Source organism: Anastrepha ludens, chromosome 2 (assembly GCF_028408465.1).
Source record: "Anastrepha ludens isolate Willacy chromosome 2, idAnaLude1.1, whole genome shotgun sequence".
In the NCBI taxonomy this organism is placed as follows: domain Eukaryota; kingdom Metazoa; phylum Arthropoda; class Insecta; order Diptera; family Tephritidae; genus Anastrepha; species Anastrepha ludens.
The window spans coordinates 171,647,859-171,719,947 of record NC_071498.1 but is presented as its reverse complement, the minus strand read 5'-3'; positions in this window follow the sequence as shown (position 1 = coordinate 171,719,947).

Sequence of the window (72,089 nt, the reverse complement as noted above, 5' to 3'; positions counted from 1 at the left end):
ATGCAAAACCAATGTAATGTTAAGAAAAAAAGACTTGTATGGTGTTTTTTTTTACTTGTACGTGTGTAATAACCTTTTTATTTAAAAATATTGAATTCAGGTGATAATTTTAATACAAAAAATGTTTTAATTTTCAGGAGTTGAATAGCATTTTCCCAAAATATATGTTTCGGCATATGCATTACACACTGCTTTTTTGCACCAACTACAGATTTTTCGTATGTTGTTACGACTTCCTATTTCACAGTATTGACCAGGTACAGGATATTTTGGTTGTTTATCGTTGGAAATATCAGGTAAAATAGATGAATCAACATTAGATGTAGCAGAAAGGGATCGATCCAGTGCCATTTCGACAGCTTTACGTGTTTGATGGAATCCCAGCACCCGGGGAACTTGAGAGCGCTGTTTAATTGCTGGCATAAAAAGCTGCTTAGACAAGACATTTGTCAAAGGTGTGCTGGCAAGTATTATAACTGATCTGCCTCTTTTTGGAACATAAGATACCAAAGAAAACTTTCCATCGAGAAACCCGAAAATGGAAGATTCTTCAGCACGATCGCGGTCAACCTTCATTTCATATGGTACAAACGTTTTATTTTGACGAACAGTACCAAGAATAGCTAGACCTTTGGACATTAAATACTTGAATAAGTTTAGCGATGTCAAAAAATGGTCACAAATAATAGTCCTTCCGGTGTTCTCCCAATGGCATACTAACCTTTGCACAACACCTTCACCTACGTTATTTGCTCGACCAGCATTTGAGTTTTTTCCAGTATATATTCCACTTTTGAGTGTTAGCATCGCATGCAAACCAAACCTTTATCCCATACTTGTATGTACTGAGTTAACCTAGTTCGACCGCGATAAGCAAATAATTGTTCATCCACAGTAATTTCTCCAGATGGTTGGTAATATTTGCGCAGATTTGCGTTCATTTGTGTCCACAATTCAGATATTGGAGCAGCCTTATCGGCTTCTAGCCTAACTGCTCTTGTACGCTCGCTGTCAAATCTAATGAATCGAACAATTTCTTTGAAGCGTGACTTAGGCATTACTGCTCGATAAAAGCTTGGCCCCATAGCACATCCACATCTTCGTCATTTGATTTATTTACACCTGCTAGTAACACAGGACCTATAAGTGCTTTTAGTTTAATTAAGGTTAATTTCTCCCAGATTCTTTTATCTCCAGTGCAGTTTTTCTCGTTCCAAGTCTCATAGGCTTTTCGTGCTTTTTCATTCGTATCTACTAGAATTTGTTGAAGAATTGATGGAGTGAATATCAAGTCAAAGACGTCAGACTCAATTAGACCCTGGGTAGCCCGAGTTGGACCCACAACAGTGCTCCGAAATACATTATGGCTACTTACGCGAACAGCTTGGCTAGGAAAGTTCTTAAGCCATGCAGTTTGATCTTTAGCGATCAACGCATCATGTCGTTGGGTAATGGGCGGTTCGCCTGAATCAAAATTATCCTCGAAATCTGCTTCGAATATGGCACCCTCTTCTTGCTCATCATTGCGAATGTCATCCTCTTCAATAATTAATTCACTTTCAGCGTCGGAATTTTCTGTATTGATACCAATCAAACCACCAGCGCCCATATCGTTCGGGTTGGAACTCTCATCATTGCCGGCATTGCTATCATCCTCCAAGTCGAAATGCTCTTCCTCCTCATCAAGCTCGGGTACCTTATTCGGTAACTAAGCGAAGCGACAGTTATAAAAAATCGTGTTGCGACAAGCTGAAGTCAACTATAAAATACTATTTTGCATACATTTTATATGGTTACTACAAATGTAGTAAGCCGGCCGCAAGATGATGTTTTTTTCAAGTAGGGTCTAGAGGTCAGGCAAATAATAGGTCGAGTGTTATTATACTCTTAATTGACTTTGATTTGATAATCAGGAAGCTACTAAAAAAATCGGGCATTGTTGTTTCGGAAAATTTTTTTTTATCTCACTTTTTTTCACAATTTACTACAAATGTAGTAAGCCGGGCACATGAAGGTTAATTTTTAGTTTATTCTTTCTTTCTTATTTCCGGTTGATGTACTCAAAAAAAAAACATCTGTACTTGAATTGCATAAATGAATATTACATTTTGAAGAAAATACCTAAGTTTCAGACTTCCAACTGCTCATTTTAAAGCTTTTTTTGCCCGAACGATCTAACATTTCACATCAATGGCCAATCTGGTCGCAAGGAACATTATTTGCGGGAAAATACAGTGGGGACACAATTTATTCATACACTCACAGTTTACAAACAGATGCACCTGATACTTAACACGATTTATATACATTATATACAGAAGAACACATACTAAACATATTATGTATATACAAAAGAACAAAATTTTAATATATTCGTAAGAAATAACATTTCTATTCAATATTTGAGGAATAAAAACTTTCCAATTCATTTCTGGAATTAGAGAATTTAAGGTAATAACGAAATAAGGCACAATTCTATGTAAAAATATTATTCGTAAATAGCCGTATAAAGAATATTTTATTAAAAAATAATAGAAAAAAACGAGTACTCAGTACTTTGTTAGGCCGCTTTCAGCTTTAATAACTGCTCTCAAACTTTACATGCTATTCGTTGTCATACTTTTTACCAATACCTTGGGCCATCTATCTCTATCTATTTTCTTTATTTTTTCTATCTTACCGAGTCACTTTTTGCAATGGAGTATCTGTTTTTCGAGACGAGGATTGTTGCATACAAACGTAAGAAAATACCAAACGCACTTTTTTGTGTCGCGCCATAGAACATTAGAGATCCAACACCGAAAGCTGTGCATACAAACTCTTCGCAATAGCCACGCAAAGTGCATTTTGTAACAAGTGCAGCATCAGAAGACAACTTGCAGTTTGGCACACGACTAATTTGCATAGTCCTCAAACTGAAAATACCGCGACTCCGAAGGTGGGCAACCAGGCCGAACGAAGTGTAAAAATTATCAAAATAGATAATACCACTTTATGGACGGGTAGCCTATTAATAGGCTTTTCAGTTGCAGTTATTTTATAGACGCGTCAAATACATAAAAGTGCATCCGCATTAGCTATAATTTTGCTGTGAGTGAGCATTGTTACAGGGGTATGTCCGTGTACTTAAAATTTTGAAAAAGAATCTCGGAACTCATCATCGATGTTGGGTTCGGCCTGTCATAAACAGGAAACTTAACTATCAGGTGCCTTTAAGATCCTACCAGCTGAGTGCAGTAGACCAATAAAATAATTAAGTCGCACCATTGGTGTGATAGGATAAAGGTGCCGCGATGATGAGTGGCTGAACGGAATGTTTTCGTTAGGTGATGAAATGTAGATAACGAAATGCATCCTAATTACCTGTGGAGTAACATGTAGTAAACGGTAGGGTATAAACAGGGGTACAATCTCCCAGGGCGCCATTTGTGAATTGCTTGTCGTTAGTGCAATAATATCTTAGTGGAATTCGTGAAAAGAAAAGTAGTTATTGAAAAGACTTTTCTTTCGCCTGAATGGCGAACGAATTATCGTTAAAATTCAGTTGTTTACGAAGCTCGCTCAGCACATCTATTTCGAGTCATCGTTCTTATAATTTCAAACGAATTATTTATTTATTTATTGTTTGCCCCAATGCGAACAAATTTATTGTATTAATTAATGCATCTGCCCAATTGAGACATTCGCTGATGTCTATAACAAAAATTGAGTCATTAGCAGCCTCTTCATCTCCATCATCGGAATCGCATTCTTTTTGACTTATTTTCACTATATTTTCCTCATTTATTAGAATTTCATTCTTCATTGCCAAAATCTCTTTATCAGAGGGAGTGCACATTTTTTCGATGCGACCTTACTATGGAAAACAAAATAAATTATTTTCATTTTTGTAGTTTTTATAGCAAATTCTTGTTGACCCCCCAAAAGGCAATCCTGCGTTAACCCACCGAATGGCAAAATCCAAGCAACAGAATCAAAACGGCAGGTAGTTTTTTTTTTTTTTTTGTTTATGAGGAGCTTTTTTATGACAGAAATGCAATTAAAGGTTTGATACTGCCTGCCGGGGGGCGACGTTTTCTTTCAAACTCGGAGATTTGAATAACGATAAACTTCTCCATATTTGTGAATTTTTAAATTACATTTGCCGAAGCAGCGAGCAATTCTGCAAATGAGTTGGCTATTTTCAGTAAATATTTTCTTAATATATAATATCCCTCACTCTTTTCACTGATTATTAAAAGAAAATACCTGCCGCATGTCCGCCTAAATTTTGCCCACAATGTGAACAAAATAGAAATATTAAAAATGTATTCTCCATATTCACTCTTACAATCCTCCCTTTTTCAATTAAATTATACCGGAATGTTTGCAAAGATCCCAAAAACAATATTCGCCTGTTGGCTGCATAGAAAAATGGGTTGCCGAAAACCTGCAGGCTTCCGCTCAATGTCCCACGTTTCGCCGCAAGTAGCGTTCACTTTCGCTATCGTACAGCGAATGACACAGAAAATATTTTCGTGACTATTAGCCTGCATGCACATACACTCACACATATGTATGTATGTATGTGTGCTTTTGCCTCGCATGCAAGCATTCATATGTGTACGTAAGTATGTATTACTCCGTTTTACGCTCCAAAGGATATGAAATGTTGCACAATATCTGTAAACATGTTGCAGAAACATTTGAGCGAAGGCAAAATCACTCATGCATTTAAAAACTCACCACCCTTTCGGAGTACGGCATATGTGATAAGGGGCATTTAAGGCGAATTGTAGGGGTAGTTAGCGCATGCGTTTCTACATTTCTAATCAATTGAGAATTGAGCAAATTAAAGCAAGAGAGAGGAAAAGTGAGAAATTGAGCGCATAGTTTAGAGAGCGATTAATCGGTAGGCTCGCACGATGTGATAGTGAATAGTTTGTTTTGAATTTTCGCGCTTTTCTTATTCACTGAAACTCGTCTGATTGGAATGTCGTGAAGAGGTACTGACTTTGCATACGCGAAGGAAGAAAATATTGAATTTTATTTGAAAAGCTGTTAGTGCTTGAAACTAGAAGGAGAGGAAAGGGAAGGCACTGAAAGCTGAAAATATTTAATAATTAAAATAAGCGTTTGTTATATGTAAAACCTAGTGGACTTAGATAGGAATAATTTTGTAATTAAAATTTAAAAAATACATAAACAAAAATTTATTTACCAATCAGTTTGAAATAAAGTAGTTTAAAGTATATGAGTTGAAAAACCTTTTTAAGAGCGCTATTGTAATTAATATGCGTTGCAAATTAAGGGCTCTTCTCATGCGCCATTGAATCCATACCAAACAACGGCGAATCGATGTGTACCCACAACAATAAAAACAAACGTATTCCCATTTCCAGTCATTGAGATACAAAGCTCGCCTACGAGTAAATAATTTAAAACAAAAAACTAAACCAGGTTGAAGCTGATAACAGCGGTAGACAGCCCAAAAGATTTTAAATTTCTTTAAAACAAAGTTATTAAGCAGGCTGAAAAAGTTTTGCGAAACAAAATTAAACAGTTAAAGGGTTAAACAGTCAACCACAGCAGAACAAACGATAATCGAGCCCTTCGGCCATAAGGCTGCAGCAACAAGCAACGCATGAGGTGATTTTTAACTCTTTAACTGTTTAATTTCGTTTCGAAAACCTTTTTCAGCCAGCTTAATTATTGTATTTTCCAGCGAAGACAAGTATACTCGACATAAACAGTTAAAGGGTTAAAGGATAGACAAATTTTTTGTTAATATTTTCATCCAATCACTGGCCAATTGGCGCTCTTCAATAGACCCAATAAAATTTCTTATATTTTTTTATTGAAATTAGAGACATTTAAAACTCTTCTAACTGTATAGATCTTAGCCTGTATTGAGGCTGAGTATTTCAGAATTAAGAATAACACACGACTTCTTTGAAAAGTTCTGATATTTAATGTCATAAAAGCGGTTTTAAATGAAAATTCGGAACAAGACCAAAACCGAATTCTTGCCTTGAGTTCTATTGACGAAAGTTTCTAGAACATTTTTGCCATACTGCCGGCTGAATTCAATAAATGCTAAAATTTTTTTAGTATTATTATCGAAGGGGAAATCTTTCATAGATACCGTCACGTAGACGGCATGCACGATTCATACTGCTTGCTCGAGATACACCTCATATCTTACTATGCTGGACTTGTCAAATAGTAAACCTACGTACTAATCTCTGACCTCCGGCTCCTCCATCACTCTCCCTGCGTTACTGCTTCAATGTATTACTTCGCAGGGCTGGTTAGTTATATAGCCTCGTCAATCTCTATCCGATGGGGCCTCTCGCTTCCTCAATGTATCTTAGCTCGCTTTGAGTTCTTGCAGCGGCTGCATTGGGAAGTGACAGGTTCTGCGTCTTCTTCAACCTTCGTGTAGACAGGGTAGTAAGAGATATCGTCGTGCCCAAACTTCTACAGGTATTTCCTACAGCCTCCGTGCGCAGAAAACAACTGTGCCACGTGATAGGTAGCATCACCAAAACTACGGTTGAGCCATGGTCGCAACTCAGAAACCAGTTTGTATAGGGTGGGCCATGTAAAATTTGCTTTTTGAATCGGCTATAAAAAAAAAACTAATCAATATTTTTTCGAACTTTTTTTTATTTTGAAGACTGAACGTTGTCATTTATGAATGAAAAATAATATCGTTCAAATGACTGCCACGACTGGCTTTACAGTAGACCATTCGATCAACCTAATTTTTAAGCACATTTTCGATTGTTTGGGCTCCAATTTTATGAATGGCAACTTCGATTCCGAGTTTTAAAGCATCAATCGTCTCTGGATGGTTCGCATAGCATTTGTCCTTAACGGCTCCCCACAAAAAGTAGTCCAACGGGCTTAAATCACAGCTCCGAGGCGGCCAATTGATATCGGAATTCAAAAACGGTAGCCAAAAGTTCGAGTGTAACTTTGGCAGTGTGACAAATTGCACCGTCCTGTTGAAACCAAATGTCGTCCATGTCATCCTCTTCAATTTTTGTAAACAAAAACTTGTTGAACATGTCACGGTAACGCTCGCCATTTACTGTAACCGCGGCTCCTCGCTCATTTTCGAAAAAAAATTGAAATTGAAAAGTTTCTTGCTGAGGACGATGACTTAATAGATTCGGAGATGATTATGCCATTGGCGAGCTTGAGACAGACTTGGGAGAGCTAAGGGACGAACAAAATTCTTCTGAAGAGGTTTCTGCAGACGAAGACGATATCGCGTTGAATGTATTGCTTGAAGAGTCTGATATAATTGCTTTCTCAAAAACCATATTACGTGGAAAAAACCGTCATAAGTTGTCGACGCAAAAAGCTATGTCTCATAGGTATGGACAAAATATTGTACATCAAAAACATGGTCCTACTCGCTTGTGCAAAAATATTGTGGATTCAATACAAGTTTTCAGACTTTTTATAACAGACGCCATAATTGAAGAAATTGTTGAGTGGACCAACGTCGAAATCAGCACACGATCGTGTATTAATTCCACTGAAGCGGCGTAAAGAAAAGCAACAAACAATGAGAAAATTGAAGCTTTCATCAGTATGTTAGCTTTAGCAGCTACCATGAGGGATAACCACCTCTCAATTGCAGAGTGATTTGATCAGTCCTACTGTGGATCAAAATACCTGTCCGATTCAGATTTCTAATAGGTTTGATGATAAGGCTGTACGCGTAGGTCTGATAGCAGACAAATTTGCTCCGATAAGAAAGATATTGCATATTTTTATTCAAAAATGTCCGGGATATTACACACCAGGGCCCTATATGACCATTGACGAGCAGTTAGTTCAATTTAGAGGTGGATGTGGTTTTAAAATGTAGGTACATACCGAACAAGCTTGCAAAATATGGGCTCAAAATAGTAATGATGTGTGACAGTGGAACAAAATGCATGGTAGACGCTAAGCCATATTTAGGAAAAGCATTAAGCGATTCTAATTTACCTCTTGCAGAAAACTTTGATAAAGAGCTGAGAAAAAGCATCTAGGATAATTGGTTCACTTCAATCTCCTTGGCTATATCTCTTTTAAAAACACCATATAAATTAACATTGGTTGGAACTTTGCGATCGAACAAAAGAGAGATACCTCCAGAGATGAAAGTCAGCAAAGGTCGAAAATGTGACACTTCAATGTTCGCCTATGACAACGATCTGACGCTCTTGTCATATAAGCCAAAACCGAATAAAATAATTTACTTGTTGTCCTCATTGAATGAAAATGGAATTGTAAATAGCATGACAAAGACGCCACATATGATCGAATTCTACAATTCAACAAAAGGTGGTGTAGACACCTTCGACCAAATGTGCAACGTAATGAGTTGCGCTCGAAACACCAACCGCTGGCCAATGGCAGTATTTTTTGGCATACTCAATATGGCTTATATAAATAGTTATGTTATATACACCTATAATATGTTCTAATTGGGACAGAAACCCCTTAGTCGCAGAAAATTTATGAAAGGTTTACACTCTGCTCTCATTCAATAAACACCTATATAAAAGACGGCAGCTCGACAGAATATACAAAGTGGACTAGTTCAACATAATGAGAATGCGGAAAACAGTGGAGAGGTATCAGCAAGCAAAAAAAGAAAGATTTGCGCGATTTGTCCATCATCCAAACGTCGAATGGTAAATCTTCATGCGCCAAATGTCAAAAAAGTTTGTGCGGGGAGCATAAAATTGATCTCTGTGCCTCTTGGGCAAAATAATGTTGAAGACTTATAAAACAGAGTTTTAGTTTTTGTTTTAAGCATAAAATGTAACTTTTTAAAGTATTAATGCATTTTATTTTGATTAATATTACTTTTTTGTTGAAGTTTTTCAGAGGCTATGAGAAAAAAAACATTGTTTTATTGAAAATGAATATTTTCAATTTTAAGTTTTATATTATACAAAATTAAAATAAATAAACAAGCATTAAAACTATTAAATAAATATTCAGAGCAGAATAATGCATTTATATTGTATTCTTTTTGGGTGTAGGTGCAATATGATGAAAGCTTAAAAAGAGTTGCCGTCGTTTTGACGAAGAATGTCTTTAGTGTACTAAAAATATGAATGTCCTTCTAGGATTAATGAAATCTGATTAAGAAACTATTGAAATTTTGATAATGCGCAAAATAATGATAATAGAAACTAAACAAAAACTCTGAATATTTCTATACACAGAGTAAAACTTCGATAGTCCGGATCAGTAAAAACGAGCTCAATCCGGACCACTCAGCTTCTATTGCCCGCTGACGAAGTGTTCTAAGAATAGGCAAACTTTATTTTGCCAAGTTAATAAATGGCGACCCGAATTAGTGTAGGAGTGGAGGGTTCGGACTTGAAAGTAAATATATGTAATATTTCCCAGATATAAGCACTTCCTTGGAGTGTTTGAAAGAAAGATTCAGCGGAAGATTTTTGGATCTTTGCACGTTGGTGACAGCGAGTATCGCAAGCGACGGAATAATGAGTTGTATGAGCTTTACGACGACATAGACATAGCGCAGCGAATAAAGATCCAGCGGTTTCGTTGGCTGGGCCATGCCGTCTGAATGGGTGCAAACGCTCCGGCTTTGAAAGTATTCGATGCGGTACCAGCTGGTGGTAACAGAAGAAGAGGACGGTCTTTCTGCGTTGGAAAGATCAAATGGAGAAGGGCTGGGCCTCACTTTGTGTATCCAACTGGCGCCGGTTAGCACGAGAAAGAAACGACTGGCGCGCTTTGTTAGGCTTAGCCAAAATCGCGTAAGCGGTTATCGCGCCGATCAAGCAGAAACAGCATCATCGATGCTTATACGCGGAGAGTGCTTTTACGACAGCAGCTGCTTATAAGCACTAACCTTTCATACACTCAAATCCTCGGTATCCTAAGCATTACCGATGCAACTAATTAAACGAATTTGGTGAAGGCAACCGAACGATGACTGGTTTCCGGTGGTGTTAGCCGCTTCATAGTACTGTTAAAATTCATCAGGTTTTCATTATCAAGGTCTGCTATATCAGCAGGCTTAGCAAAGAGATGAGAGCTAAAGTGCTTAAATCGTAGCCCTACGAAATCAAGACAGTTCAGCGGAAAATGCTGAGATGATTCCATTTCATCCTCTATACGACTGACTCAAAAAGGACTCGAAGTTCTGCCGAGTCTTACAACGTATTTACCTCAAGACCAATATTCTTTAAGCACCCCCACGAAATTCGAGAGCTAAGATTTTGTTAACCGCAGGAGATCTCTCCAGCGCCTCCGATCTACACGTGGCCAGAAAACTTTTGCGACCAAGTTTGTGTAGAGGCCCAGCGTTCGCTGAGTTGCTGCGATGCCCACTTCTCCAGGTGCAGAAAGTAGGTAGTCAACGGGATTGCAATTCTTTCATTTCGTCCTTTCCAATCCTTACAAGCCCCCTTTATAGCCAACTCATCTGACTGCAGTTTCCTGCCATGCTGCTATGACCAACTACCCAGATGAGCTTTATATCGAAGAATTCGGTTGATCTCGAAAGTAAAGTCAGGCGTTCCTCAGCCAGTTTCGAGTGCACCATCATCTATTGCCGCTTGGTTGTCGGCGTAGATATTAACAGTGACAGTTATTACACTACTACTTCTTTAATTGCCGCTAACTGTGCTTGGAATACACTGCAGTGGTCCGGTAAACTGAACTTTAGTCTGATGGGGATCTGCTTGGAAAAGCGAATACTCCTCCGCCTCTGCATGTGTGTTACATTAAAATTAACTTTTTTTTTCGAGAAATAGAATTTTTTTACTTTTTTGATAAGAGAGAAAAGAAAATTTGACTTCAACTTCAATTTCTTGGAAATTGAGAAAAAATATTAAGTCCAAACGTCTTAGCTTTGAAGCAAAGAATTTTACTGATCCAAACAAAAAAAAAAGGTCTAGAAAATTGAGAAAATAAATAAACAAATTAGTAAGTTATATAGCAGACAACTTACTACTTTGTTTATTTATTTTTTCAATTTTCTAGTACTTGATTTTCTTTGTTTTTTGAATCAGTCAAATTCTTTGCTTCAAACTCTTTTTTTTTCATGCTGCACCTTTGCACATTTCAACATTTCTAAAGCTGTGCCGTAACTCTAAAATTCCTTTATTGCTTAAAAATACCACACCAACCACACAATATGGCTCTCATACAGAATTTCCATTCGCTCCCACTAATTTTACTCTCTGCTCACTTAAGACTTTTCACCTTTTTCGCTATGCTCCTAGCGTCGCGCTTCATTTCGCCGTTGGAGCGTCGGCGAAACTCTAGGCTGCATATTCCACTTACTACTCTTACGAAATACGAGCATGTTTTTGCTCATTATTGCTGTTGTTGTTGTTGTACCTGTAAGATGACATTGGCTCGCCTCACAGACATACCTACTTTTTTTCCTAATTCAACATAGTCGTATCTAATGAAAGTAGAGAGCGCACCACACACACACACTTGGGCGAATTGACGAGTGGCAAAAGCCCGGCAAACGAGCATATAACAACAATGACGAAGACGACGACAACGACAACGACAACGACGACGGTGGTGACGATGAATCCAGCTATAAACATAGCCGTGGTGTGATTGTAGCGATGCTACAGGCGCGAGCAAGCATACGAAATTAAAGCACGAAGTAGCGATGTCGGTCGTCTAGTTGGAATTTCGGTTGGTTTGATGGAGAAAAAGCAAAAACGTTTAGTTTGAAGTGAACTATTCGGTAAAGTTGACACGTTTAACGCGGAAGCGCTTCGACGGTGTATGAACATATTTTTTTGCTGAAGTAGCAGCAGCAGCAGCAAATTTTAGTGTTTGTGCTTTTCTTGCGAAAAAGTGAGTTTACGAAAAAATACAAGAGAAAATTGGTAACATTAAAAAAAAAGGAAAAAGTAAAATAAGCAAAGTGGTAGCTTTTATTGAAGCGGGGTTGAAAATAAAAAATTGCATATTTCCAATATCGGGAAGTGAGTGAAAAATGTTGCTTTGTCTTGAGGTGTTCAAACACGTGTTGGATAATTGTATAGAATTTCATTGAACGCATAAAAGGTAGTAAAGCATACTTTAAGGCGCATAGTTGTGTAGGCGTGAGATTAAAGCTAGTAATAATAACAAACGAATGCAAACGGTGTTTGATTCAAACAAATAAGAAAAAACAAATTTTTTTCTACAACTAAAAGTGCGTATTTTTTTTTTAATAAATATTTGTTTTGCATAAATTTCTACAACTTTTCCCCCAAACCAGTGAAACATTTTCGAATTCCACGCCTTCTTCGCATTTGAAATTCAAATTTACGCGCCTATTTACGCAAACATACTTTGAGGCGCTTAAGCTTTTAAATATATTTTCTAACGGAGCTGAACATTTGTCGGCATTAACGCATCAGCTACGTCGGTTCGAGTGTCGTTACGTTACGTTCCACACTTGGCTCCACTCCCCTTGCGTACTTTGTACTTTGGCATGCTAATGTGCGAATGTGCTCACAGCCAGAGGTAGTGCAGATAGATAGTGCACGATTAGGTCGAGCGTATTTGGAGATCAGTGCAGAGTAGTCCCAAGCACGCAATCGATAAATTGGATGAAAGAATTCCAATACCATTGACCGATGGAATGTGTGGCAAACTTTCTTGGTAGATTTCTAATATCCAGCGAGTGAAGTATGTCGACAACAAAGTGTGTGTTGCATGCTAAGTGAATATCTGATGAGCCAGAAAGCAAAGCTCAACAGCTGTACGACTGCCAAATAAATTTAAGTACAAAGCGACTTCTATTGCACCCGAGTGTGTCGTGTTCGGGGGGTCATTTGTAACGTGAATGCGTGTGTGTGTGTGTGTAGAGATACACTTTCATACATACATACGAACGTAAATACAGTTGTGCAGGTGTGTGTGTGTGTGCGCGCCTTCGTTTCAAGATTGAAGCTTCAAGCGAGAATGTAATGCTACTTTGTGCTGCTGCGCCCCTAAAAGTGAACGATACAGTGTAGACGCGATTTTGTGGCGATAAAAGGTGAAGAAAAACACAGAAAAGAAAAACAAAAACAAAAACAAGGAAAATAAAAATAAAGCAAAAACAAAGAAACAAGGAAAAAAACGCAAAAACAAAGAATAAAAAACAAAAACAAAGAAAAAAAAACGTATCATAATAAAATTAATGGCATCACTGATTTGCATGAAATTTTGCTAAAAAATTTGAGTAAGTAAACATTTTATTTTATTACTTGCGTCAAACACTAAATCACAAGAATAGCATACTTTTAGGCGAATGTTTATTTTTACATCCCAATTTTTTTATTACATCTGTCGATGGGCCCTTTAGTAATTTTTATAGCTTAGGTGGGCGATTAATTGTTACTTGAAATCAGCATTTAAGGGGGGCAACCGGCTTAGGAGGCCGAAATTTTGGTGTTTTTCGTGAATTTTTTGAACAAAGAAGGAATAATCAGAAATTGTTTAAACTTGGAGGTTAGTTTACTCATATTTTTAAGGGTACCCGGTGGTCTAGAGTACGAAAACTTCACCCATTTTCACGATTTTTTTTTTGCCATTAAAAATTTAGTAAACGCTGTGTCAACTTTTCGTGCTTATTAGTACATTTATTGAGCATATAAAAATTTTTTTTTTACTTTTGGAACAATATTTATTATTATAAAAATGCCTCTGAAGATGACATTTTCGAAAAATCGAACCCGTACGGCGTAGATGATTTCGAGACTTCTACTCATCTGAAACACAAAATTCAAGAAGATTCTTAATCACAAAGAGTGCAGTAATGGTCGGAACTAGAACAAATCGAAAAAATGAAAAATTGAAAAATTGACATAATGGCGCACTTTTGGAAAAAAAGTTCGTAAAATCGGGTTTTTTTCACTAGTTTTTTAGTTTAAAAAAATTAGGAAATTATTTAAATAAAATTATGATTCCAGTTCCGACGACAGCGACACATGTTGTGAACAACATATCCAAATTTCAAGTGATTCGGTTGAATAGTTTTTTTGTTTTCATCCCCGCCGTGCCGAAAAAAGTCGTTTCGAGATAAATGAGTTTAAAGTTTAAGGTACAGGAGCGCGTGGATCGCTCTCTACCTAGCTAATGGGCTGTAGAAGCTATAATATTGGGAATTTCCGCATGAAAATTTCACAGTATATTCTTAAGGTACTACACTTTTGAAATATTGAAAAAACAAAAACATAATTTTTTGAAATTTCTAGACCACCGGGTCCCCTTAAGTACATTTTAAAAATCTTTCAAGCCATTTCCGCCGGAAATAGTGGCGTTAGAGCGTGTTGTCCATGGACGATCGCCATCCGAGTATCTTGCTGGTGGGCATTCCTGAAGTTGCAATTTTTCTCCGTAATCAATAACATTTTTCATTTCATATTGCCTAAGAATATGAACTTAATTGGGATAAAATAATATTGAAAATTGCATAACTTTGAGGCGCTTGAACACAATGTAATTTTTTCATACCATATTTTTTCATCTATTTTGCTTAAAAAAAATATTTTTAATAACAATATAATCCCGGAATTAGGTTCATATGGATTAGGATTGAATAAAGAATACTTCGAAAAAAATGTATAACGATTTTCGATAACTTTTTGAGCTAGAGTGCCCACCAGTTGAAAAAAAAGTAGTTTCGAGAAAAACGTCGTTCTAACTAACGCGCGCTAAGGTGCGGAACCAAAGGGCAATTAAGTGCTCATAGAATCGTGAATAATGCGAATTTCGCTTTAAAATTTTTACCACATATTCCTGAGTAGTTATAGTAACAATTTATGCAATAAAAAAAAAGTCGTAACATGTTGCAATGAATAGTTATATAGCTATATAGCATAGAGTCTGCCAAGTTACGAAGAGTGGTAACACCTATCTTATCCAAAGCACCTTTCAGGTCTTTGATTGTCTCAAACTGCTGACCATTTTTATAAATACGGACCGACAATATTCCCCAGAGGGGGTCCTCAATTGGGTTTAAATCGGGACTTAGTGCTGGCCAATCTAGAACTAAATTTTTTCTTGACGATCCTATCCTTAGGTCTTAGTTAAACGAGTCGCATGGATTGGAGCCTTGTCGACTGGGTTAGTCGTCTACGTATATGTTTCCCGCAAAACTCAATTAGAACATCCTCTAATATTTCAACATAGAATTCTCCGTTGGTTGTTGTCGGAACAAAACTAATTGGAGACTTTCCACCATGTCCGAAAGCGGCCCAAATTATCAAAGGCCGTCACCGTGGATCCGCTTATGGCGCATTTGCTGTGGCTGCCTAAGGTCCCGCCAATATTTCTGGCAACCATCTGGACCATGTAAGTTGAACTCTTTTTCGTCCGAATATACAACGTTTCGGAATTCGTTAGACCAAAATTTATATTTTCCGGCAAATGCTAAACTATCCTTAATGTGGCGTGCTAATGGTCTTGGTACTGGCTCCCGCAAACAATATTTAAGTGTTCCGTCCTCGTCCAAAATTTGATGTATTCGTCTATCGGCGACCTTAAGACTTAAATGGTCTTTGATTTGGTAGTACTAGGTTGGTCAACAAGTTTTGTGGCTCGATAAGGGAGAGCATTGCTACTAGTAAATTTTGTTTCTTTATTTTTTTTTGTTGTTATGCTGATACACTCTTCATTTGTACGTGAAGTCAACGTATGTGAAGTTTCATTTCATTTCATTCTTTGCATTTCTTTATTTACAAGCCATTTAGTATCGACGTGTAATAGTATTTTCTATAATGGGGGGAAAAAATGAAGTATCGTTCAGTGATTGAATTTTTATTTTTGGCAGATTAAAAAGCAAATGGAAATTTCTTAATGAATGTTGAAAGTTAATAAAGACTTTTCGCCTTCACTGAGTACAGTAGCAAAATGGGTTACAAACTATAAAGGTGGTCGTACAAGCCGTGAAGATGAGTCACGTCAAGGACGTCCAAAAATAGCAGCAACTCCAGAAATCGTAGAAAAAATACAGTAAATCGTATTAGAAAACTGTAGAGTGGCTGACAGAGGTTTGGTAGATTCTCTAGGCATCTCATTGAGAAGTGCAAGCAATATTTGAACTGAAGTATTGGGTTTCAGAAAGCTGTACGTCGCATTCGCTAAGAAAGTAACAAAAACGCATGCAAATGCGACTTTCCCAGCGAGGTTTAGAGCGTTTTTGAGAGGATAAAGTGGATTTTGTGGATCGATTCATCACTATGGATGATACTTGGGTCTATCACCATGCTTTTAAATCAAAACTAGAAGCTAAAGAGTAGTGTGAACCCGATTCTTCGTGTCCAGAAATCGGCCAAGAATCAGTTTTTTAAGAAGCGAAAGGAACTTTGCCTGCGTGGCTTACTTGCAAACTGTTAAAACAATAAATTCCGAATATTATTGTAATCTTTTGGATCAACTGAAAGAAAACATTCATGAATAAGGACACAGTTCCTAAAAGAAACTAATTTTTTTTTCTTCCGGACAATACACCGTGTCACAAGAGATATCTAAATGAGCCCAGCTGCTGTGTATTAAATTGTGAAAACCGTGAATGCGAAGAGCTCTATGTGCGTGCATCTATTTGCGTAAATTCTGCACGTCTTTTCTTATGCAAAAGTGAACCGGAACCCAGCACCGATTGGCCCTGTGCTATCGAAAACAATTATCGTGATCTTAGACATTTTTGAAGACACTTCGATTTAAGGGATTTGCTAGCAAACTGACAGTCTACGAAACAAGACTAGTTTTGAAGGATTGAGTCCCATCATTGTCACCAACTTCAGTGCCATTTTAAGTACATAGATCTTAGCCTGAAAAACAGTACAATAGTTTGGAAGTCTTTAAGCGTCTCGCAATGAGAGATGTTGCGATGAGGCACCGGTTTCCCTTTTAATGTTCAGTTTTGAATTGCTTCTCATGAAAGCCAACTTATCTTGAGCTATCGAATAGGTAATTTGAAACAATTCAATTGACTTTCAACTAACAAAAATTCTACTAGACTGTCAACACACCCAATGAGTTAAAAATTTAGTTGTGTAAAATTTTTTAGGAATTTTTTTGAGTTTATCCAAACTCGTTTATTGAAAGAATTGAGGCTTGGTAAATGAAATTACAATACAATTACCATTACATTCCTCATTAGTTATAACTGGTAGTCAATTCTTTTCGTTCACAGCAAAGACATTGATTACTTTTTCAATCCCTTTGAAGTAATTTCAAAAGTAATTTAATTTCCAATTACATTACAAGTAATTATATTTCGTGGTTTAAATGACTTATTTGTTAGTATTGCAATTTTTTTGCCAAGTACTTTGAAAGGCACTAAAAACATACGCTTTTTCCATCAACTGGAATTACAAGACTATTTTAGTTTCCTCAATTCCTAAAAATAATTATAAAAGTTAGTGAAAAACTGAAAGTTCATTTTTTGCTTCCAAAGATTGAGGTCGAAAGCACACATTAAACATTTTTGCATCTTATTTCCTAACAAGTTAAAGACGAATAGTTGGAAGAAAATATTAATTTGCAAAATTACCAACCAAAAATAAACTACAAATAAAGAGATAAATGGTTCTTCGTTATATCACTTCAGAAAATATGCACTGGCTTTCATCAAAGTGGGTATATCGAGATTACTAACAGACATTCATAAGACCTGAAATCCAAATAGTCACTCAATCGACACCGAAGAGGTCAACGTAGTATTCGACCGGCTATCAATTCAATCTCTAGTTATTAAATAACAGATCCGCAGTGTACAAGGCGACCTCTCATTCAATGGACTAAATATCCGTAGTTGGCTCCGAAATATATACTTTTATAATATACCGAAATTAGAAGCAGATAGAAAAATCTACAAAACTTTTTTGTTACCAACAGTTACTGTGTTTATGGCCAAGGTCGTAAGTAGACTCGATTTTTGGCTGAGCCTGGTACCCGTCCCCGCTAGCAGCGCGACATTCGACCGCATTGAAGCAAGTGATTTCAATTCACCAGTCAACAAATTATTTAATCAAATTTTTCGATTACTTTTTAAATTATTTTGAGAAATAGTAAATGGAATTGGAAGCAAAAAATATACTTTTCGGAGCTCAAAAAAATATGTTAAATTCTCAATTCCTTTCCAACTGCTTGAAAAAAATAACAATACTACCACATAATTAATTCCAATTACAAAATACAATTCCTTGTAATGCAATTTAAAAAAAATTGTTTTTGAAATGACTCTTAGGGAATCGAAAAGGTAATCAACTCCTTTGCTGCAGACTAAAGGAACCGATTACCAATTACAATTCCTTATAATTTGTAATTGAGAGTGATTGCACTCCCAAAGGAACCATTACGATCCAGCTTTATGTGGAAGGAAAGCCTATTGGAGGCGGGACCTTAGTGTCAATTTTAGATGCATAGTTCATTTTTCATTTATATAGACTCTCATCATGCCCGTCCTAACGTATGGCGCAGAAGCGTGGACGATGACAACATCCGATGAAGCGACGCTTGGAGTGTGCGAGAGAAAGATTCTGCGTAAGATTTTTGGACCTTTGCACGTTGGCAACGGCGAATATCGCAGACGATGGAACGATGAGCTGTATGAGCTTTACGGCGACATAGACATAGCGCAGCGAATAAAGATCCAGCGGCTTCGTTGGCTGGGTCATGTCGTCCGAATGGATACAAACGCTCCGGCTTTGAAAGTATTCGATGCGGTACCAGCTGGTGGTAGCAGAGGAAGAGGAAGGCCTCCTCTGCGGTGGAAAGATCAGGTGGAGAAGGACTTGGCTTCACTTGGTGTGTCCAATTGGCGCCGGTTAGCACGAGAAAGAAACGACTGGCGCGCTTTGTTAAGCTCGGCTAAAATCGCGTAAGCGGTTATCGCGCCAATTAAGAAGAAGAAGTTCATTTATATGGATGGCAAAACTTTACTACATAGTGAAGAGCAGCAGTAGTGCCACAACTTTTATATTAAATATAAAAACTTTGCCTGCAAAATCGTTTCGTCCAAGACGAATATATTCAAGGTATCAGGACATTAAAGTTGCGACTTTGTGTCCTTGTCAAAGTGGCCTGCTTCTTTGTTCCTTCTCTGTTTATTTGTTTACATTCTTATGAAAGTTTTGACACTAACTATCACTTTTACAAAAACTAAATATGTCTAGATGTGGTAGTTGCACTGGAGCACTGGATGGCCTTTAATAGATTCGCCTCGGTTGTCAATAAAAACAGTTTACTTTAATGAAAACTTCATTGAATATAGGCACTGTTGTGCTCTGTGACGCAGTGCTCCAACCTAAATCCTATCAACCTTCTCCATCAACAACAACATCTCTTGTTGACTGTGATATCTTCCAATTGGATGTCTCTAACTCGTAGTTTCAATTTCAATTTTGTGCAGAATTGATTGACAGCAGATACTCAACTTTTTGAAATAGAGAATAGTGGGGGATTTAGATTTAATTTAGTTTCTATTTTTTGATTTAAATTATATATATTTAAATTATAAACATCTTTTTGTTATAGAGAGTACACTTAGAAAAATTCTGGGTATACAGTTTTATAGGCTATTCACTTTTAGCTTAATAAAGTATCAGTTGAAGGCCCTTCAAAATCGCCTTAAATTTTTTTTTTTTTTTTTTTTGCTTAAGGTATTCAGATTTTTTTCCAAATAAAACAAAAAAATTGATTTGAAAAAAAAGTGAAAAACTAACAGAATTTCTTAACTTCTTTAAATTTACTCTATATTATAATATAATATATTAAAACTATATTGGCTATATAACTACACTCCCAGAAGCTTTTTGTATATATTGATTAAAAAGTGAAATATTTCGAAGGCAATATTTTGAATTTTTTTAAATTTTTCTAAACATTTAATTTTAAATAAAAAAAATTTTTCTTAATTTTTTTCATTTTTTTTTTCATAGGAAAAAATGTATTCATTTAAATTTAAGTTAACATTTTTTTTCATTAATGAAAAAAAATTTGAAAAATTTTTTTATTTTTTTTAATTTTAATATTTTATAAAAAGGGGCTGAAGTAGACCCTATCGAAAAATTGGGCCTGGACGTCCCAGTATGACTGTAGCTATGTCCCGTACTAGAATGAAAATAAATTTGACAAAATGGCGCGGTTTTGAGTTTGACACTTTAAAAATCGGTTATTTTTTTCAGTTTTTAATCAAAAATAACTAAAATAAAATTAAATTAAGTATATAAAATAATACGAAATAATGGAAATAATAATATAATTCTAGTTTATAGTTCTAAAATTTCAGACGATTCGGTTCGATTTGACAACACCAAGCCGAAAAAGTAGTTTTGAAATATTTGAGTTTAAAGTTTTGAGAGTGAATAATGCGACCATTGATACCGCCGCTTAACGAATCTGACTCTACCTGCTCGTCTGTAGAATCGAAACTACTGGGAATACCCTTCAATTATGTCGGAGACTATTATCTAACATTCATCCCATTGCCCAGTAACTAAATATTGGATAGGGAGAAAACTTTTGACCTAATCGAATAATCATAACTACGTTAATTTTATCATCGAAATAAAACGAAAACATGTTCAGAACTTTTTACTTCACTTAATACCTTGAATCCAGTGCTGGGCCTGAGGTGACCTTTGCGTATGTCCTTGGTGGCTAGAGTATTTTCCAAACAGAGCATTTCCTAATGGAAAGCCTGGCGGTAAATAAATATTTACTAACTTTCGAGTTATTTTTAGGGAATGTTGGGTTACAGCTCTTGCTGTACGTTTGCGAAATATTTGTTCAGTGGAATAGGCTGTGGCAAACATACTCGTATGTGATGAAATTCCAGATAGAAGTTGCCATGTCAGGCCACTCGCCATTGGCGCCTTCAACATGTTCACTTACATATTTGTGTGTGTATATGAATACTTATGTCATATATATATACGTATATATAAATATATGTACAATATATTATAAATACGTCAATTTATGATATAAATAGTCCTTCCAAACTGTGTCACATACGCCGATTATGCCACAAAAGGTAAATTAGTGCGCAGGTGAAGTTCGAAAAGTAGCAAAATTTTGCACTGTTTACAGCCGTTCTGGACTTTAAGGGATTAGGGATAGTTAGAATTTTCACAAAAATAAGATTTCTTTTGCATTTTCCTAAAGTATAATATCTTAAAAATATTGTGTGAAAGTTTGAAGTGAATCCAACAAATACTTTTCGAGTTATTCAACAATTAATAAAGGGCGCTCCGCAATCGATAGCAAAACTTTAAATGCGTTCCTTTAAAACTATGTTTTTTGAACAGATGATCACTGTAATTTAAAACCGCTTGGTAGATTTCAATAAAATTTATGGTGCTTTCGAAAAACATTAAAAACTCGTGCCTGATCGAAGGAGTTTTTTTTTTTCTAAAATTTAAATTTTTTTTAAAAAATCAATCGTCGTTTTTTTCTACAAAATCGGAAAAATATTTAATAAAGCTTCAATCAGGCATAAGATAATGAAACTAATTTTTCGTGTCCGATTGATCTTGGATGAATCTCCAAGGACTTGTGATAATAAACGCAAGGGACTCGATTCTCCAGAAGGCTCCACACAAAATTTAACAATTATTAATTTTTTTTCTTTTCAAATTTTGCTAAAGTCAAGTCGAAATATGGTGTATTAATGCTGTGTTTTTATTTTTGTAAAGTAAAGCAATTGACTAGCGTAAAAAAATTATTGAAAATCATGATTTTTCGAGCCACTAATGACACTGAGCTGTTTCAAGTATTATTTTTGGTAAGAGTGAGTACTGAATTTTCGAGGGAGATTTACAAGACGACGAAAAATAACTTTTGTTTTTTAATTGAGTAAAAACGTTAATTAAAAAACCAAAATTGGATGACTGACGTTATGCATGATACAATTATTTTTAGAGGTTGGCTCACAATTTTTTTCAGATGCCACATTCGAATTTTGCGAGAAACTGCATTTTTTTCTTGCTACCAGTGTCTTCTCTTTGTTTTTGACATATATTATTGAGGCTTTAGAGGTATTAGAAAACAGGAAATTAAATTTACTGTAATTACGCGGCGAATCTTTGGAAATGACGTACTTAAATTTGATAATAAAATGAAATATTTAGACTCTGTCATTGCCTCAAGTTTCATTTGCCTTCATACAATAGGAATTTACGCCAAACAGCGAAGCACAGAACAGCAGAAAAAGTGTACATCTCAATTGGTTCTGCTAATTAAAACTTATTCGAAAGTAGTGAAAAATAGAATAGGCTTAAAAAAATAGTTCATGCCTATATTTAAAGCATATACAAGTATTCAGAGAATTCAGAATTCATTCAAAAAAATTGTTTTTAATTTTTCTTAAAACCTTGGAAATGTTTTTTTTTTTTTTTTTTAATTATGTTATTTTAAAACCGATTTTCAAAAATGATATGCCATTATTCTAGTCTTCAAGAGTTCTAAATTATTTTCCATTATTCTTTTGAGCTCCGGAGCCATTTTCACATATTCAGGAAGTCGGTACAAGCCTTTGAATGGCCTCTACGGACGCAAAACGTTTTCCTTTGATGGCCAAATGAAATTTCCCGAATAGGTAGAATTCACAGAGGAAGCCATATCAGGCGAATACGATGAGTTATTAATGGTTAAAATGTGGTTTCTAGTCAAAAAGTCAGTCACAAAAGTGGATCGATGAGATCGTGCATTTTCATGCAATAAGCTCCAGCTTCCTCCTTCGCGGTATTAAGGGCGAATTCGACGAACGCGATGCCACAAACGCTTCGAAACTCCCAGAAAGAAAATTGCATTGACAGTTTCACCCGTTTGGCACGAACTCCTTGTAGACACCCTTCGAATCGTAAAAACAAATGAGCATCGATTCGATTTTTGACTTCTCCAATAGCGAGTTTTTGGGTGGTGGCTCGTCTGGGGCCTTCCATTGGGTCCTTTGGCGCTTAGTTCTAGGTTCATGTTGGAAACACAACGTTTCATCATCAGTTGCAAAGTTGTAAAGGAAGTTCTCGTCTTTTCTCGCCTCTTTAATGAAGTCATTCGAATGTTGAATTGTGAGCAATTTTTGGTCCTCAGTTAACTTGTGCGGAATGAGACGTGCACAGATCTTTCGTAAGGGTAAATTATCAGTTACAATGTGATAACTCGATGCTTTGGAGATATTCAACTCCGATTCTGTGAATGTCAACGATATTTTCGGTTCATTTTTGATAAATTTACGAGGAATTTAGATGGAGGTTTCGGTGATTAGGCGGTCGGTCCGTACGTTTATTGTCACAAACATCTCTGAAATGTGTAAACCACTCATGAACTCTGGCGCGAGATAGACAATCATCGCCATAAACTTTTTCCGTCACCTCAAATGTTGAGGTAAACGTTTTACCGATTTTAAAACCAAATTTGATATTAGCTCTTTGTTCGAAACTCATTTTTGTACAGATAACACAAACCTACTGACACTTTAGACGCAATAACTTCGCTCTCACTGAACCAAATGTCACCAAGCTTTCACTGGAAGTCAGCTAGTGATGTACTACTATGGGCAAAAAGTAAGGTGAATTTGGTTGTAAAATGAAAAATCTTTATTTATTCTTGTAAATCAATTTCATCCCCTTCAAAATAATCCCCTCTCGATGAAATACACTTATGCTAACGATTTTTCCAATCCCCGAAACATGCCAAATAGTCCATTTCCGGTATAGCCATCAGCACCTTCTTCGACTCAGCTTTTATCTTCTCAATCGACTCGAAACGCGTTCCCCGGAGTCTCTTGAGTTTTGGGAATAACCAGAAGTCACACGGAGCCAAATCAGGCGAATACGGTGGTTGCGGAACGATATGCGTGGAATTTTTGGCGAAATGGTCACGAAGAACGAGTGCAGTGTGAGACGGTGCATTATCGTGATGCAAAAACCAAGAGTTGTTGGCCCATAATTGTGGTCTTTTTAGACGAATTGCTTCACGTAAACGACGTATAACGCTCAAATAGTATTCCTTATTAACAGTTTGGCCAGGTGGAAGGAATTCATAGTGCACCACACCACGAAAATCGAAAAAAACTGTTATCATGACCTTTATTTTTGAACGACTTTGACATGCTCTTTTCGGTCTGGCCTCGCCTTTAGCACGATATTCGCTTGATTGGTCGGTGGTTCAGGGTCGTAAGCATAAATCCAAGTCGCATCTAATCATCCGTAATGATGCATTTGAGCTTGTCCTGATAGTCTGAAAGCATTGTTGCACACACATCAACGCGACGACTTTTTTCCAAGAAATTGAGAGTTTTCGGTACCAAACGAGATGTGACTTTTCGTAGGCCCAAATGGTCTTTCAAAATGGTTTTCACAGATCCTTCTGATATTCCGATCATATCAATAAGGTACTTAACAGTCAACCGACGATTTTTGAGTACTAACTTCTTCACTTTATTGACGTCTTGGTCATCTGTTGACGTCGATGGCGTTGGTTTCTGTGCTTTTTGTTCGCTTTGCTGTATTTTTCGCTGATATAAATGGTTTCTTTCTTCAAATACATCCGTTAAATCCTTTTGATTTTAGGTAATTTCTGATGGTTTGCGGAATAACAGTTGCTCGTCCAATTTTCTCAAAGCTTGCTGCAGTCTTGGGAGCTCCTAATTTTGGATCAGTTTTAACATTTTTATTTTTTTTCCTCCTCTATCTTTTGCCATTTGAAGTGTTCCAGTCTCTTCCATGAACATTTGGGGGGTACCACGTGGTCTGTCATCGCCACTGATATAATTCTTTCATCCTGTCTAGTCTGAAGCAGGTACTGTAAGGTACTAATTTTTGATGCAGTGTATTTGTTTTTAGCTTTTTCGCGTGCCAAATTTAATGCAACATTTTTGCATTCAGTTATCCTTCTTTGCTCGCAACGAGTTTTCTTTCCTTATATCAAGATTTTTCTTGTCTTTTTACGCTACCTCCAGAATGTTCTTAAAAAAATCTCTCAACGCCCACGTAGATTGCAATAGCAGAAGATTTAATCAGGCACAGTCCGTGCCTCAATCCGCTTCCTTTCTACCCCCTTGCGGCTTAGTAAATGCTTGATGGGTTTGTAGGCTGCTGCTGGTGGTGGAGAAGCAGGCTGCCAGCTAAGAATTTCGGTTGAACAATCTTTTCTTTCTTCCCGCCAATCTCTGCTTTTGTTTACTTCATTTTATTGCTGTAACGCCCATTGCTTGTTTTCACTTCATTTTTTGCCAATTTTATTTTGTGCTGGTTGTGCTGGTTTAATGTTGTCAACCATTTCGCCAGAAATTGACAGCTTAAATTCCATTAGGATTCTCTGCTTTCCTTACAATCATTCCTTTCACTTATTTACGGCTGCTTTTAGCAGTGCGTGTGTGTGTGTGTGTGTGTGCGGATGTGTGGGTGTGACATCTACCGCATATCGCCTTTGTGTGGCAGATTTTCCTCTTTTCCTCAACTGCAAGTCGCTGCTTAATACACACATAGCAGCAATACACCAACAACAACAGCAACATTGGCAGCACTTTCCTCACTTGATTGATAATCAATTGATAGGATTTCGAGCCTTGGCGTTTTGTTGTTGCTGGGTTGTTTTGTTTTGCGGCCGGATTAGTGGCATATGATGTCATTTAAGCCGACTACCAAAGTATTAGTGCCAATTGCCAGAATCCTTCACTCTTCCCTTAACATTTCGAGACATTTGTGGTCTTTGCTTTTGCCTTTGATTTCTGCCTATCAGAGAGCTCAATTGGCCTTCGTATTGGACATCACTATTATGCCACAAGTGTCTCAGCCACATTACATTGCTGGAGTAAATTTTCGAAACTGTTTTACTATTTATGATAATTTGTGTACTCCTCTACTCTTTTCAGGCTTGCATTTATTTTTATCTTTTCTTTCCGCTCTAACTTTTTTTTCGTTTATTTTTTGTCACTCTTTGTTTTTGGCTTCGATTTTGCTGGTGTAATGCTAATGTTATTATTTGTTGTAATTGGATTAAATTAAGATTGATTGATACTTTCGTCGTGCATTGAAAACGAAACTAAGTGGAATATTTGCTGAACGTTTATGCGAGTGTGTAGTGTGTGTGTGTATGTGTAGGCGTAGACGTATACTAAGAACTCAAGGCATTGATTCACTGAATTGAATCTGAATTGAATTTTTTGGAAGTTAATAGAAAAGCGCTTGTGTGCTGGTTACACTGGTTAACAAATAATTAATGATTTTTGTACCCAAGAACCAGATCATCCGATGATTGTATGAAATCGGTCGTTGAGTACGAAAATCCATATAATAATTTTTTTGTTATGCAATTTTCGAGATATGGCCAAATAAGGGTTCTGCATTAAAGAAAAACAGGACGATTATAAAAATTTCGAATATCTCGAGAACCCATTAATCGTTTAAATTTTGTGATGTTTAAGGTTAAACTCCATTAAATTTATGCATGCAATATTTGTCATTAAAATTGAGGTTTTCAAGATATTTACAAAGCTTAAAATTTTTTTCTTTATTGCAAAAATACGAAAATTTTCGTTGCTATTGGAAGACATATATAAAAAAATAAACTAAAAAAAAAAAAAATTTTTTACAAAAACCATCGTTGCATATTGGAAAACAATCGTTGTATATTGGAAAACATATAAAAAAAAAATTTTTTTTTACAATCAAAAATTTTTTTACAAACCAAAATTTTTTTTTACAAAAAAAAAAAATTGTTTCCCAAAAAAATAAATTTAAAAAAATATATATATTTTAGAAAAAATATTTTTTACTATTTTTTTTTTAATGTAAATATCTTGAAAAAATGTAAAAGAAAAAAGTGAGAACTCCTCTCATTGGTATAAAGTTATTTGCATATGAATAAAAGTACTAATTTTTGCATTGACCATTTGAAGTAATCGATTTTACGGCGATCTCTCATCTCTCAGGTGAAAAGGTTTGTCACATCCCTCACTTGAGGCAAATAATTAAAGCTCGAACATATAACGGAAATTATTTCCAAAAACTAAAAACGCCAACAAAAATCAGGATGCATAAAATAACTTAATCGATTTTTGTGACAGAATTCATTGGTTTTCTCAATGAAATGTGAATGATGAGTAGCCTATACAGGCAACCCTGGCGAGACGGTTTCACCACAAAACGAGAAGATTGGGGCTCCCTTGAGAGCCTGGGGTCTACTCCTAAGAAGATGGGCCTTGCGTCAACTCAGCGAGCGCTGAGCTGGAGCGCAAATGCGCAAAGTCGCGAGATCCTTGTGACCACGGGTAGATCGAGGGCGCTCGAGAGAACTTCTGAGGCTAACAAAGCTGCAGCTCTTTTGTGAATTTGGTGGGTATCCTTGCCGGAACATTGTCCGTTTGGTGTCCATACGGTGAGACTTGGTATTGCTTGAAGTCCTTTCTAGAGAGTCTTAAGGGAGTTAAGGTGAAATCAACTCAGCTCTCGTCGGGCTAGGACAGGCAGATATCTAGCTCTCATTTATTTGCTACACTTCCGCGTATTGCAGGTTTAAATATCACATACCTGGTGTAACTCATAAGTAGGTTGAAGTGGTTCAAATGAATGAAATTAGTCACTCTTGGTTGTCATCATCTAATCCAAAGCCCAGTTTTGCTTCTTCCACATGTTTGGTTCTTTTCCTTCTGTTTCTACCGCAACAGTATCACAACGAACGCATTTGATTATTTGTCCAAGCCAGTGAGCATTCCCAGTTTATCCTTAGAGAAGGTTATGAGTTGCTTGAACCTCATTTGGTTATACCCCATCAGTAAAGGCTTTGCCTGGCGTAGCCCTTTAATTTGGTGCCAGCGTAAGTCTATTAGCCTTATTTTTTCACTTCTAAGCTTCTCCTTGATGCTGTGTTGTCCCCTAGCAAGAAAGTGCTCGGAACCTATTAATAGCGAAATTGCAGCTGCTCCAGCCAATGCATCCGATTTTTCGTTCCCATTTATCTCCTTGATTGTGCATGCCTATCAAATTTAATGTTTCGATGCTCTGAAGCAACAATGAAGACTTAACTTCAAAGGATTACAACGCCTCGAGTGCCACCTGTTTTTGTATATCCTTGACAAGAGTGCCGCCTTACTTAGGGCAATCAATTTGAATTTTAAAACTAAAGTTTAGCAAAATTTTTTTATATTTTTTTTAGATGAACTAGCAACAGAGTAGGTAAAGCTTTGGAAAGACCCAGCCATTAAGTGGTACTTTAAAGATTGCAATAGATAGTAGTAACTTTCTTATAAATGTATTTTCTTTAGTATAAATCGAAAATGTTCATAGTTTCGCACAAAAAAAAGTTTTTTTTTAACTTTCTAAATTTCTAAGGAAATATATCATTTATTGTCATCGGTAGCATCAGATCTACCATCTTTCTTTATTCCAATGTAGTCATTTGTCGATGTCTCAAAAATTGCATGACAGTAGAAACAAATTATTTAGATTTTTGGATTGAGTAACTAATTTTCTTTTTTAATGAAGAGCTTTTTGATGACAGATATACGCCCGAAGGTTGTCGTTGTCTGCCCAGAGACGACCGCTATTAGAGAAAAACTTTTTTTTCATCATTTTGTTGTTGCATGCCCGTATTTTCGAAACTGTGCACTGGTAGTCACGCAACAACGCATTCGATTACGGCGGCCGCCAGCAACTAAATACACATAGGAATTTGATGGTCTAGTTTTCGGGGCTTTTTGGCGGTAAACTAGTGTAATAGTCGTTAATTCATTAATAAAAACGTACAAATGTGATAATTTCTTGTCATCAATTTTATTCATTGCTAATGAATTTTCGTGCATATAAAAGAATTTTCCACTTAAGACTGTAATTACGGAGCTCTCGAGTATCTATACGTACATACATATACATATTTACATACATATACAAATACTTATGCAAATAAAGTATATATTTCCTATAGAATGTTAATCAGTTATCCAGACGCGCTTCACACACAGACTTGTCATACACGAATGTGGCATTTAACGAAAAAAATAGATTTATTTCAATGCATCCTTTATAAAATAAATTAAGAATTGGCGCGTACACTTCTGTCAGGTGTTTAAGAGAGAACTAAGCCACCTTTTGAAGTCATCTCGTGAAGCGAATCGCCTACTTGAAAAATCATTTTGCATTGAATGAAACAAGTAAAAATCTGAAGAAGGCAGGCAAATACGGCAACTGCGATCATATTTTACGAGTATCTACAATTGAGCGATGCCATTTCAAGTGAGCGAAGTGTTTTGGATATTGTCGTAAATTTTTCTAAATTTGGTGTAGGCTTTAGTTTAATAACTTAGAGAGTTCTCATTAACTTAGGAAGTATTTTTTCTTAATTTTGTTTTTTTTGCATACAAGGGCTTATAGATATATACAGAGTAGATACATCACAACTATTTGAACTGACTTTATGATTGAAAATTAATCTTAAGTTATAAAGGAAACCATATTTTACTCACTTATACTGCGTTTATCTGAAGTTGGTCGCTTATAGCTGTTTAGGCACTTCACTTGTTTGAGGAAATGTTTGGCGTAGACTGTCTTCTTGCATTTGATGCAAGAATCTTGTATGGTTGCAAGGCGCCTTTAGCCACAAAGCTGCTACAGAGAGGTGAGAGTGCTAACAGTAAGCGCCTAAACCGGATGTTGATGTCACGCTACTCCTCCGCTGAACTGCTTTTGTGAGGCTAAGTTGAAGACCTTATCATTCAGGATTTGGTTATTTGGCAGGATATATTTATAAGGCAGCAAGTTTTCATCCAATACCTATTATTTGCTATTCGCCCATGCTCTTTTAGTTGTGGATCTATGCGAGATTACTATTCGGTGTGTCTGGGGGGTAAAAAATCCTAAATTATATACAAATTGTTTTCTTATACCTTTTCAGTCATACCTCGTCAGTAAAAGACAAGCTCTGATTGTATTTCTTCTAATGAAGAGCTTCTCAAAAAAACCAGCTGCTATTTTGATCCGAGTCGGCCTAAAAACGTCGATATCTCTATTTCCATCAACCCATCAAACAATGGATTTACATTTCAAGTATATCGAATTATTTTTTATTTGCCACATTGTATGGTGCCACATTACACTGCTTCTTCACAAGACTGTCTAATTTGGTGGGTTGCAGGCATTTAACAGCTTATCTAACATAAGCGATCATGGCCTAGCCCGAGTTAGGTTAAGCTAGGTTGCTTTTCTAAGACAAGACACTCGTTGGTCAAAAGGCCCATTGGGATACCTGTATTTGATTTCCATCCCCTAACTAGGTTGCTTAAACTACTTAAATCTTTTTAAGAAAGTAATTAGTGAGACATTTTGCAAATTTCCCAGGTGTTCAAAGAAATAATCGCCAAGATATTTGCCAATTTAACATAATTTCAATTAATCCATCCCAACTCAACTTAATTGAATTTAATCTAATAAAACTGGCTTAACTCAAACTGCCTTGATCTAACCTAACATACACTTTATTTTATTTTTTATTGTATTATTATTTTTTTTTTATTGAAATGTTAAAATATTAAAGCGCTTTTAAATCTACCATCGTTAGACTTCGAAATACAAGAGAAAGCTGCTATTCAAGCACTCTCCTTCACATACCTACACCTCAACATGCTAAACAAGGTTGAACCTGCAAAGGGGATGACACAGGCGAATGACCACACGGAATCCATACCCAAATTTACTAAAACACATAAGGTTATCTTCCCATCTACGGAAGAGCGAAACACTAGCCCAACATGGCTACAAAATGACTCGGAAAAAGGGTGTACAGTTATTTGGTGTTCATTGTATAGATAAATCCAAAACGCTTCAGTGGATCGTAGCTGGAATAGTGGAGCCTAGAGCACACAAATCTTTCGCACTGAGTACAGATACCACAATTTTCCATGCAGAGCTTTTCGCGAAAGTGGAAACAGTGGATATCGTATTCTAAAGAGAGTTCGAAAGAGTAAAAATTTAAATACTTTCGGACAGTCAAACAGGCCGCAAAGCCTCAAATAGTTTTACGTTGAATTCAAAAGTCCCTATAGAGTGTGAAAATTCACTTAAAAAGCTGGTTAATCTTTGGATACCAGTACATGAGGGACACGAAGGAGACGAGAAGGCAGACTTTTGTGCTACTTATTGTACCGTCCGCATATTTGGCTTTAACAAAAATAATCTAAAACAGGGAACAAATAATGGATCCATATAAAATCCAAGGAATATTGGAACGGCATAAATGGCCTTAATCCCTCCACAAAGCTCCTGAACTTTAATGCCAACAGAGCAAAATCTGCTCTAAGGGGCCTCAGATTACTTTGTGTCCCTCTAAAAAAGGCCTCAGAGTACTTTATGGAAAACTTGCAGGCCACTTTACCTGCAAAAAACATGTCAATATAATAGGACTATAATAAGACTATCTAGCACTTGCATGCAGGTTCTGAGTCCATGGAACATTTAGTCACCAATTATGACGCAGTAAGTCATACGCGACACAGAATCCTGGGCTCGTACCTACTGGAGAATGAAGGCTTACAAATGCTTTCTCCTATGGAGCTGGTTGGATTCCTCGCAATACAAACTAATTAAAATGAAGCACTTATTGGCGCACAATAGATGAATCTGGTCGAAGTGCATAAAAGCATGAGTCTAACCCGTACAACCATTACAATTACCATTACATATAAAGTTTTGTAAACTAGTAGCAGTGAAGGTTTTGGGACAATTCTGAACTAACTCAGGTGCACCTTTTAGAAAGAAGCAACTCTTATTTAGTCGTAAGAAAAGGAAAGAAAAGTTATGCCTATAAAATATTCATGGAAATAAGAAAATTCGCAACAGCAAGCAACCTTCCATGCAGGAGATTATAATTAAAAATTATCTGCAATTATAACGCATTTTAATATTTGTTATACTTCTTTAAAAACCATACAATTTTTAATAAAAATATTATTGTATTTTCATAAAACTGAAACATTCTTTCATAAGAATATAACAAAGCCAGCAGCTACAACCAAATCAGAATCAGAGGTTAGGTAGGTAGGTAGGTGGAGTGGCTGTCGCAATGACGCACTTAAACCTTTCATAGGCCCATTGTGATACCACTGGAACTTATTCTTACCCTATGGGTTCCTTTTCAAACCATCCAGTAGCTTTAATAAAAGAGTAAAGCCACGTTTGTTTTAGATGCGCTATGCCCGCTACATCGGTTAAAAATGCTGTATCAAGAGTGCGCAGCCTTCTCATAGCTAAGCTTTCACACACACATAAAAGGTGCCTGACTGTTTCCTCTTCTTCTATATTTAGACAGCTTCTACAGAAATCGAAGTAAGGGAGTCCTAACCTTCTAGCGTGGCTGCCTATCAGACAATGACCAGTTAATACCCCTATCATTTTTCTTATAGTTTCTCTGTTAAATCTTAAGAAGCTTTTTGATCGACCGCTGTTCCATTTCGGCCATGTCTGTCTGCTTAGTTCGCATGTTGAGAAGTTTTGCCAACTTGTATTTACCATGGTTTCCCTATCTATAAGTAGTTTACAAGTGGCTATGGGCATAGATATCTGTGTCTCATCCTCTTGGGGATCAAGAGTTGTACCAATTCGAGCAAGTTCATCTGCCTTGCGGTTCCCTGCTATATTACTGTGGCCTTGTACCCAAATAAGGTGTATTTTATAGTATTTTGATACGTTCTTTAGAAGTTTAAAACATTCTAAGACTGTTTTTGACGAGTGTGTTTTAGATCCTAGCGCTTTTATTGCCGCTTGACTGTCTGAGTATATGAAGACTTTATTGGTGGTTAATACTCTCATTTCTATTACAGTAAGTCCCTCTTTTATGGCAGTGACATCCGCCTGAAATACATTGCAATGATCAGGAAGGCGAAATGATTGGCTTACTCCGAGTTTATCGGAGTGAACCCCTCCACCTACTCTGTTATATAGTTTTGAGCCATTTGCATAGATGTTTATATCATTTTCTCTAACAACAGGCCCGCTATCCCATTCCTCTTTGGAAGAAAATGCTGTGACGTAGGATTTATCTAAATTGATATCCTTGGTCTTACAGAAATTTTGATCCTATTAGTTCCTTAGAAGAGTAGACTGCTATTGTTGCTCTTTTTACTCAATCAAAGATTAAATCGATACTCACATTGAGTGCATTAAATTGCTCGCTTATATTTATTTAGGTAGTACATACCACAGAAAATAAATAAGTAGGCAAGTAAATGTGACTGCACTCAGAAACTCGTGGAAGCACAATTTGTCCAGCTGCAGGAAGGGTTCGTTAATGATTGTCTGTGATGATTGGTGAAGGAAAGGTTTGCAGTCATAAAGATATAAGCACTTACGTGCATACTTAACTAACGTCAATCCATGGAAATGGAAAAGTATAATTCTAGAGGCTATTTCTGTTGTGCTGCGCCACGGAATACTGAATTGAGCGGCCTGAATTTCAAGTTGAAAGTCATGGCGTTGAAGGAATGACTCATTTGAATTCGTAATTAGTTTTCAACCCCCCGCCCACCAAAGGAATATTTTTGCATTTTAAAGAACATTTAACAATTTCAATTTGTATTACTCAACTTTTGTTGTTGCCTTATTTCCTTCACTTGCTTATGCCGGCAGTTGTTCAAATGTAGCACTTTAACGCCAGGACTGGATGTCCTTGAAGGCTAACGATTTTATTTTGGCATTCATAGCATATAATAGGTTTTAATGCCTTATGTTTGTGTGTATTCCCATATGAAAATGTACGTACATACATACATACATACATACACATCCACTTATTTCGTGTATTTAAAGGCACAGAATTTTGTGTTTTGGCATCGCCAAGACACGTCTGACAAGAGCTCATACTAAAAACTTTACTGTGCAGTGGAATTGTAGTTGCGCTTCACTAGGACACACACACACACATACAAGCTCATACTCTCGCACAAGTATCAGTTTTTGAATACTTGCACGAGCACAGCAGAAAGTTTAAAAATGGAGGCCACATATTTGGGCGAAGGCGCTGTATTTTCATTTACTTCTTGCAATTCGTCCGTTCCTTCCAACCTCTTCCAAGAGACTGTCTTGTTGCTGTTCATTGCGGTTGCTGTTCGTGTTGTTCTTGTTGTTTTTAAGTTTTTAATTAAATTCCATATTGACTCGCTTGTATATTAATGAATTCGGATATTTCGTTGGCATTGCTGTGTTTTTGTAGTTTTACTGGTTTACCGGTACTGTTGCATGCTACGAACGAATGAGCCGTACGAAAATATATGGCATTGACTGTGCTTTCGGGCACTGTGGTTTTGTTTGCGCGCTGTACTTCTCATAATATGCCTCTCAATGAAAATAGCGCCTGCAAACATCAAAGGTCTATCGATAGGTGTGTACTTTAGGAGCTGACTAGTCCAATGGGGAGATCTTTAAAATAAGGATTTAGAGTAAGGAGCACATAAAGGAGGTTTATATAAATATTTCAGCTACCCACACAGAGTAAAAATGGAGCCTACGTATGATGCAATCAAGCAGCAAATGCGAATTCGTTCAAAGTGAGGGCATTTGAGCAGCTGATATTGCGATTTTGTGTCTGTATTGTTTGTTTGTTTGTTAACAGTAATAGAAGCCCCGCCAGTGTAGGGCATATCACCGGTCGTCTTCGTCTAGCTCATCTAAAGGTAGACCTAGACTAAAATGCTGTGGGGTCCAGAGGGAAAGGGGTGTTAGATGAGTCGGTTTTAGGGGGCATGTGAAAAGGTGGTTAGTGTCGTGCGTGGTGCCTTCACATGCCGGACATATGTTTGGTATGTCGGGGTCGATTCTGGATAAGTAGGAGTTTAACCTGCTACAGTATCCAGAACGTAATTGTGGCAGTGTTACATGTGTCTCTCGAGGAAGCTGGAGCTCTTCATCTGCTATAGGTGGCGGTTGGACTCCGTTTACGGCATTCACAGGACGGGAGCTTAAGAAGGTGGTGACGGTCTCCCGATGAATGTCGTTTTTTGACTGTCTAAACACTGTCTGGTCCAGTGAATTTCGGTCAGTTTTGTCCTGGACTTCGTCGGCGTAGCTTAAGAGGTGTCTCCTGACGTGCCTGGGAGGCGGCTCAGGCTCAAGCAGGTGTCTGCAGGGGTGAAACCTGCTGTAACATTCTAGCAGGAACTGCTTGCTGAGCAGTTTGTTATGCTCCATTACTGGGATGTAGATATTGTAGTGGAGATATCAGTAGACATCCTGGCGCAGTCCTAATGACAGTGTTTTGACAAGTCTGTAGCTTTATCCACTGCGAATCACTGTTTCTAGGCGACCATACAGGTGCAGCATAATTTAAAACCGGCCGGCCTATTGCCTTAAATGTCGATAGCAACAGTTCTTTGTCTTTGTCCCAGGTGCTGCCGTCAAGCGATTTGAGGACCCTGTTGCGATTTTGAACTTTAGTGGCAATTGCGGTTGTGTGCGCTGGGAAGGAGAGCAAACTGTCGAAGGTTACTCACAACATTTTGGGGTTGTTTAACGTCGGAATTGGTGTGTCGTCGACTTTTACCTTAAGGGACAGCTTGACCTGCTTTGTCTAGGTGGTAAAGAGGGTAGCCGTGGACTTAGTGGGGGAAAGTTAGAGATTCCTCGCAGTGAAAAAGCGAGAAAGTTCGGTGAGGTAGTTGTTCACTTTGGAACACAGGCCATCGATGTCATTGCCCAACGCCATTATCGTATAATCGTCAGCGTATGAGATCAGGGAAACTCCCGCTGGTTGCTGGGGGAGCTTCGAGATGTAGAAGTTGAACAGCAAGGGAGAAAGGACACCACCCTGCGGTACACCTTGATTTATCTTCCTCTGCTTTGATGTTTGATGTCGAAAAATCACTGACGAGTGACGACCGCTCAGGTAGTTAGCGGACCAACCACCTCTTCAGCCCTGGCGGGAGTGTCGACTGATAAATATCATCTAGTAGCGTGGAATGGCTGACTGTCTCGAAAGCCTTCTTCAGGTCCAACGCTACGAGGACAGTCCTCTCGCAGAGGCGTTTTTGGTTAAGCCCGCGGTTTATCTGGGCGTTTATGGCGGTGAGTGTAGTGGTGGTGCTATGCGTTCTTGAAAGCCGTGCTGATGTGGGGCTGGGGCCAGGTGTTTCGTGAAGAGGGGGAGTAGGAGTAGGAAGTTTAGTATTCTAATAAAACATTGAAGCTGTTTATTTATGTCTATGGCCAAAATATAGGTGCGTACATGAATATTTCCATTGTGGCTTTAATTATACTCAAATCTATGTATTTACCTTCGCTACTTCCGCATCAGCAGAAATTACATTGCGAGCCATTTAATGTGCAACCAACATAAAATTGTGAAATAATAATTCTTAAAAAAATTTAATTTGTTGGTTTTTTTTTTTTTTTTTTTTTTTGTTTGTGTTTAGTTTTGTTTAGCTATTTGTTAGTATGCATCGGTCATGAAACTGAAATGAAAAAACAACATTTTAGTAATTAGCTCACTAATTGTTGCAACTTCAATTCAACTGGTAATATAATAACGCATTAATTTTTATTAAAGTTGTGTTCATAAATATTTAAAATATTGAATGGACTGAATTGGCAATTCTAAATTCCATATCAACCCCAATGTTGCTATTAGAAAAAAACCTGTGAAAATTATATCATAAATAGTTTGTCGAAAAAAAGGAAAAAATGCAATTTAGGATAAACAGACACAAAAATTGAAATAATTGATAAATTCTGCTCATTAGTCGATTTACTAAAATCGGCTGGCGCATATGTTTCGAATGATAAAATGAAATTAAGTAATTAGGCACAAAAAATGTAATTAAGTTGAAACTTATTGAATTTAAATTCAATAAATAAATAAATTACCCCTAACACGTAGTGTCATATCTATGCCATTAGCAGCCACATGAATGCACTCGACTTAAATTTTTTTTTATTTATTTTTTATGCCAGTATTTTTAAGTATTTCGGATAAAAGCGCAAGTTTTTGCCATGAGCTCATTAGCTTGTAGGTGTGTGTTTGTGTTTGTGCGTTTGTACTTTTATTCAGCAGCATATTAAAATCACTTCCGTTGCACATTAAATAAAACTAATGATCAACTTTGGAGTTTTGGTATTGATTTGGATATGATAAAATACAGTCGCGCGCAAATATTGCGGACCAGTGTAATTTTCGTTATACAGGGTTTCCTGCATAGTTATGCTAGGTTGTAATTATTATTATGTGGCGATTAGCACTACGACCTGAAAGATGCGCTTACTGTGCGCGAATTTTAGGAGTCACTTGAGCTCCAGTTCAGGGATAGATTCTAGCCTTTCAAAGGTGGAAGCATCCAGGTAGCATAGTCTAGTTTTCGAGATAGCCGGACAGCATGTAAAACTTGCCCCAGTGCTACCCTGAATGTCGTTTTGCACTTACTTCCCATCGACCTTTACGTTATTTCCATCGCAGCTCAAAGTGCAATCAGGTTAAAGAAGGTTGGCCTCTGGAGGCAATTTCTCCGAATTTCAAACAGATCTCTCTATACGTAAACTAGAATTTGAGGGTCGTGCTAGGGCAATCTTTCCAAATAGGCAGGATCGGATCGAGGGGAAAAGCTTGCACCTCTGTCTTCACTGATGCTTCCAAAATGGAACCAGGACTCGGAGTAGGGATTTTCTCTAAATCAGTCAATTTATCTATCTCTTTTAAACATACGAATACTGCTAGTGTTTTTCAAGCAGAAGTCTTTGCGATCCTCCAGGCATGCAAAATGCCTAGGAAACGCGGGGGCGAGGGAGATATTCACATTTTCTCCGACAGTCAAGTCGCGATCAAGTCTCTGACGACGCCATGGTGCAGAAGTAAACAATTAAACTCCTGAAAGGAGGAGATCAAATCTCTTGGGTGTGCAAGTAACATTTCTCCACACTGGGTCCTAGGACATAGCAACATAGAGGGAAATGAAATTGCTGGAGAGTTTGTCAGGAAGGGGACCGAATTGTCCTTAGAAACTTCTTACCCGGTCACCGGCATCCCCCTGACAGTTGTTAAAGAGGAACTGCACAAATTATTTATCAGCAAAGCGCAGAAAAGATGGAGCCCCATCTCGTCATGTGCTATTTTGAAAACCCTCTTTAGCCCCAGTACAATATACGGAGGACCCGGAAAGTCCTGGAGACTGCTCGCCATTCAATTTCCAAACTCATAGCTCTGGTTACCGGTCATTGGATGTTGGGCACACATGAGGAAAAGCTAGGGTTACCATTTAACCCCCATTGAAGATGCTGTGGGGACCCTTCAGAGAAGGAGACTGTTGAGCACTTTCTCTGTAAATGTCCGGGTTTAGCAGCTAGACGATTAAGGTAACTGAGTGCTTCGTTCTTCGACAGCCTGGGCCTCATAATGGTATCAAAACGGCGCTTTAGTGGTAATTGAGGAGTGCCAGACTGACACTTAAACCATTTCACCTACTTAGGTACTTAAGTTAATCTCTTATAGATAGTTTTTGTCGCAGAAAATTGCATAAACCTTCAAATGAAGGGTGTCTATAAGCGAAAATTTGTCAAAAAGTAAGGTGAATTTATTTATCAAACTTCGTCATTATCAGTAACATATTTACGCTTGTATTTACCAAACGACCAAGAGTGCATTTTTCGATTTTTACAATGTCTGATTTGATTAAGCAGAGAAGTGCCATCAAATTTTGTTTGCGGAAGGCATTTGGTGATTCGACCATGTCGCAGAAAAATGTTTATAAGTTATACAAAGACTTCAAAGAGGGTCGAGAACGTGTTGATGACTTGGAGCGCCCCGGACGACCATCGACGTCAACAGATGACCAACACGTCAATAAAGTGAAGGAGTTAGTGCTCAAAAATCGTCGGTTGACTGTTAAGGACCTTACTGATATGATCGGAATATCAGAAGGATCTGTGAAAACCATTTTGAAAGACCATTTGGGCCTACGAAAAGTCAAATCTCGTTTGGTACCGAAAACTCTCAATTTCTTGGATTTATGCTTACGACCCTGAAACAACCGACCAATCAAGCGAATATCGTGCTAAAGGCGAGGCCAGACCGAAAAGAGCACGCCAAAGTCGTTCAAAAATAAAGATCATGATGACAGTTTTTTTCGATTTTCGTGGTGTGGCGCACTATGAATTCGTTCCACCTGGCCAAACTGTTAATAAGGAATACTAATTATTTGAGCGTTATGCGTCGTTTACGTGAAGCAATTCGTCTAAAAAGACCAGAATTATGGGCCAACAACTCTTGGTTTTTACATCACGATAATGCACCGTCTCACACTGCACTCGTTCTTCGTGACCATTTCGCCAAATTCCACGCATATCGTTCCGCAACCACCGTATTCGCCTGATTTGGCTCCGTGTGACTTTTGGCTATTCCCAAAACTCAAGAGACCACTCCGGGGAACGCGTTTCGAGTCGATTGAGGAGCTGAGTGAGCTGAGTCGAAGAAGTTGCTGATGGCTATACCGGAAATGGACTATTTGGCATGTTTCGGGGATTGGAAAAATCGTTGGCATAAGTGTATTTCATCGAGGCGGGGATTATTTTGAAGGGGATTAAATTGATTTACAAGAATAAATAAAGATTTTTATTTTACAACCAAATTCACTTTACTTTTTGTCCACAGTAGTAAAATGAATTTTCAAGCAGCAACAAATCAAAAGTGGGTCGACCGATGGGAGTACTTTTTTTGCTCCAAAATCTTGAAATGCATTACCCAAATTTTTTACTTATTTTCTATTACTAGTAAAAAATTTAAACAAAAAATGGTAAAAAAATAGCTGCTTTTGTGTTGTGCTGCTCACTACTCCTTCGATATGTACAGGGTCCGGCACTCGAAGATAACCAATTAAAGAGGCCATACATTTACTTTGCAAAATTACTTTTATTAAATTCCAAGTAAAAACGGTGTGAAAATAATGGAAAATTGCAAATAAATTTACTTTTGCTCGATATGACCACCTTTTGCCTGAACTATGGCCTTGAGATGGTCCAAACACAAATCACAAGCTGCCCGAATGTGACTTGTCGGTATTTTGCCCGGCCTCGCGGACAATCTCTTGACTGGTGAATGTTTTAGTTCGGATCTTGCTCTCCAAATCGTCCAAAGAGAATAATCTATCGGATTTCCGACTGGTGAATTTGAGAGCCATTGTTGATTTTGACGTAACTTTCACTGACAAGTGAAGAAATTTTCGCAGCGGTAATGGGCTATTTTGTATCCAGAAAATACTATTCTTCGATGCCGCCGACGAAAAGTGCACCGAGCGTAGACAAAATTGCAAAACTCGAGTGCAAAGGAACTTAGCACTTTTGGTATTATTTGACAGCTAAGATTCTCCTTAAGAAAAGTTTGTAACATATTTTGTGATAAAGCAGACTCTAAGCCTTATACATAACCTCAACCTCAGTTTTCAAAAATTTACTTTTAGCGAAATATTTCTCCATAAAAGTAAAAAAAATATCGAAATTCGGAAAACCGATATATTTTCGCCTTAACGCTAGCGATACTAAACTTTTGCGCAAGACTGTGCACACACATTAATTAGTTATTCATCATTTAAAAGCGTTTACGTAATATTGAATTCATGTTGTTTGGTTAGTGGTTTCACGAGTCTAATAAAAGTTGGTAATGATAATGTGATTTATTTAGTTGCATTTATTTTTTGGTGTAAATAAATGAATGTCAAATGCCCTAATTTGTTTCACACAAACAAACACAAAAAAAAAATTTACAAATATTTCTGAAAAACGTAGCGCTCATTTTTTTTAAATTTTCATAAGAATTTTATAACATATTCACATCCGCTTCAAATTAATTAGAATATTCATTAAAATGGCAAGAGGCGGTACCACCTTTTTTTTCCAAAATTTTTTTTATTTTATTTCAAAACTTAAAAAAATTCAATCACATGATTTGTTTGGGCTTTTTTTAGTTTTATTATTATTTCTAAATATAATAAGGGAATTTAGCACTGCGATGTGAAAGTAAATCGCGCCATCTCCATTGATTCAGAGTATTTGCTGAGCCCAACTTCTTCAATAAATTTTAGATTTTAGTTTTATTTCCTCCTCAGGCAAATTTATTTTTTTTTCCTTGTTCACTCCACTCGAGAGCATGCCGCGATAAGACTCAGTCTTGCGTTGGTTTCGTTAATCTGTTCTGATTTCTGACAGGGTAGGTGATTAGCCTGCCGCTACCAGTCCTAAGTAGTGGAAATACCCACCTGTCGTTGCTTAGGAGCAACGTCTTCAAATTGCTTAGAGCGCCATCTGTGTTTAAAATTTTTCTGGCAGAAGGATCGCACAGATGGTTGAGGTCTTCGCTAAATTTGGTGTGTCTGCGCTATTACCACGGTTGCCCGCTTCCTCTTGCTGGCGCCACTGATGCAATGTGTAACTGTGTGTTTTTTGCTTGTTTAAGGGGTTATGCGCAGTTATGACTTTCAAAAAAATCGATTTTTTTTTATTGCATTTTTGTAATGTACATATATTCAAAAGTATACGCACGTAATTTGAAGTAGATCTAAGCAATACTTTCGGAGTTATACCTAAATATGTAGAGATGCCTCGGCACGTTTTATGGTAGGTATTGAAACTTTAAACGTGTTTTTTTCAAAACGGCATTTTTCAAGTCGGTGTACACGATATCTCGAAAACGGCTTGTTTGATCGGTCAACCGTTTTAACTCAATCTTTAAAGATACATTTTCTAGTAATTAATCGTTCTTTTTGTAAATCTGATACTTATTTTCCATTTTATAGTCAATTTACGGCCAAATTTTAACGTAAAAATCGAAAACTTTTCTTTTAAAAGCTGCCATTTTGTGAAAATTCACTATTTTGATTAGCCGAACGATTAATTACTAGATAATCTAATATATTAACAAAATTTGTTTGGTTTTTTGATTTCAGATAATCCAATCCTGAGTTACGATGTACACCGTAAATCGTCTTTTTTTAAAGGAGGTTCCAGAAATCGCCTGCAGCGCGCTCTATAATCAACATTTTCATAAATAAAAAATTTTGTTACGTTCTTGAAGGATGCTTTTATAACCGCCAAAAATTTTCAAATTAAAATATTCTGAAGTTTCTTCAGGATAAATCCTTGACAACCCGTCTTTTATTTGCTTCATAACTGCGTGTAACCCCTTAAGCAGCCACAATGCAAGTAATGCGCTGACTTTTGTGCTGTTGTAAGGTTGGGAAGGGAAAAGTTTTGGGGTTGAGGACTGAAATTTGGGCTTTTTTAGAAACTGTGAAAGTAGGTAAGTTGGGAAAATTGCGAAGACTTAGGACACTTACCAAAATATGTGTGCCACTTACGCATTAGTGCTGGACACTGCCTTTCTCCCTACAGAATCTGCAAGATCCACTTTAGTGCATTCTCAGGTTAGTATGATTATAACTCAATCTGGAATGTCAAGTTAATAGCGAAGCTTCAGCTCTTACTGATCAGAATGAGTCGAAAGGAAGACGAAGAGGGTCAAGGTCTTGTTTTTCACTCAGGATTCTCCTTTTCTTATCACATTAGTGTCATTACGCCTAAGACCCATTACAACTTGAGCTTTGTGTGCGAGATTTTAGGGTTGCTTATACTAGGTAAATACCTTATAATTCTTTAGTGAGGTCAAAGTAGGAGTAGGCCTCAGTAATTTCGAATTCAATTTAACTTCTTTATTCTCAAATGATCGGAATAGTTCAATGAATCTTTGTCCGCTATGCTCCGCCATCTCTCCATTTTAACGAGCCACGTTCAGCTTATGGGGCCGTTGAACGTCAGTATGTACAGGGTCCGGCACTCGAAACGCAACCAACTTCATACCGCTCGCGCAGTTGATGCATGTCGCAGTGTCGTTACAATAATACTGGTAGCATCGCGAAACGTCATAGAGGGGATAAGCAAAAGACTGCAACGTCACCGGAAATGGTTCAAAAAGTGAAGAAGCGACTTGAGCGAATTCCTCGACGAAGTGCCAATCAAATGGCGAATAAACTGAAAATATCTGACTGTAGCATCCGCCGCATACTGAAAAAAGATCTGAAAGGCAAGCCTTGCAAGATCCAAAGGGCGCATGATCTCACATCAAAGCAGCAACAAGTCATACTTGAGAGACTAAAGGAGTTGCTTCGCTTGACCGAAAGCGGTCAATTTCCGAATATTTTATTTTCTGACGAGAAAATTTTCCAAATTGAGCAATTCGTAAATTCCCAAAACGATTTTGAGTTTATTTGACCGACCGTTTCTACGAGAATTTGAGTCTTCGATTGGCCACCAAGCGGCAGCACCAGCCGGCAGGACTAGTAATGGTTTGGGCTGCTGTAACCGCAGATTAGCGCTCTCCAATCGTTATCATCGAGTCTAACGTCAAGGTAAATGCGAAATATTATGGGGAAAGTATTCTGGAGGTTGCTTTGAAACCGTAGGCAGACAAACATTTCGGTGACAGACCATGGACATTTCAACACGATTCGGCACCGTCTCACAAAGCTCAAGTGAACCAAGAATGGCTTAAAAACAAAGTTCCGAATTTCATAACGTGCACACAATGGCTCTCAAATTCACCCGACGCGAGTTCGGTGAATTATTTTCTTTGAGCCATTTTGGAGAGCAAGGGTCGAACTAAAAGACTCACCAGTCTCGAGGCGCTGAAAGAATCCATTGTCCGCGAGTGGGCCGAAATACCTGGAAGTCACATTCGGGCACTTCGCGATTCATTTCTGAACCGTCTCAAGGCCATAGTCAAGGCAAAAGGTGGTCAAATCGAGCAAAAGTACATTATTTCTTAATTTTATATTATTTTCACACATTTTTTACTTTGAGTTGTGTAAAAGTAATTTTCCGAACTAAACTTATGGCTTTTTTGGTTGGTTACACTTCGAGTGAGACCCTGTAAATTTAAAATCGGTTTTCTTAAGTCGTATAATACCTACAAACACTGATGCTTATCTTTGACATTATCTGTGCTTGATTGATTGTCTCAATCTACTGGAGTAGATGGGCTTTAATATTCTCCAAATTTTCGCTTTCCGTTCCATGTTAAATTATATTTTTAGCTCCATTAAATGTTAAATACTATCTGCCGTCCAATGATATCCAATATTTCCAATTTCAAGATTTGAGTTTGAAGCTGAGCTCCATATTTGGATTCCATAGGCCCAGATAAGTTTAAGTATCGATTTATCCTCCAGTGACTCTGCTGAACTTAGAGCTATTTGCCAGTAAAGCGAAAGAAGTTTCAACCCAGGTTTTGCCTCCGTTTTAGGAATATGTGAGCGTCACGAAGCCAAAGATCAAGCAGAGGACCTAAGTATTTGGCTTGATCAGTTTGAGGTATTTGGTAACAATTTAGTCTTACTGGAGTGTAAGAGTATCCACGGCGTGATGATAAAGGTGATTTGTATTGATTGTGTCTCGTTAGCTTTTATTCGCCATCTATTTATCCAAGCGCAGATCTTATCGAGAATAGTTTACAATTGCTTAGAAACTACGGGAGATGTATATTTTTATGGCTGTTTATGCTTCCTCATTTGTTGCTCGATCGGCAGTAAATAGCGTATAAAGCAGTCCTAAAACATTACCTTGCGGAACTCCAGCTTTAATTGGTTGAAGGCTAGTGACTGCATCATTTACTTTGACCAGGAAGTGTCTCTTGTGGCGAAATGATTTTAACAACATAAAATAATTCAGAGGTAATTTCTTTTTGAGTTTGTATAGCAACCACTCGCGCCAGGTCTTATCAAAAGCTTGTGTTTTATGTAAGACCGCTGCCACGCAGTGTTCCTTCTTTTCAAGCGCTACTTTAGCGAATTCTTATACTGCGTACACTTGCGCTGAGGTGAAATGATGTTTTCGAAAACCAAATCGGGGCGTTGGGATTGAATTTTCCTCATCAATTATGGGATTTAGCATTTAAAAAATAGTTTTTCGATAGTAAAGGCAGCAGACTTATTGGTCTATATGAAGAAACCGTGACCAGAGGCTTTCCGAGTTTTCGTATAAGTATAATTTGCGCTACTTTCCACTGGATGGGATCATCGCATTGCATTTATATGTAATAAACTTGTATCCGCAAGGGGGTAAGTAGCTCTTTTATATTGTAACTTTACCTATTATGAGGTCATAATCTGGTGCCTTGTTTACTTTAGGAGTTTTTTGATTGTGGATTACATTTCTTTACTCCACGCAACGGGAAGCGCCGGAAAGTGCATTTGAAATGAGCCTGAAAGAAATTCGTATATTCCATTGTCAACTTCCACACCTTTACCGGGAAAGGATTTGCAGCCTTGGGCAAGATGTTTAGCGAGTTGAGACGCTTTAGCTTCGTCGGGTTTTGAACACTCACTGCAACAATTTTTGTTGGTGCAATGTATGAAGTTGATTGCGTTATGGTGCTAGTTGCCACTCACAGCAAATAGTCGGTAGCTGCAGTTGGTGAAAAGTCAGATAAATATTCGTGCACTTGAGCATTTTTCTCCCCGCTCAGAGCAACTTGCAATTGCTTAGTAATAATAATTAAGTTTTTTTTATGTCAAACTTGGTTTTTTTTTATATTTTGTTTAACATTTGGTGTTAACATTTTTATGTTGACTTAAAAAGGTTATATAGATAATGCACCCTTGGTCTTTTAATGAAATTAATAGAATTTTGAAGCTGTATGAGCTTTACGACGACATAGACATAGCGTAGCGAATAAAGAGCCAGCGGCTACGTTGGCTGGGTCATGTCGTCCGAATGGATTCAAACGCTCCGGCTCTGAAAGTATTCGATGCGGTACCAGCTGGTGGTAGCAGAGGAAGAGGGCGGCCTCTTCTGCGTTGGAAAGATCAGGTGGAGAAGGACTTGGACGACTGGCGCGCTTTGTTAGACTCGGCCAAAATCGCGTAAGCGGTTATAGGGCCAATTAAGAAGAAGAAGAATAGAATTTTGAATAGTCTCGATCTTGATTTCATTCGTATAAGTCTCTATTATATCTCTCAATTTCAATCTTTAACTATGATCTTGAAGTCATTTTGTACCTCTCCTCCGGTCAAATTTTGCAACAATAGACCCAATAAACGAAATGTGAAATATTTATGTAACTCATTAAAATATCCCTATTCGCTACTTCTAGCACTCAAAAAAGTTTCAAATTAAAGTTTGCTATCCTTTTTTTAAGCGTTAGTTTCACAATTACTAAATTAAATTAAATTTTCATACAACTCCGGGCCACAAAAACCACTAAATATGATGAGTGTTTAAAGACAAACCGCATCTTCGAGGAATATTAGTCAAATCACCTAAAGTTTCTTCATACCCACACATGGGTATATACAGCATACATGCACACACATGCACACACATGCGCACTTCCTTAAATAAACACAAATGCTTACATATCCACTCTCCTACCTTCCACTCATATTTACTTAAGTGCTTTTTAAGTTGCCCAACTATTCTATTTCAATTTCATAAGTCAACAATTGAAAACCGCAAGCCAAGACTAGATGGATGCGCATACCTACATGTACACACACGCACACATACACACACACACGAGTCCTAAAAACATAAAAGAGATGTGTAAAATATAAAATGTTGGGAGATAGAGTGGGCAGAGAGTTGAAGAAACAGGGAGTGTGGGGTTTAGAGAGGGAGAGCTGCTTCCAAAACATCAAACGAACTGACAATCCCACCCAAGCGCATACTTCATCAAATTATAATATAAATGAAAAATGAAAGCAAATCAAACCGCAAAAATAAAGTTAAAAATAAATCGTAAAATTCATGGGATACAACTAAATTCAACTAATCAAATTTGCCAAAATTTTGTGCCACACAAAGTGAAAAATGAGTTAAAAGTGAAATGCGGAAGAAATCCTTTGAGATTTGATTGCTTGCCGGATAAGAACTGCAGCTTAGTGGAAGTGTAAAAAGTAAGGAGAAAACAATTTTTATGTAAGGCAGGGAAATATTTCAAAAAGGTAAACGCAGGGAAATATTTCAAAAAGGTAAACGCAGGGAAATATTTCAAAATTCGACGTATAGTTTTATGCATTATATACATACATTAATGCCACACTTCATAAAAATGCCAAAAAATACGGAATTTCACGTAGAGTAGAGGAAATTTTATTTTAAAAGCAAAGTTAGTAATGCTTTGCTTTTTAATTTAATTTTGACTTCGAAAATTAAAAAATCAAATTTCTTCATTACTTGTCTGCCCTTATACCGAACTAAGTTATAATACTTTGACTGAGCTCAAATAGGCGATGTTTTCTCTTACAACACCAGTGAGTAGTGCTTTACTGCAGCCATTCATTGGACCAGGATATATATCCAAAAAAAAAGGATATACATCCAAAGGACCAGATAGAAGAAAAGAAAAGACTGGCTGGAAAGCCAGTCCATGATTTAAAGCAACTCATGCGTCAAGTTCTAGAAAAGCTCGTTCAAAGCATGAAGAAGATGCCAGGCTATATTCGACTTTTTTCTGACACAGACTGTATTTGTCTACTGGAAAAGTCCTTAGACCTTAGATACCTAGAACAGTTTCCATAGCAAACTTTTTTAATGATGTTAAGCATGAAATACTTAGTGCAAAATCCTCAGTGAAGTTTTCGTCAAGCATTGGTTAAAATTTTATTGATAATTTTTAGTAATATTTTTTAGTAAGGGGTATATTCCCTTTAACTAAATATAGAAAAACTGGGATCCTTGAATTAACTTTTCAAAAAAAGTGGACATACAGAAAAAAACATTTTTTTTTAAATCTTTCAAATCGAATATCTCGCAAATTTTGGACATCTGGTCATATAACCAAACTAATCAGAAGTTGAATTAGTTCTAAAGGTTTTTTTCGAAGATTTGGGGCTTTATTGTGAAAAAACGGTACAAAATATTTTATTCGAAGTATTGGCCATCGCTAGCTACAATTCTCGCCCATCTTTCGGGCAATTTCCGGATGCCGTTTCTCCAAAATTCTGGCCGCTGCTGGGCTATCCATGACTCAACCCATATTTTGGTAGCCTCGTACGAGGAGAACCGCTGGTCCGCCAAATCGAGACTCATATGCCGGAACAAATGATAATCGGAGGGAGCTATGTCTGGACTATACGGCGGGTGGGGTAACACTTCCCAGCTAAGCGTTCCAAGGTATTTTTTGACAGGTTGAGCAACATGCGGCCGAGCGTTGTCATGTTGCAAAATAACCTTATCGTGCCTTTTTACCGTTTCCGGCCGTTTTTCTTTCAATGCCCGGCTTAAACGCATCAATTGCAGTCGGTAACGATCCCCCGTGATTGTTTCGCCCGGTTGGAGCAGCTAAAATATACGACGCCGACCTGATCCCACCAAATGCAGAGCATGATTTTCTTGCCGTGAATATTCTGCTTGGCCGTCGACGTTGATGCGTGGCCGGGCAAACCCCATGATTTTTTGCGTTTTGGGTTATCGTAGTGGATCCATTTTTCGTCGCCAGTCACCACCCGATGCAAAAAACCCTTCCGATTTTGTCGCTCGATCAGCAATTCGCACGTAAAAAGTCGCGGTTCGACGTCGCGCAGCTTCAACTCGTACGGGACCCAATGTCCTTGCTTTTGGATCATTCCCATCGCTTTTAGACGCTTGCAAACGGTTGATTTATCAACGCCCAATGATTCAGCAAGCTCTTCTTGGGTTTGGCATGAGTCCTCGTTTACCAATTCCCCCAATTCCGCGTCCTCGAACTTTTTGGGCTGGCCAAGGCGCTCCTTGTCTTCGGTGTGAAAATCACCACTTTTGAACCGTCGAAACCAGTACTCACATGTTGAAATCGACGGAGTATGGTCTGGGTAGGCCTCCTGCAGCAATTCACGGGCTTGGGCTGTATTTTTTTTCAAATTGAAGCAGAAAAGCAAAGCTTCCCGCAAATTGCGTTTCGACGGCACGAAAGTTGACATACTCGGAGCACGAAAACACTGCTTTGTTTATACTTCAGCGAAATGACAGATACTGATAAACAAAGCCTAGGGATGAGGCTTTGTCATGAATATATATTCAGTATTGCCAACGCGATAAAGTGATAAATAGCGCCATCTGTGTGCCACCTTTAAAACTAATTCAACCTCCCAATAATACATATAAGGATCTAGGACGATTTTTCCGACGTTCCTGTACAAAATTGTACTTATGTAATATATAAAATTGGCGCTTACACCTTTTTTGGTTGTTTGCCGCCAAGGCTCTTCTTTTCATTTGTATCATTTCGTGTTTTTGGTGGGTGAAGTTTGGTTCAAAATGACTTCGCACGTCGAGTGGTGTGACCACTAAAACAACCCCTCCTCTCCTTCTGAGGAGACACCGTAGCTGGGACTACTTTCTGTATTACTTCGGGAGGACCTAGAATAGCATCCATAAAGGACTAAATCTATTCACCTATTTTCGGGACCACCGTATTTGTAGCCAGCTCGTGGGCTCGTCTTCTTGTGTCGCTCTCTGTGGGGCTTCGCTTTGTTACACCGGGTCGAGGTCTATATATTTTTCCGTACTACGTTCTCGATGTAACTCCTTATATCTCTCTTTACCGCGTTCCAGCTGTTCACACGTTCGAGCATTTTGCTGATTATGTTGCTTGGCGTGATGCCGTCAATCTGCTTTCTCAGAGCATCTCTTTCAGCGAGCCATTTTTCGCAACTAAAATATATGTGTTCAGCATCATCGCTCGGCGTTTCGCAGTATATGCTCGCTTTGGATCGCTTACCTTCTACATGCGGTGTTGGTATCTCCGGAAACATCCATGGCCAGGGAGGAAATGAGTTAAAAAGTAATTCACTTCGCCAAAGTTCCTTTGGACCCATTTGTCTATGGATAGAATAAGTTTCTCTGTCCAACTGCCACTCGGTTCAGTGTCCCATCGGCTTTGCCTCCCAGCCTGGTTTGGCCTCTGAGTTCCGCGACGCTACTGATGACGTGTTTTTTCTTGGAGTCCCACGCATCCATTCGTTTCCGGGCCATGAGGTCGACGGGTATCACCCCGTTCCCATGACAGTCGGTTCTACGTAACCGGAACGACACGGATTTATATCCGGCCAAGGACTATCATTTCCGTGTATGTACGTCAATGTTAATGCTACAAAAACAACAACAACAACAACAACAACAACGGGTATCTCTCCGCTGATCACAAAAACTGCAGCTCCAGAGGCAGTGGGGTAGGCTGAGGCAACTCGTTGCACAGCCTCTAGTGCTTTGCGTTTGGCTTTGCAGTTCACTGTCATAAAGGAGAATTTAGTATGTGGCCGCCGTGATTAGCCGTTTTTGCTTTGTGTTGGCTCACCAATGTTTGTGATTAATCTGCTTAGCATTCCAGTGACGTAAGCCTGCAGTCAAGTGGAATACCTACCTAATATTTCATTACGTTTTGGGTCACTAAGGACGTCTCGCCTATTTGCATGCTGACCTCGATTGTCACGTGGCCTCGTGTCACCAGGATGACGGTTTTATATTTGGCGAGTTCCAGCCCGTGGTCCCCAAGCCATATTTGCGTCCTTATTATGACTTGATTCAGCTTCATCGTAGGGTCCTCAATATCCCAGACTGGTATGATCGCCACAACCCTGTCCGCATATCCTAAACATATGCATCTTCTGGCATTTATATCCTCAAAATCTGGTCGCAGCTCAGATGCCACAGATCGAGGCCGAGTTTAAATGGTTGAGCTGCGGCAGACGTTACCGCTTTTGTTTCCTGACCATCTATTGTATCGTACAACAGTTCACGCTCACTCGGGTAACTGTGGAGAATCCTTAGCAAGTATGTAGGTGCTCGAAAACTTTCCCGTACTGCCTTCATAACGTTTATACGTCGTAAGCTGTGAAAGGCGTTTCGCACAATAAACGTTGCCCAGACGCTGATGCGGTTCGGGTAGTGGCGTCTGCGTTGAGCGCAGTCTGCGTGGGTTACCGCCTCCTCTATTGCGCCAAGAGTTGATTTTTTGCGTCGAACACCGTATTGCCTTGCTGATAATCGTCCACCTGTATTCTCAATAGACTCTGCAAGCCTGCGTTGTATGAGTTTCCCCAGCGATTTTGCGGTGCACAGTTGCGCTGGGTCGCTTTTACCCTTACTAATTACCGTCAGTTTCTGTTTATTCCACAGCTTGGGGAAGATGCTTTGGGAATTTGTGGGTATGCGTCTTCATGTTTTTTCATGAATAGACATCGAACTTTATTTGAGGGGGCAACGGCAGAGTTTTCTTTTTGTATGAGAAGCTTTTTGATGGCAGAAATAAACGCGAAGCTTTGCCGTTACTTACCGCGGGGTGACCGCTTTCAGAAAAAGTTGTTTCTTACATTTGGTGTTTCCATACCAAAGTTTCGAGCGCGGGCACTGTCGATTAATAATTTAGCTATCCATTTTGATTTACTATCTATTTAAATTTGTTTTTTTAACCTTTTCCTTTTTAGCTTTATTTGATCTTAACAATTTTCTTTTTACAATACATTTGGGTGGCAGCCAAGTATACCGCTGAGACTGAATTCTCTTGCCAAAAGTGCACACACATACAAATACACATAAAGGGGGAAAACTGCCACAATCAAGTGAAAGTAAATATGAAAAAACATGACTCGGAACATGACTCGAAAAAAAACAAGAAAGAAAAAATCAAAAAAAAAAAAATATAAAAAAAATATAAAAACAAATCAAAAACAAATGATAAATGTTCTCCAAATAAATAATATACTTACTTGCACACATACACACATACTAGCACACATACACACATACGGATATCGACATGACTTGTTTGCTGCCAGTTTGTTTGGGCTGCTATTGGCGTCAGCGTCAAAGTAAATCAATACGTTTGTAGGCTACATCCGTAATTTTGGATGCTGCAGGCAAATAGCAGTAGAAATAGGAAACCAAGAAGGCAAATCAAAATTGATTTGCTGCCGAACTACATACAAAAAAAAAAGAAAACTTATTTATTTATAAAAATAAAAGAGTCTTTTATACTTGCGTAGTGATAAAAATCTTCAACTTCCGCTCGCCTACGCTTCCGGCTTATCAGCTGACAAATGTGGCAAAAGTCAAAAATTAAAATGATTTATTTGCACGCGAGTACGTGAGATGAAAAAATTCAAATTCTACTTTTTTCCACAACTGATTGCCAAAAGCAAAAAAGAGGGGCTTGAAAGGCATAGCAATTCCCAAACAAAGGCGAAAACAGGCGCAGAGAGACAGTTACAAAGCTGATAGCTTTACAAAGAAAAGCGATAATTTTATAGCGCAACCCTTGCAATAAACATTTCTGTTGTCCCCGTTGCTTCTGTTACTTGGACCGCAGCGCATAGCATTCAACCATTTGTGCCATTGTATTGCCAAGAGAAATGCGTTCGCCTCTTTCAAAGCATTCATTGCATAGACAGCCTGACAGCGCTTTTTCTGCGCTCACCTGCTGCTATGCCTCCATGCACCCTTGCCACACTTGGACACCTTCAACCGCAACGATTGCTAAGTCATAAATAAAAACTCACCTTACCCTCAAACGCGCAACAAGAATAACAACAAAGTGTCTTTAAAAGGGCGGAAGCGTAAGGAAAGGAAGTATAAAAAAATGGTAATATAAAGAATTCACACAAAAAAATGTACACCAGCCATCAATAAAGCAAGAATGTGCGAAACAAAGCCCAAAAAAAAAGAAAAAAAATGCTCACTGAAAAGCGGAAAAGATTGCCGCAAAACCTCAATCACGCAAAAACAATTTATTTTGGCACACAAAAGGCACAAAATACAAAAATTTTTAAGAAAAAGGTTATACCGGAAGTAAGAAAAGGGTCACTTTTACTCCGCAAAAGCTACATACCCACGCGCAAGCAGTAAATGTGCAATGTTAAAAGAGTTACACCTCAACGCCCCCAAATGTATGCTACCAATTTAGTGATTATTTTACCTGCAACCCAAATACTGCGCGCCTTTTATTTATATCCACTAGGTAAGTAAAATCGAGTTATTTTTACCAAAAATTATGGTGAGTAGTGATTTAGGCGCTTTGAATGTTTGTAGAAATAATTGAATGTCCTTTTTGTGGCAGTCGAGCGTACTTAGTTGTTTGCTGTGTATTATAGAAAAGCTTTTCCTAACCATTTGTTAATCCTATATTTAGATTCTTCATTCTTTCATGTCAAATCCATTGAGACGATTTTGGTGTGAAATTGAAAGTTTTTAAAACGTTTTTTTTTTAAAGCTGAGGCAGATTGGATTGCCAGGCATTGCGTTGTTGAAGCTTTGATCAGCTTAAAGCTCTGTTTTTCGGATATTTACGATATTATTGACTTGAGAGAGGATTACTGGTCTTATTTGCGTGCTGTGGTTGGGGTTTTTGTTTTTCCTTCTTAACTTAATGGCTTGTAAAGCATTATTGTGTGGTACATTTAAGAGAAATGGAATAGGAAAAAAAAGAAAATTGAAAAATGCCGCAAAGCTGCTTAAGGAAAAAAAAATAAAAAAAAAAATTAAAAAAATACGAATTCACAATTATTTTTTAGTCAATGAATACCTAAAAATAGAAACAGCAACGTCGAAGGTAGAACAGGGTGGCTAACAAGCGTTTGAAGTTGGAAATACCGAATGAAGAAATTCTTGTTAAGAAAAGTGAGCTGAAAATATGAACAGCTTAGGTGAGTTTGGTGTTAAAATTATGTGAAGTTGTATTGTTGTTTGTGATGTTGTGTAGGGTGGTTAAGTTTTAAGGGCCGGTGTTGATTTTGAATAAAGTACAATTTTTTTAAAAAAGTATCATCATTTCTCTTTACTATGATAATATTGGTACGGCTCAATTACGCATAAAACAAAATATTGACCAAATGGCTACCGTGGCCTCGGCGACACACCTCCATCCGATGGTTTAAATTTTCGGTGACGCTGAGGCATAATTGAGGTTCAATGCCCTTAATGTGCCGAATTATCTCATCCTTTAGCTCTTGAATTGTTGCTGGCTTATCGACGTACACCTTTTCTTTCAAATAACACCAAAGAAATCAGTCCAACGTTGTCAAATCACATGATCTTGGCGGCCAATTGACATCGCCGCGACGTGAGATTATTCGGCCATCAAATTTTTCGCGCAAAAGAGCCATTGTTTCGTCAGCAAAAGAGCCATTGTTTCGTTAGCTGTGTGATAAGTGGCACCGTCCAGTTGAAACCACATATCGTCCACATCCATATCTTTCAATTCGGGTCATAAAAAGCTGGTTATCATCTCACGATAGCGAACACTATTCACAGTAACTGCCTGACCGTCCTCATTTTGGAAAAAATACGGCCCAATGATCCCGCCGGCCGATAAACCGCACCAAACAGTCACTCTTTGTGGGGGGTGCATTGGTTTTTTGGCAATCACTCTTGGATTATCATTCGCTCAAATGCGGCAATTCTGCTTATTGACGAATCCACTGAGGTGCAAATGTTCCTCATTACTGAAGGCGAAGTGCGCGATATGCATTTAAATTTGAACGCCCGTTTTCATAATAAGCCTGAATAACTTTAACGCGTTGTTCGATTGTGTATCTTTCCATGGTTCAAATTGAGTTAATCTGAAATTAAAAGATGTCGACTGAAATGCAGAAAACGCTTGACGTTTAGGTGTGGTTCACCTTCAACATCAGCCCTTAGAATTTAACCACCCTGTGTTTTAAATACCTCAGGAAGTAAATGACTTTTATTTGTCGGGACCACTACAAAATACAGCCCTCAGATAAAATTGAGTCCTTTGTACTGCCTTTGGGTTCCCTTTTTAATTTCCTTTACATCTACCCGAACTTCGAAAAAATCTTAGTAGATCTTGTAATGCCAAGGACCCAAGATGATCGCTTCTTAAAGCATCAGTGGCAAATACGTAAGCCGGGTTCGAGCGACGCACAGAAAGTGTTCCGCCGTCTCATATTCCTCCCCACATGCTGGGCAGAGTGCACTCTCTGAGATATCTACCTTTTCTGTGTGTCATCAGTCCAACCAGCCTCCTACAGTCTCATCTGTTTAGTGACAGGAGGAACTGCGACAGTCGGTCGGACATGATAGGTAACATCAGTTGTGTCCATCTGCAGCCTCTCTCAGCCTGCCAAGCTTGCTTGTGAGTTAAAGTAACCCGTTTGCTAACCGTGGCTTTGATAGCTGCAGAAGGGAGTGGCAGAACGGGCTCCGGGCTAAAGAAACTGGCCTCAGAACCCATCTTAGCTAAAGAGTTAGTATTCCGGGACCCGTATTCAGTGTGGATTTACAGTACTGAACTACGCTTGAAGTAGTCGGAGGGCTATCTTAAGTCGCTGCAGACACATTCAGATCTGCCTCTCTATCTGTTTTCCTCAACGCTGTTCATTGATTCTTGAACAGCATACACCTCCGCTTGAAACACAGATGCATGCATTCCAAGAGCAAAGTGTAGTTTTGTCCCGCTGGATTCCACGTAGACCTCAGAGTCGGAATCGTGCTCGGTCCTGGAACCTGGGCTTGCCTAGAAAACACTGCTTCCCGGGCTAATTTTCAGACCTTGGCCACAATTCAGCCTCTGGTAACACCACACTGTCTCACCTTTGAAGTGCAACTCTTGATGGTAATTCCCCTTGTGGTTCAGCCTGCACATGGCCCTCATGACCTCTTCTTGGACGCAAACTTCAGTCTAATGTCTAATGCCTGGAGTAGTCGGAAAAGCTCCGAGGCAACAGATGGCCACAGTGATTTACAGGTTCTCCTGACTCCCACTAAAGAGAGTTTACTCATCCAGACCTCTGATGCATAGGTGATAATAGGTCTTATCATAGCTTCGCTAACTAATATAATATATCATAACTGCGCTATGGCAGATGAAGAAACTAAGTCGTTTGAGATTTGTTTAGAGCAAATTCTCATGTCACTGACGAACGTAGTGGCAGACCGTCGATCTCGATATCTGATGCAAACATCAATATAGGAGAGAAACGTTGATCAATAGTCGCAAAGTAACCACTAGAGAGCTGGCAAAGGAATTGAACATTGCTTATGGATCCGTTCAGGGCATTGCTTTGGGTTTACGCAGGGTACCTGCAATGTTTCAGGTTGGGACCGAATTGGACCTGAATTTCATAGAAAAAAGAGATTTCGTTTATATCGCCAAAGGCCCAATTACCAAGTGGAATCCGACCTAAAATTCATCAAACGTATCATTACTGGATACGAGACGTAGGTTTGTGAGTACCACGAGCAATCTAGACATCGGACGGGTGAGTGGAGAGCTCCGAATGAACCAAGAGCCAAAAGAACTATGCCCTTTTTAGTCCAAAAAGAAAGTGATGCTCATAGGTTTTATGGATTACAACAGTAGTGTGCTCCACGAATTTTATCTTTTGCCAGAAGGTCAACAGGAAAGTTAATAAGAACTATTATTAGGGCGTTAAGAGGCGTATACGTGAAGCAATTTGCCAAAAACGAAAGCATTTGTGGGAAAGAACTCGTGGAGTTTACGCCATGATAACGCATCTCCGCCGCCCAGTGCCATCATTCTCCGTGAATTTTTCACCAAGAACTAAAAGAACACCATCCAACAGCCATCGCATGCGCCTGATATGGCTCCCTGCGATTTTTTTCTGTTTGATCGAGTCAGAAAACCACAAACAGTCAAATGGAAGTAATGGGAAAAACGAAGACGGCTGTTTTGGCTATACCGAAAATAGGCCTCCAGAAATGTTTCCAGAGTTGGATCGAACACTGGTATAAGTGCGTTGCAGTTGTTCGGGAGTACTTCGAAGGCTATAGTATAACTTTTCAGGAATAAACCTTTATGTTGAATTTTCTGAATATCTTCCGGAAACTTTTTTAACAAGGGTATTAATTAGGGTGTCTTGTAGAGCCAATATGCTTCTAATGAATCAGAGCCTGTGAGTGCCACTTCATCACATTCTTTAAGCTTAGGATAGTTTTCGTTAAATAGGTGCCGCAAAATTAGTTTAAGTTATTCTATTCTTTTATTTTACTAAATAAAAAAAATGATTTTGAGTGATGGAAATCTTTATTTCGAACTTTTAGGCGCTCCATTGCTACCTTTGTGCCAACTATGATTATCATATGCCGTCAATTGCAAAAATTATAAATCTCCCGATAGGGTGATTAATTTTGCGCCACCTCGTATAGGGTTTTTCAGTAAGAGCGCTTCAATTTTTGAATTTTTTTGAATAAAACACAAACGGTTTGACTTTTTTAACAACTTTTTTTTTATTATCGAGTTTGAACATATACATTTAAGTATGAAATTCGATTTGAATGACCACCGCGTGCACGTTTGACGAAGTCCAATCGGTGAACCCAATTTTCGACCACTCTTTTGCATAAATCGGCCAAAATTCCAACAATTTCGCGTTCAATATTGGCTCTGAGCTCACAAATCGTCGCCGGCTTGTTACTGTAGACCAATGATTTCACATAACCCCAAAACGGGACGGCTTGTTAAATGGACCGTAAAATGGCCGTAATGCTCTTAAAGTAGCAGCAACAGAACGATTATTTTCATAAAAAATTTCCACGATTTGCAATGGTTGCTCAAGTGTGTAGCGTTCCATGATGAAATGTATACTAATGAAGTTTACAAATGACAAGCGAAAAATAAAAAATTGAATAACCCTATATATATGTATCAACACTCTTCACTTATATTTTAAAGCAAGCTCAGCTCCTTTTTTTTTGCAAAAACTATTTAATTTGCTTATTTATTTATTTAAAACCAAAATAATTAAAAATAATTATTCTTCTTATGCGGCTACTGAGACCTTCGATTCACGAAATTTTGATTTTTAATCGCCAAACTGGAAAATAGCTTACTGGCTTCCAGGGCGTATGCGTAATTTTTTTTTTATCATCTCGCATATAAAATTGAGTTTCTCTTTTTGCATAATCAAATATTCGATTGTCAGCAAATGCCGTGCACTACCTAGTTTCGTAAGCGCATAGCAAAATTTTTCAAGTGATGCTCGAATGCACATAGAAAGGTATAAATGTGTATGTATGCACTGAGTGCATTGCACTCGTATGTAGTAAATAGCTGCTGATTCGGAGTTAAAAGTCCTTAATTCCAGCTGTGTTGTGGTATTTAGGTGTACAATTATTCGTATTCCATATTCCGCTGCTGCCTGCAGCTACAACCTAATTACGCACCCAAAACCAGAAATTAGGCTAGCAGACACAGACACACACACACGCACATTTGGCAGTACGTTAAATTTCGAATGTACTGTATATTTGTACACAAAATGTGAATTGAGGTAAGTCGTGGAAAAAGTGTGATGCCAGCAAACAGGTATGGCAATTATTTGTAGTGGGATAGGAGAGGGACTCGAGCTAAAAGAGGGGAAGTAAAATACTTGTAAAATCGAACTGAGATTAGTAGAAATATAGTGGTTTTTGTTAAACCTTTTAATAGTTTTGTGAAATGTGGAGAGAATGAAATATAAATTTTTTCTTGAGTCAAAAACAGTTCAGAAGGTCTTCTTTTATAGGTTTACAAGTTTTTTGAAATTTTTTTTGAAATTTCTTTTTATAATATAAATAATATGTTCCATTTTTTATATTCTTTTTTTTTAATATTTTTGGGGAAGGAAATTTTTTTGAGGACATATTTTTGAGGCAATAGTTTTAAGGAAATGTTTTTGAAGAAGCTTTTTTGAGCATATTTTTTGAAGATATTTTTCTAAGGGAATTTGTTTGGAGAAATGTTTTTGAGAAAATTTTTTTGGTCACATGTTTTTGGGGAAATTTGTTTCAAGAAATGCTTATGAAGAAATATTTTTGGGGAAATTTATTTGAGGAAATGTTTTTGAACAAATTTTTTTGAAGAAATTTGATTGGGGACATATAATATTTTTCAGGAAAGTTTTTTGAGGAAAACTTTTTGAAGCAATTTTTCTAAGGGAATTTCTTTGAGGAAATTTGATTGAAGAAATGTTTTTGAGGAAATTTTTTTCAGGACATATTTTGAGGAAATGTTTTTTAGGAAATTTGTTTCAAGAAATGTTTACGAGGAAATTTTTTTGAGGAAATTTGTTTGAGGACATATTTTTGCGGAAATTTGTTGGGAGACATTTTTCTCAGAGAATTTGTTTGAAGGAGTTTGTTTCAAGAAATGTTTTTGAGGAACTTTGTTTGAGGACATATTTTTGAGGAAATTTGTTTCACGAAATGATTTTTGAGAAATAGTTTTGAGGAAATATTTTTGGGGAAATGTTTTTGAGGACATTTTTTTGAAGAAATTTTTTCAAAGGAGTTCGTTTGAAGAAATCTTTTCGAGGAAACTGTTTTGAGGAATTTTGTTTCAAGAAATGTTTTTGAGGAATTTGTTTGCAAACTTATTTTTGAGGAAACTCTTTTGAGAAAATTTTGTTTGAGGAAATTTGACTCTTTTGACTACTGATCTCGTTCTTTTTAGCTGCATGAGAACTATCGATATCGATGCTTAGGATTTGACTGCTCAGAATGGAAATTGTATTTATATCTCTGCTCAGTGAGGGTTGGCAAGCCATCAAGAATCATTTAGTGAACGCTTCCAGAGCAACGCTTCCAAATTGTGGAAATATACTTTGAAAATAAAGCAATAAATAAATAAAATTCATAGAACGAAATGTTGAAGAAAACGCCGAAATGACATTCATCGTCGTTCTCAACTTGTTTTTTGAGCTTCGACTAGGTGAGAAATTTTACGTAATTGTACGTGTATTGGCTTTAAATAAAGTTCGTGCGAGAATTGGCATCATTTAGGTGTATTATCCAGATTTCTAGACCAGAAAACTTGTAAAAATTTGGATTGATGGAGTGAACCTGTAACTCTTGGCCGTGGCACACATATGCCTTGAAATTATCTACCAGATTATAATAAAAAAAAAAATTATTCCAACAAAATTTCTGTTTTGCATTATCGTTTTAAGTTCGCAAACTCTTAAAATTGCCGCCGATGCAATAAGGTACCTTTTTCAGAATTATAACTTATTTTATTGTCTTGCTGAGAAAGTTCTCAAGATATTTTTATCTCTCCGGGGCTACAGTAGTTTAATCCATTAAAGCAATGAAGATGATTTCTTCTTCCTCCTTTCCTTACTTTCCCCTATATCCTCTTCTTCTTCCTCTCTTTATTTTCTTTATATCTTCTTTTTCTTCTTCTTGTCTCACTTCTTCTTCTTGTTGATGCTATTTATCGTTTTGCTTCTTCTTCTTCTGCTTTTTCTTTTTTTCTTCGATATCTTCTTCCTCCTTTCCTTACTTTCTCTTATATCTTCTTCTTCCTTTCCTTATTTTCTCTTATATCTTCTTCTTCCTTTTCGTTATTTGCCTTTATATCTTCTTTTTCTTCTGCCTTTCCTTATTTCCTTCCATGTCTTCTTCTTCCTTTTCTTTATTTCTTCTATATCTTCTTCTTTCCTTCCTTACTTTCTCCTATATTTTCTTCCTTTACTTTATCTCTTCGGAATCTTCTTCTTCCTTTCCTTATTTTCTCTTATATCTTCTTCTTAATTTTTTTTATTTTCTTGTATGTCTCCTTCTTCTTCTTTTCCTTTATTTCTTCGATATCTTCTTCCTCCTTTCCTTACTTTCTCCTATATCTTCTTCTTCTTCCTCTCCTTATTTTCTTTATAACTTCTTTTTCTTCTTCCTTTTCCTATTTTCTTCTGCCTTTTCTTATTTCCTTCTATGTCTTCTTCTTCCTTTCCTTATATTTTCTATATCTTCTTCTTCTTTTTCCTTTTTTTATTTCCTTTTCTTATTTTCTTCTATGTATATCTTTTTCTTCTTCTTCCTTTTCTTTATTTCCCCTATATCTTCCGTCTTTCCTTACTTTCTCCTATATCTTCCTCTTCTTCTTCTCCCTTTCCTTATTTTCTTCTTCCTTTCTTTACTTTCTCCTATATCTTCTTCTTCTTCCTTTTCGTTATTTTCTTTTATATTTTCTTTTTCATCTACCTTTTCTTATTTCATTCTATGTCTTTTTCTTCCTTTCCTTATTTTTTCTATACCTTTTTATTCTTTTTTCTTTTTTTATTTCCTCTATATCTTTTTTTTCTATTTCCTTTTCTTATTTTCTTCTATATCTTCTTCTTCTTCTTCCTTTCTTTATTTTCTTCTCTATCTTCTTCTTTTTCTGCTCCTTCCTCTTTTTTCCTTTCTTCCGCTTCCATGAAATTTCACTTATTTCAAAAGCAAAAAATGCCTTACTTCCAAATGATCCGGCAACACTTCCGATACCGACAATTAGAGCAGCCTCACTGAAATCAGCGTGCAAATATTTCGAAGCCGAATGCAGAACAAGGCCAACAATCGCGACCTCAAACACAAAATAGTAAATGAAATGATACAACAACAAAAGCGGTAAGCATTTCATTAAATTTGCGCGCTGCTCTATCACCAGCACCACACGCCACATATAAAATCGACAAACCGACGTCGACAGCCTAAAAGTAGGCTACTGTTTAAGCACCAACCCCCAATGAAAAGTTAACAACAAACAAGCAACAATTCAACGCGCGCACATGTACACATACATACGCAATGAAACGACTAACACAATGTCAACTACTCGCAGCTTAATTCAAAAGTATTAGTTAGTAGTCTGTTTTTAGGCGCGCGCGGCTAAATGATATTTGCTGTTCGTATTAGTGTGTGCGTACTTCAAATTTGGTTTCATTTACAGTGAGCGACGTATGCATACACACATGCAAATATACTTTGGCGGAATGCCACCCACCAACTAAGTGAGTGTGCGTATGTGTGCGTGTGTGTTTGTTCAATTGTTTGCATTTGCCTTTTAAGTACCGGAATTTGTCTCTTTGGTCGTTAAAATTGTAGAGCACAGGTGCGGATTACAATGCGCGTCGTCGGAAAAGTTGGTGAAAGTCTGAGTGCAGATAGGGAAAGTGAACGCGAAAAGCTGCGCCACACTTGGATGTTTTTCAATTTCTGGGCTGTGCGCTATTTATTGTGCTTATATTTAATTTAAGTAGAACGGTAATTACTATAATTAGTTAAGCACGAAATTTGCTCGGCACATGCACGTGCACATGTGTGCATGTATGTGTGTAATACAAACTTAAAACACCCGCGCACACAAAATGTATGGCACATTCCCTCTATCCTCACTCACCACTTACCTGCTTCGAGAACCGCCTGCTGCTTCCTTACTTACGACTACTGCAACTGAACCAGGTTTTCGGCACTTTTTCAAAGCCAAACGACTTTTCGTAATCTTGTGCACGAAACGCGAAAGGGTTTCATTTATTGCCGGCAATTAGTTTTCTACAAAATGTTGGTACGTGTGTATGGTCTTAGCATTTCTTTTACAAGCACTTGGGTGTAGGCAAATGTGGGTGCGTGCATATGTGCCTTGGATTTTCTTAATTTGAGTTATAATTTTAGTTTGCCGTCAACGGAGTGCGCATAGAAATTAATTTGTGACACCTTGTTTTGCTTAAATTAGCGACGAGCGCGCGCATTTGCGTTGTAAGCATGTATTTACATAAGCATCTGAAATGAGCAAAGAATACGGCACGCCCTTGTGTGTATAGACATTCTATGTACATATTGAGTGCACACACATACATAGCTACACCTGTGTTTACAATAACAACAGCGCGACATATTGCTGAGCTGTGACAATTTATTTACTTTTTCTTTGATTTTGCTTTATTTTTTTGTAAAAACATGGTTTATAATAAAATAAAAATCCGTTTCAAACGTTGCGAAAAATTCAAAAAAAATTCAATAAATTTTAATCAAAATTCCAAACGTTTTAACAAGAGTTTTTTGAAAAAATGTCCGGTAACAGCTATACAAGGTGAACAATATGAAGTGCTACCTATTCCAAATACCATAACTTTTTTGAGAGAAATTAGTTTTTATTGATTTCAAAGACAAAATTGTTCAAAAATGATAACAATTTTATCATATATATTAATATATTCACTTTAGCTCGATATGACCACCATTTGCCTTGACTATAGCCTTCAAACGGTCAAAAAATGAGTTGCATGCTACACATGCCTCCCCTTGCTCTTCAAAATGGACCATATGGTATACTCCATCGGATTTGTATCTGACGAATTCGAAAGCCATTGTGTGGACGAAATGAAGTGTGGAACATGATTTGTTAACCATTCTTGGTTCACGGGAGCTTTATGAGACGGTGCCGAGTCCTGTTGGAACGTCCATGGTCTGCGACCGAAATGTTTGCGTATCCACGGCTCTAAAGCAGCTTATAAAACATTTTCCCGATAATAAGTCGCATTCACTTTGACACCAGGCTCGATAAAAACGATTGGAGAGCGTCCATCAGCGGTCACTACGGCCCAAACCATTACTAGCGATCGGAAATTGCTTCGAGTGGCCATACAGGTACGTAGGCTCAAATTCTTGTATACGCGTTCGGTCAAGTAAAGACGATCGTTTTGAGTGTTTATGAACTGCTCAATTGGGACATTTTTTTCATCAGAAAACACAATGTTAGGAAATTCGCCACGTTCGTGCAAGCGCAACAACTCCTTTGCTCTTTCGCACCGAACTTTTTTTTTGCTGAGGTGAAAATCGCGTGCTTTTTGGAACTTGTAAGCCCTGACCTTGTGCTCATTTTTCAATATGCGTCGAATGCTGTCTTGCGATATTTTCAGTTCTTTCTAAATTATGACCCTGACAAGTGCGTTGGGGTGGCTCGACAAACGACTGCTGTATTTGTCACTGAGTCGTTTTATCTCTTCCCGTATTGAAGGTATCATCATTTTGTTGCGTATTAGCTCGTTGCTGGAGTAAATCGAGTCTCCAGTGATTAATCGCATGATGTCTATGATGTCAATGCTCGTTTTCGTAGCTGCTCCCCATAGTTGGAAGCCGTAAGTTCAAATGGGTTCAATTACGGCTTTGTATAGGAGAAGTTTGTTTTCTAGAGACAGCACTGAGGTTCTTCTCATACGCCATTGTAGAGAGGTGAGTTTGAGACCGAGCTGTTTGCGTTTGGTCATTAAGTGTTTTTGCCACGTTAGGCGTCTGTTCAGGTGCATTCCCAAATATTTCACGTTATCCGCCTGTGGAAACTGCTGATCGAATAAGGTGATGGCAGCACTTGTTTCTCGTTTCAGTGTGAAGGTAACTTGCGTGGATTTTGTTGGGTTTACCTGTATACGCAATCTTTTAAGCCATTTCTGTATATTTTTAATGTTTTCTTGTAGTTGACTAGTAGACATAATGATTTTGAGAGTGGTAGATCCGCAGTAAATATTGTATATAATACTGTTCCAAGAACACTTCCTTGTGGCACACCTGCAGATATCGGGGCTAAATCCGTGATTTCGTCTCCTAGTTTGATTCTGAAGTACCTTTCATTGAGATAGGAGCGTAAGACCTCATAGTAATTGTGCGGCAATGTTTTTTTTTTTTTCAATTTATACAGTAAACCCAAACTTTATCGAATGCCTGTGATACATCGAGGAAAGCCGCAGTCCAAAATTTGTTTTCTTCTAGAGTGTCATAGACTCGGTGAACTTGTTCCGTTGTTGCGTGCTCTTGGCGAAAGCCAAACTGATGATCGGGTATTAATTTGTTTTCTATCAGTCTTGGCTTAAGTTGCGGTAATAGAATTTTTTCAGAAACTGTTGATAGGATTGGGGGAAGACTATGCAGTATGTAAGAAGTAACAGCTTCTGGTGGTTGGCCAGGCTTGGAGATAAGGATAATTTCCGCAATTTTTAATTGCTTTGGAATATAACTGGTCCGCCGAATGGCATTGAAGAGTTGCGTGATGTATTTTAAGCTTGCGTACGGGAGTTCTTTTATGACTTTGCCGGTTACAAGGTCATATCCTGGCGTTTTGTTTGCTTTGATGGCCATAATAATCAACGCGAGTTTTGAGACACTTTAAAGTAATAGAATTTTACAGCAAATTTATTGGGCTACAAAGTTGTTTACAAAAAATCTGCAAGCTCCGACTACAAAGTTTGAAATTCTGGTGAAAACTTGTTGCATTTTTTTAAATTTTGTGCTAATTTGGAAATTTTCAAACTTGAACTTAGAAGGTTTTTCCATATCCTTTATTGTTTCTGTAGATATATAAATTTTATTTTAATAAAAAAATTTTATGAATTTTTAAAAATTGTGCAAATTTGGAAACTTCTAAACCTGAACTTAAAGGTTTTTTTCATTTCATTTATTATTTTTGTAAATATATAAACTTTATTTTTATAAAAAAATGTTAAGAAAACTTTGTGCTAATTTGGAAACTTTGAAACTTTAACTCATAAACTTTTTTTGTTTTTTATTTAATTTATTATTTTTGTAAATATTTATAAAAATTTTATTTTTATAAAAAAAATTTATGAAAATTTTGTCCTGATTTGGAATCTTTCAAACTTAAACTTACAAGGTTCTTTTTTTGATTCCATGTATTATTTTTGTAAATATATAAATTTTATTTACATAAAAAAATTTTGATCAAAATTTGCTGCATATTTTGGAAGCTTTCAAATTTGAAATAATTAAAAAATATATATAATTTTTTTCATTTGAATTGATATATTATTTTTTTAGTAAAAAAAAAAATATATTTTTATAAAAAAATAAAAAAAAAATAACCAAAAATAAAAAATTCAATATTAATACGCAAAACTTTCCAATATGTGGCGCTGCAATTATTGCGACCGAAAGTGTATTTATGTATCGCAAATCAGCACTCGAGCAATTGGTAACATTTCCTTAGCTCAGCTACTTGCCATATATGTTTATGTTACACACACGCACACGCATACACGTTTGTGCGTGAAAAATGTCTTGTAGCGCAATGAAAAAGCCAGCGATTCTGGAATCAATTATTTGAGATTCAAAGCATTTCTGGAGTATTTGCTGGGGTATTGTTGGTCTTCGATGCAATGTAGCGAGCGTCTACATGTAACATTTCACTTTCGTGCTGTGGTTACTTACGCTGCAGTGAAATACCAAACTAGTAAGAAAAGTACTAGTTTGCAACTAGTCTTTCTTGACTGAAATCGGACTAGTCCGAAAAAGATGAGATTTGTGCAAATTATAAAATGATCTATTTATGCCTATTTTATTTGATTTAAAACTTTTAATTAACTTTTATATCATCATGTCGTTTTTAATCTCAAGTAAGTGATTTCAGTCCATAACTCAACCTGTATTTTTTGTCAATTTTGAACTGGTGTAAAGCTGATATATTTCCCGTAGAAATCAGACAATTAACATCACCTAGGATATCGCCATTCAAAGAATACCAGTTGCTTGCATAGAAAAAAAGACAGTCGTAAATTTTGTGCAAACTTACAAGCTTTCAAATTTTAAGTTATATGCTTTTTTCATTTAATTTCAGTTCATTTAATATTCTTGTAGTTATATACGCCTTTTTTTATAAACATTTTTTTATGGAAATTTGTTGATTTTTTTTTAATTTTGTGCAAATGTGGAAACTTAATTTGGAAACTTATTATTTTTGCAGTAATATAAGCTTTTCTCACAAACCAATCCTTCTCACTAGTTTGGTCTGCGACTCATACTACTTGTGCTGTAGCTTACAACTAGTACATTTGTAGGTAGTTTGCAACTAGTACTTTTGTAGGTGGTTCACAACTAGTCTCATTAGTACTACAGGGTACGCGCAACATGCGCATATATGCAAATATGTGTATGTACTCAGGTGTACTTGTATTCTCATACTTAAAAGTGTTTTCGTGTATGTGCGCATTTGTCCTCATTTGTCTCATTTGCATGAAATTAAAATTTTATATGTGTTATGTATGTATGAATGTATGTGTGTATATATACATAGTTACGGGAAATTGTACGTGTTTAGAGATTTTCAATTAAATGTAATGAGTTATGTCGAAATCGATTACCTGCCAAAGTAAATTTTACCTCAATATAGGCTAAGGACTGGGGTAGCAAAGGCGACTTGCGCACGTGTGTGTGTGTGTATGTGTGTACTAATATGTATGTGTTCGGATATGTATCTTCAGGTGTGCTACTTACCTTCATAAGAATGCTACTATATTAAGTATTTTGAGGCTTTTTGGGTCATCGAAAGCATACTGTCGTACAGGAAAATGTTTGCTGGTATTAATAAAATTATTGAAAATTTAATTTCGTCACTGAATTGCGTGCGAGTGTTTTTCGAAGAAATTATTAGAGATAATAATAAGACTACACTCGATAAATTAAATTTAATAAAGGTTGTCCAATAAGAGGAGGAGTTATTTTGATATTCAAAGAAATATGCTATTGCTTGTGTGGTCTTGTTGAAAGTAAACGTTGTCCAGATCAATGCCATCCAATTCCGGCCATATAAAATCGTTAATCATCTCTCGAGAGCGCAATCCATTCACCGTAACTGTTGCTCCAACTTCATTTTCGAAAAAGGAAAGTCCAATGACTCCATCGGAACATAAACCGCACCAAACAGTCACACGTTGAGGATAGATAGACTTTTCAACAATAACTCTTGGATTTTCTGAGCCCCAGATCCGACAATTTTGTCTGTTGACGAAGCCATCGAGATGGAAATGGGCCTCATCACTCAAGATGATTTTACCAACGTAGCCGCTGGATCTTTATTCGCTGAGCTATGTCTTTGTCTTCGTAAAACTCATACCACTCATCGTTGCAACGCTTGCGATATTTGTGTGAGCAAAGGTCCACAAATCTGCCGTAGAATCCTTCTCTCAAACACTCCAAGCGAGGCCTCATCGGATGTTGCCATTCACCACCAGACGCATTCGCTTTGCCTCTTTATCCAGTTTGGACTAATCCCGCGGTAATTGGCACAGATTACAGGATCACCCTTCTTATGAATTGGGCAGAGCACACTTAAATTCAAATCGGCACGCATGCTTTCATCCCACCATATTTTGCATAGGAGCTGATGCATGCACCTTACCGCCTCCTCGCTGCCATGTTTGAATAGATCAGCCGGCAGTCCGTCGGTGACCGCGGCTTTATTGTTCTTTAGCCGCGTTATCGCTATTCTCACCTCGTCATGGTCGGGTAGCGGAACGACAATTCCGTCGTCAGCGATTGAGGTATCGAGATCTTTATAAGATGGAATACGAGTGAATTAATCGTAAAACAACAATAAGAATGCGCTTTTAAAAATTTAATCACTCTTTAATCCAAAATAAAGAATATAATGAAATCTGGCTGCACAAATATTTAATTAAACTGAAGATAAAAAAAATGACATTGTGGCGAGGATAGTTTCCAAATCTTATCTTTTCTAGAAGCACCAAGCGATTCCGAACGTAAACAGAAAGTGCTGATACAAATCTTCAAGAGCTGCTCACAACTTTAAAGAGGCTGACTGGGTGTGGAAATGGATTTGGAAGTGAAATGATTTTAGAAATTACTAATTTTCTTATATTTTTATGTTTTCAGCTAATTCTTCTTTTGTGAATTTACTGCCCTTAAGATCTCTTATAATAAGCTTTTAGATTAAACTATTTTCGAGTAAAACGCCTGATGGTAGGAGGCGAAATTTCGTATTTATGTGGTACATGACGTGGTAAACATTGGATGCATCCCTTTTTTTGTTTCACTAAATATGGCACCAAGATTAATTACAGAGGATAATATTTATCGAAGCTTGTTAAGCACAAATTTTAAATGCAATAAGCGATAAGTTTTGTTTTTTTTTCAAACTTTTTAAGTGTTTTTACCTAAAAGCGAAATTAAAAAGAAATAAGTGAAAGTATTTTGTTTAAGTAAATCTGGTTTTATAAATACTTCATACATACATAAATTAAATATTTCATACACTTAAAAAAATGTAATTTCTAGTTGGTATTCAATGGAAAAGTAAAAAGCATGTGAATAGTATAAAGAATTCCCCCATCTTTGCCACGAAGCAAATGGAAGGGTAACGAAAAATTTTAAATTGAATATTAAGTCACATTTGAAGGACTTGTTGTTTAAAAGAAAAACAACTATTAAGTTTCACATTTAAGGGCATGGAATGCACACAACTACCAATAATAAAGCAATACACTGCACTGCTCAAGGCAAATAAAAAATAACGAAGCACGCACACACATGATTACTTGCGGAGGTGGAAAACTGTCTTCTGCACTATTACGAAAGTGGAGCGCTTCCAGTGAACTCAGAACTATTATTATTTCGAATACCTATTCTTTGCCATACATAATAAGTACCTGTGGAAGTTTTCTTGCTTATATTTTAGAAAGTGCCAATTATTGCTCCGTGGATTTACATTTAGTTACTGTGGTACGGAACTGGTACTAAACTCCTCTGAACAGATTTAGACATTCCTTTTGCGCTAATTCACGACCAGTGTGAAATTCGAGGATTTATACACATGTATGTATATATGTATGTAAGTATGTATGTATGTATGTATATATAGGAGAAACAAAAGTTTTAATCAGACTAGCTCGGGTGCCGCTGCCCCAACAATCGACAGGTTAGTGCATCTATGAGTGCTTCATATAGCCTAAGCGTGGTTCGATTGTTAGAAACGGCAAGCAAATAAACATTTTTTTTTTCATTAATATTTATTAATACATCAATATAAATTCAATTTAATAATCTAGAATTGCTTTAAAAATTAAAAAAAAATCAAAAAAAAAAAATTTTTAAATCTCATTATCTTCTAGCCTCACTCAAACCAGCAATTTACTAAATCAAAGGCCACAGATTTCATGCGATGCTAAGATCATAATGAGTAAGAAGTGTGAACATTTGCGGTTAGGTTAGGTTATGGTGGTATTCGGCCTGGTTGTGATACCACTATACGTGACGGGAACCTCATTAATTTTTCTTCGTAAAACAGTTTTGTAGCTCTAATGAAGCGAAAAATTGGTCCAATCCCCATGCCGGATAGCTCCGTAAGAAAATTGAAAAAGTATTTACCTAGAAAACCAGCTCTAATTTAAGCTAAGACTGACAATTGCAAAGGAAGTGTTAAACTTTTTCTTCGTCTTCGTCTTCCTAATCTCTACAACTTCTACAATATTCTTGAAAGAGAACTACTAATCTCAAGGAGTGCCTGCTAACGCTTTATATAAGCCACGGCCTTCCAGATATCATCTCTTCGAAGGCTAAGCAAGTTCTTTGCTTAGCCTTGCTTATTTGGGGCCATAGTAGCCTAGCTGTTATGTATGTGCCTTCATTTCTCCATGACCTTTGTGGTTGAGTCAGGTTAGGTTAAATGACTGCTCTTGCGAGGGTTCCTCTTGGACAAATATTTAAAATTCGTCCGTTGTGATACAATACAAGGGAAAAGAGGAAAGGAAAGGAACCAAACAGGGGGAAAAAAGGAATACTGGGCTTTGAAATTAGACAATGACGAGCAACAGTGGCTAATTTAAGTTCGTATTAGCTTATTTAAGATACTGTTGAGTTTCAGCAGATGTGTGATATTTAAAGCCGCAATATTCGCAGATGTAGCGAAAAAGTGTGAGCCCAGATGTCTAAATTTTTCCCGACGAGAGCAGAGCAGCTAAGGAGAAGGTGCTGAGACGATTTCACCTCGTCCTCGAGACAGAATCTACAGAAAGGAGTTGAAGCGATCTCAAGCGATCTCGTCGCATATATACTTAACGGTCAATACCTGGTAAGGACACTTAACAAATTTGTGTCCTTAGAGGTTTCCTCAGTTTTTAGCCTCAGAAGTTGCCTCGAGTGCTCCCGATCTACCAGTGACTCGAAGGATCTCGTGACTTTGCACATTTACGCACTAGCCCAGCGCTTGCTGAGTTGACGCGAAACGCATCTTTCCAGGACCAGACCAGGAGGCTCTTAAACGAATCCCCATCCTTCCATTTCGCGATTAAATCGTCTTCAAGGACCCCTGTCTAGCCAGCTCATCAGCCGAGTAGTTTCCCTTTATGTCGCTGTGACCGGGAACCCAAATGAGCCTAATATCGAAGTATTCGGTTGCAATCGAGAGACAAGTCAGACATTCCCCGACTAATTTCGAATGCACAAACAACGTGCCCAAATCCCTAATTGCCGCTTAGCTGTCGGGGTAGATATATATTTACATCCTTTACAGCAAATACCGAAGTGAGCAACCAATATTCTATTCTTTCTATCTCTTTCTGTGATAGTTTTCTCCTTTCCTCCTTGAATGTCTACCTTCTTTCCAGAGCTCTAAATACAATGGGCTCTTTAGCTTGAGTGTTTTAGGAGCCACCAAATCTCTTGGTGCTCCTTAGCTCGACCTATTCAAATTTCAAATTTCAGAGCAACCAATCCAGTGATTCCTTAATTGTGGATATTTCCGCTTGGAAAGCTCTACTGTGGTTCGGAAGTCTAATTTCGAGCTTGAGAATACTTCACCACCAACTCTTCCGTTCAACTTCGAACAATTCGCAAACATGTGGTCAAGCCCTGTCTCGAAATGCTGTACACCGCCCACTTATCCCTTGAAGGGATATGATAGAAAAAGTTCCGCCGGACCTTTGCGGTTACTCTTCGTTTTTACACTGGCGTCGTTAGAGTTCACACGCTAACCCTCACAGCTGTAAAGAAGTCATTCGAAACTGTCAAAATGGTAATACTTCTGAAACAGAAATTTGTTCCGCGAGCTCAGATTTTCCCTTCAAGGTAATGTGAATTTCTTCCTACTTGCTGAAAGAACATCTATGAGCCTCAAATGGTTGGGGGGAAAAACTACTAAAAATAATAATCTAAAAGTTATACAACTTTATCAAGGTAGGCGTCACGGCACGTACACTACCAACACTGCATTGGCGGCCTGCTTAAATAAGTGAGTTCATTGTGTGTGTAATACTCACACATATACGAATATGTGTCTGTGTATGTAATTACTTTTACTTCAATCCGCAATCTAATCGCGTGTGTCTCTGCGTAATTACTGCTATTTGGCGTGGAACGGCAATGCCCGTATACGCGGCGCCCAAAATAACCGGAAACGGATACGCACACGTGAGCAGGGCAACGTACGCACGCATAAAAGTTGCGTATACGTACATACGGTGTCACATGCACTTGCTATAGGCCCCTAACCAAACACTTGTTAATGCCCATGACATTCCCATACCTACCGTTGCCCGAGCGCTGTGCCGCCTTTTGTTACCAATGCATTTTAATTCAATAATACATGAAGAACTGCTACATAAATAT